General features: G+C 32.9%; 6 protein-coding genes across 7 annotated transcripts; 4 read left to right on the forward strand and 2 right to left on the reverse strand.

The window, feature by feature from the left end:
* Positions 1-8,077: 8,077 nt before the first annotated feature.
* On the forward strand, positions 8,078-8,434 carry LOC133321675 (transmembrane protein 134-like; the record flags this gene model as incomplete). Its single annotated transcript, XM_061530758.1, has 1 exon — positions 8,078-8,434. A coding segment is annotated over one exon (357 nt), but the record flags the coding sequence as incomplete, so codon positions are not given.
* A 9,401-nt stretch (positions 8,435-17,835) lies between these two features.
* On the forward strand, positions 17,836-19,471 carry LOC133321671 (uncharacterized). Its single transcript, XM_061530753.1, has 2 exons — positions 17,836-17,945; positions 18,006-19,471. The coding sequence occupies exons 1-2, from the start codon at positions 17,891-17,893 to the stop codon at positions 19,469-19,471; spliced, it is 1,521 nt and encodes a 506-aa protein (XP_061386737.1). The 5' UTR covers positions 17,836-17,890.
* Positions 19,472-20,497: 1,026 nt separating this feature from the next.
* Positions 20,498-25,937, reverse strand: LOC133321674 (FACT complex subunit spt16). 2 transcript variants are annotated; one of them, XM_061530756.1, is made up of 9 exons: positions 25,860-25,937; positions 24,678-24,941; positions 24,308-24,607; positions 23,063-24,240; positions 22,134-23,000; positions 21,804-22,072; positions 21,322-21,472; positions 21,005-21,109; positions 20,498-20,748 (listed from the first exon to the last, which is right to left on the reverse strand). In XM_061530756.1, the coding sequence occupies exons 1-9, from the start codon at positions 25,926-25,928 to the stop codon at positions 20,553-20,555; spliced, it is 3,399 nt and encodes a 1,132-aa protein (XP_061386740.1). In that variant the 5' UTR covers positions 25,929-25,937; the 3' UTR covers positions 20,498-20,552. The 2 variants fall into 2 exon arrangements, with proteins under 2 accessions (XP_061386740.1, XP_061386741.1); XM_061530757.1 differs by lacking the exon at positions 21,005-21,109.
* A 2,312-nt stretch (positions 25,938-28,249) lies between these two features.
* LOC133321672 (ribosome quality control complex subunit TCF25) lies at positions 28,250-31,577 on the forward strand. Its single transcript, XM_061530754.1, has 9 exons — positions 28,250-28,399; positions 28,767-28,940; positions 29,211-29,401; positions 29,481-29,803; positions 29,870-30,277; positions 30,485-30,626; positions 30,691-31,014; positions 31,075-31,358; positions 31,429-31,577. Exons 1-9 carry the CDS (start codon positions 28,250-28,252, stop codon positions 31,575-31,577), a joined length of 2,145 nt encoding a protein of 714 aa, XP_061386738.1.
* Positions 31,578-35,976: 4,399 nt separating this feature from the next.
* Positions 35,977-39,017, reverse strand: LOC133321670 (actin-related protein 3). The gene is made up of 7 exons (XM_061530752.1): positions 38,814-39,017; positions 38,471-38,651; positions 38,033-38,239; positions 37,856-37,963; positions 36,416-36,952; positions 36,177-36,260; positions 35,977-36,094 (listed from the first exon to the last, which is right to left on the reverse strand). The coding sequence occupies exons 1-7, from the start codon at positions 38,855-38,857 to the stop codon at positions 35,999-36,001; spliced, it is 1,257 nt and encodes a 418-aa protein (XP_061386736.1). The 5' UTR covers positions 38,858-39,017; the 3' UTR covers positions 35,977-35,998.
* Positions 39,018-42,023: 3,006 nt separating this feature from the next.
* LOC133321673 (syntaxin-7-like) lies at positions 42,024-50,034 on the forward strand. The gene is made up of 6 exons (XM_061530755.1): positions 42,024-42,260; positions 42,328-42,397; positions 48,589-48,733; positions 49,311-49,562; positions 49,640-49,795; positions 49,877-50,034. The coding sequence occupies exons 1-6, from the start codon at positions 42,104-42,106 to the stop codon at positions 49,970-49,972; spliced, it is 876 nt and encodes a 291-aa protein (XP_061386739.1). The 5' UTR covers positions 42,024-42,103; the 3' UTR covers positions 49,973-50,034.
* Positions 50,035-72,089: the final 22,055 nt, after the last annotated feature.

The raw sequence follows: 72,089 nt of genomic DNA on the forward strand, positions 1-72,089 counted from the left end.
AGAATATGAACAAATTCTAAAAATTCACGTTTGTAGCCTTCATGACCGATGAAAAACATATTATCTAAAAATCCGGAACTGTCAAAATATGTCTATTGTCTACTGCTTTTAATCCTTTCTTCATATTTTCCCACGCGTATGCATTTGCTTTTAATTTCGCAATAATAAAATCTGTCATCAAATAATGAATGACCTCCAAAAAGCAGGCAAACAATCTTTTTCCTCATAATGCATCCAAGCACAGAAAAATCGATTAAATGTGGCAAGTGTGTGCCGCGTTGTACAGAATCAAGAAAAATTGTTTATATGTCGTAAAATCCAAATTATGATTTATTTGTATCGATTTGTAGTAGATTATTTGTCATATAAACAAAATCATTGAGCCATAAAATATCAGCGCGATAAACAAAATGTGAGAATGTGTGTTGTTGCTGGCATGTGTAGGAACAAATTTTTAATGACATATTATTTTTGGATAATTCGAAATGTTATTAAAAACTTAAATGAATACATGCAATGAATTTCATGCATGCATTTTATTTAATTTATTTCGAATTTTCTGAATTTGATGTATAAAAGAAATCGTTTTATTGGCTGGCATATGGGGCTCGTCGTTCGTGTTTAACTTTTATCCTACAAAACTATTTCGTAAATATTGTTAACGATATCAAATAATAATTATCAAATTGTCACCATTGAATAAAACCAAAATTAACAAACAATTTTGAAATATGAAAAACAAGCACTTTAATGTCCAAAAACCTACATAAATTTGTAAGTGTTGTTGAGTCAGTCATTACCACCAGTTGGGACACGCAACAAATAATGCGACGATAAAAATTGTTCCTTACATTCGAATTGTATGTTATTGCATGCACACAGAAAAAAATCAAACTTAATTGATTTGAGTTGTCGTTCCCCACCATCAATAAAATGGCATTAAATATTTGCCAATTATTTGATCAAATAAAAAAATATTGAAATTTTTTCTTTTTTTTTTTGTAAGCACAAGTACAACACACTCTCACACACAGAAATTATTCAATTCAATCTATATACGATATACACTGGTGGCCAAAATTAAAACGGGACCGACCATACGATACCCTACACAACAACCACGGAACTCTAACATTCTGCGGATGTTTATTCCGAACCTGGGCAATATTTCGATATTTGCACCCTCTTGTCCGATTAGAAGTCAACTGGAATCTCATGGAAAATGTCAAAGCGATCCGCCATCTAGTGTGGTAATGGGTTACTAAATAATATCTCAGTGGGTAAGCACATGTAAATATTTAAGTGTATCTCCCACATCATTTTTTTAGTTGTTATAGTTTTGGCCACCAGTGTATGCACATATATTGTATATTCGTCTTAATGATTGACGCAATTAGGATTCGCTTAAATGAACATTGCCGAAGATGGCAAATTCCAAAGGCGATCAGCTGTACCAAAAAAGTTTGCAATCAAATAATTTGTACACTGTACATGTATGATATGATTTGTTAAAAATATTTAAGTGTTCATTAAAAAAATAATAATAAAGGAGTACTCCTGCTATATGTGCAGATTCTTAATAATGTATTTAAAGAATATTTTTTAAGGACTGTCCCAACTATAAGTGTGGATTTTGCAACGAATATTTTTAAACTACAACAGAATAAAACGAGCTGAAAGTGTGGATTTTTTACGAATATTTTTTCAAGGAATAACATAACTATAGACATGGTTTTCAAAGACCAAGAATATCGTCCAAAGATCAAGGGCCATCATAGAAATAAACCGTGTTATATTTAACGAATATATTTTAAAGACAATCACATTAAATATTTAATGAATATTTTCAAGGACCTTACTTACTTACTTAGCTGGCTTGTTACAGAACGGTTGTTCCGAAAGCCGAGCTTAAAAAAAGATTTCCAAGCGCGTCGGTCTTGTGCGCAAATCCACCAATTTGGAAGACCACGTTCCAAGATGTTCTTTTCTACTTGGTCTTTCCATCCACTAGGCACAACCTTGCCACCGTAGTCGCTGCAGCTCAATACGACTGACTATGTCGATGTCCGCGTATAAATTGTAAAGCTCGTGGTTCATTTCGGAGAATTTTTCTTTCAAACACCCCAAGAACTGCCTCATCTGCCTGCGCAAGTACCCATGCTTCAGATCCATATAACAGCACGGGTGGTATCAGCGTCTTGTAAAGTGTGAGTTTGGTCTGTCGGGATGTGGCCTTGTTTCTAAACTGCTTACTTAGATCATAGTAGCATCCGTTGGTCATCACAATTCTTCTCCGTATTTCAAAACTGATGTCATTCCTTTTATTTATGGCGGTACCAAGGTATATAAAATCTTTAACTACCTCGTCGAAGCTGTAGTTCTCAAGTTTCACAGTTGGTCCGAGTCTACTGGACGTCTTGCGCGTTGATACCATCAACTTGGTCTTCTCGCCGTTTACTGACAGACCCACTTTGGCAGACTCCTTTTCAATTTGTTCAAAGATGGCTGTTACCGCTCGCAATGTTCGACCCGATGTCATCGGCGTAGGCGAGTAACATGTGTTGTTTGGTGTACAGAGTGCCATTTCTGTTCATCTTTGCGTCTCGTATGACCTTTTCCAGCAGGATGTTAAAAAGATCGCACGACAAACTGTCACCTTGTCTGAATCCTCGTTCGGTATTGAAGATCTCCAATAGGTCGTTTCCTACATTAACTGCTGACCTTGTGCCACTTAAAGTTATCTTGCATAGCCGTATTAATTTTGCAGGAATGCCGAACGTAGACATGGCTTTATACACCTCTGAACGGATAGGACTGTCGAATGCAGCTTTATAGTCGACGAATAGGTGGTATGTGTCGATGTGTTTTTCGTGGATCTTTTCCAGTATTTGGCGCAGAGTGAAAATCTGGTTAATGGTGGATTTGCCAGGTCTGAAGCCGCATTGTTATGGGTCAATAATCTCATTGACCATTGACTTCAGTCGTTCACACAGCACACTGGATAGCACTTTATATGCGATGGGAAGGAGACTTATTCCGCTATAGTTGGCACATATCGTCTTGTCTTCTTTTTTGTGCACGGTACACAGAATGCTGAGGTTCCATTCATTGGGCATGCATTCCTCTAGCCAAATTGTACTAATCAGCTGGTGCATGCTCCTGACCAGCATCTGGCCACCAGTTTTGAATAGTTCGGCTGGTAACCCATCGACTCCTGCTGCTTTATTGTTCTTGAGCCGATTAATTGTTTTTTTTTTTTTTTTTTGAATACCTTCCACCATAGATATACCCACAGGTACTTGAAATGAAAATATAAGGAACATACCAAAAAGTGAACCTATACCTGCATTTCTACAAACCGATTATGTAATCCATAATGTACACCAAATACCCTCAGCCTTATGTCTAATGAGGGTGTATACACTGTGATACGGCGAAAATAAGCCTCATCGAAATATTGGTTCTAGACCCAATATTTCTTTGGACCAAATCCGCTACAGAAAATTTGGATTTCATCCAAACTTTCACCTCCGCAACAGAGTCTTAGAACCAAATCCAAAACGCGGAACAAATCATATAACAATTTGAATATAAAAAGCCGGTAATATGGGGACTACTCCAAAAAGGAGGCGAATGTTAATAATTTTTGGTAGGGAGATTTGTTTTCATATACGACTACAAAATACCAAATAGCAGGGAATTCGGTTGAAAAACGAATTTGAAATACCGAAAATTGGGGGTACCCTTATATTGGGGCTATCCGCAAAAATTAACCTATAGTAATAATTTTTTGTGGAAAGATTTGGTACCTATTAAGAACTCAAAATACCAAATTACAGCCAATTCGGTTGAAAAACGAGCTCAAAACCCTCCAAAATACTGAAAATTAGAGGGTACCGTTATATGGGGGCTACCAGAAAAAGCGGATCTATATTAAAATTTTTGATGGAGAAATTTGGTAACCAATAAAAATCCAATGTACCAGTACCAAATTTCAGCGAATTCGTAGAAAAATACACTCAAAACCCTCAAAGTACTGAAAATTAGAGGGTACCTTTATGTGGGAGCTATGCCTAAACGTGGACCGATAAAGCCCATCTTCGAACTTGACCTGCCTGGAGCTACAAAATGTCAGCACCATATCTCAATTCCTTCAGAAGATAGTGTGATTACAACAGAAGGACGGACGGACATTGCAAGATCGTCTTAGAATTTTGCCCTGATCAAGGATATATATAATTTATAGGGTGGGAAATGAATATTTGGATGAGTTATAAACGGAATCACAAAATTAATATACCCTCCATAGTATTGTGGGCTCTATAATAATATTTTTCAAGGACAACCCTTACTACGTGCGAGGATTTTAAACAATCTATTTCATAAGCTTGATTTTTTAAACAATATTTATAAAAGGCCACAAGAGCTCTATAAGAGTAGATTTTTAGAGAATATCGTTCAAAGACTAACAGAGCTATGACCGCGTATTTTTTTAAATAATATTTTTAAGGGCCAACGTAGGTCTATAAGCGTGGGTTTTTTTACGATTAGTTTTTGTAGTTTCAGCAGAAAAAAGCATTAAAAAATGTTTTCTTTTGTGGTCGGACCAAAAGAAGTATATGCAAGAATTTAACAAAATATTTCTTTTAAGGGCAGCAGAAAAATAGGTGTTGATTTTTAAAGCATATTTTTTAAGACCTAAATAGCTGCAGGCGTTTATGTTAAGGACCATCATTAAAAATCGTTGGAGAAATAATGTATAGGTCCTACAAGTCCCCCATTTGCACCACGTTTATAACGACAAAATTAGGCGACTTACAATACATTTTATGGATATTGTCTGATATTGTCAAACATATGAATATAAATATTTATTCTCGCAATTGATATGCATTGAAGAAGATAGACAAATGTCCGATCATTAATGCATTTACTATATTCGATAGCTACGATTACCGAATACAAATTCGATAAAAACAAAACATGAAATTGACTAGTATGTGCCTGTGTGTGTGTATGTCTTGAATGCGCCGTATGCCTATATTAGTTACAATGGAATTTATTGAATTTATAAACAAACAAACAAAAATGCGTTTTATTTAAATAATGCACGAATAGACAGACTACTGTTGCAATTTGTGCTGTATTGCCTTGCCGTTTACATTATTAGTTTCATTTGCCGTCATTTTTATTTGTATTTTATATAAAAATAAAAACGTCTTAATGACTTACACAGCAGACAGACACAACGTTTTCTAAATTAATTAAAATTACAGCACATAGAGGGAGAGAAAAAAAGATTTATATTTTTAGTAACAACCTTGAATAAGTGGTGTATTTGTTTGTAGTGTAGCGATGTCTGCAATGCACTTTTGCCTGGTTTGTTTACACAGAGCGATTGTGTGGATGTGTATGCCTGCCTTCAGATACTGCAGTGAAAAGTAAATCATATTTGAATAGTTCTTTAAATTCATTTACTTTCAATTGTTGGTGTTAATAACCCAAAAGACCAACAAGGAAACCTACACCCTACAAATTTATCTAAAGAAAAGTTTATTATTAAAACTCGTCAGAAGAGCCAAAAAGTTCACATTTTTTTTAAATAATCCAAAATTACTTTAATTTAATTGGTCTGGAAATGAATAAAACAACACAATTTTTCAAGTGTCAACAAGGTGATATGTGTGTGTTTTTACAAATTATTTGTTCGAGAATCTGACCTAGAAACGATTTCTTTTAAATATGGATTTTTCAAAATATTTCATAAATGACCTATAGACCTTGTAAAGAGTATTGATTAAGGGAAAATAATTTACAAAAAAAATTGTTTTTGTTTTTTGTGATCAAAGAAATGTCCTTATTTTTGATGGCGGGTATCCTCGGTGTTAGAAAGAGTACATGTCTGGCTCAAATGGGTTATTAATTTTTGAGTTATCGTGCCCGCCATTCGCAAAAACGATGTTGGGAGAAAAACGCGTTTAAAGTTTTAAAAGTCCTCTTGCTGTCACTTGATGCTAATGCAATAAATCGGCTATATCTCCAAAAATTGTTGAGATTTTGACTTGAAAATTTATAGGGACATTCTTGAATTAGTGTAGGTTCGAATTAAATCAAAATACAAAATTAAACTTTTTGAAACCGAGAATGGGTGGGGGACCCCAAGGGATTTTCATTTAATCCTATAAGAGAGGATTAAAAAATCTTTAAATAAAAACATACTTTTTTAGGTCTCTTAATATTCAAAGAGGTTTTTTAATGGCCAATAGGGTATTTTTAACCAGTTAGCGGAGCAGTATAGTCGGACGGGGCCAATTGTGTGATACCCTACACAACTACCACGGAACTCCATCTTTCTGTGGATGTTTATTTCGAACCTGGACAATATTTCGTGATATTTGCACTCTTTTGACCGATTAGAGGTAAACAGCAGCTCTTCCTTACACTGCAGCTCTTCCTTACACAGCCCTGCTAATTACTTATCCAGATTACCTTTACCTTGGGTTGTGTTGTGATGTTCGGCATGTGGCCTATAAATCGACTCGAAAAAAAATATGTTTTCGGTCCACTTCATCCCAAATTATAGGCGTTGTCCTTGACCATAACTGCAACCTCTGGGAAATTTTTAAAGCGACAAGCGCTACATTTCCGCCTTCCAGTGTGGTAATGTAGTAACCCAAAAATGAATACGTAAGCCCCTGTCAATATTTAAATGTAACTTCCACATCCGAGTACATACGACAATTTGAAGGTCAATCATTCCTCTTGGATATACCACCAACCTATCGGGTCTACGCCCTTCAGGAGTAAACATATACGCTATAGGATACAAATTTTGTCATTTTTCACACAAAAATCAGGGTTCATTTGACCCGCTAAATACTGACCGATCTTTATCAAAACGGGCATGCCCCTTCTCCATGTAAAAATTCGTGAAGTTCAGGCGATAATTGCGGTCTCTGGAGCGACCAGAAAAACCGACAAAAATTAAGTATTTGGTCTATTTCATCCCTTAAATATTAACTGATCTTTACCAACAATAGGGGTCTTCATTGGGCCGAACCTATCCTCCATGCAAAATTTGGTGAAGATTGGTTCATAACTGTGGCCTGTATCGTGTTTACAAATTATAATGGACAGACGGACGGACGAACACATGTCTAGATCGACTCAGCTAGTCGAGATATGATGATCGGTATACTTAAAGGTGGGTCTAGCATCAATATTTCGCGGCGTTACAAACTCTTGGAGCTGCACAAAGCTATAATACCCTGACAACATAGTTGTGTAGAGTATAAAATTGTTTTAAGGACCAACCGAATTATAACCATGGACTTTCAGATAACATTTTTCAATTACTAACAGAGTTTTAAACATCGATTTTTATACCCTTTACCATTAAATGGTGTACCTCATCGATATAATCATTTCCGACCCCATAGCGTATAAACTCCTTCGTCTGCTACCTTCCGGAATGGAATTGAGATAGCGAATGTTGAATACAGTTGTCTTTTATCTGCAGGCACATGAAATTCGGTTCACATTTCAGTATTGCTCCCATAGAATTGAGATAGGGAATGTTGAATACAGTTGTCTTTTATCTGCAGACAGATCAAATTCGGTTCACATTTCAGTATTGCTCCCATATAATGGTATCCCCGAATTTCTGATATATTTGGGATTTTGGACATCTTTTCAATTAAATTAATTGATATTTTAGTTTGTAATTCTGTGAAACATCGTCAATATATTTATTATGATCAACATCCGTACACTTTTTAGGTATAGGTCCCTATATACCCCCGATTTTCGGTATTTTTAAAGTTGTTTAAATTTAGTATTTCTGGTGCCAGGTGGAGGGTCCATTTATTTGTAATGTACTCTTTATTAAGATCGCGGTCGTTTACCAACACTTCTCAAAATCATTCAATTTCAAATAACTGTCAGTATGCCTATAGTGGAGTATATAAAAAATTCCTCCCGGCCGATCTTTATAACTTTTTCACACTTTATAATAATGTTGATGTTTTTTTTATGTTTTCCAATTTACTCATTTTTTTTATTTATTGTATTGTTTCCTTTCAGGGGCTACAACAAATATACCGAAGATACCACATCACGTGACAGTGATTCCCTAATACAAGAATATGGCAACATCTCCACAGACGAAGTTAGCACATATTGTTGGCGGCATCCAAAGGTACGAGAAAATTGGCGCACTGTCTTGGCCGCTGTTACCCTACTCATTGTTGGCACTGGACTTTTTGTGATGGGCACATTTGCCGTGGCCGATCCAGCGAATACATCACAGGGTGTTGTATTCTTTGTGGCGGGTCTAATATGTTTTATACCCGGTGCCTATCATGTGGTCTATATATGGCTGGCGGCAAAGGGTTATCGAGGGTTTGATTTCTATCATTTGCCATTGTTTACATAAAAACAGTTTTCAAATGAAACGGAAACAAATTAGAAAACAAACCACACACACGCCCACACACCAACACATGCAAGAAATCTCTACCATTTTTTTACATTACTTTGTACAATTATAAAAAAAAAACTTAGTTCTTAGAGAAAACAAAAAACGAGAGGGAGGGAGTGAAACGAAGTAACGAATTTTTTGTCCAATGGTGGGTATTTAGAATATTGTAATGTATTATTTTATTTTATAAATTTGTTTTTTTTGGTAAGCAACAAAGAGACAGTAGTCGGGGGGTTAATAGAAAGTTCGTTTTTTGTGTTTTTCATCAAACGTTTTTTTAAGTATACCCACCTTATTTAAATACAAAAAAAGAGAAAAAAAAACGAAAAATAAACAGTGCAAGGCATGTTGAAAACGAAAACAAAATGAAAATTGTTTAAATGTTTCAATCTTTTTTTTGAGGTTTCCACACAAAATAATGAACTCCAATCATTGGGGGCGGGTTTTCATCGTGAAAATCAAAGTTAACCAAATTATGGTGTGGCACCTTACGCTGTGGGATCATTATAGAATCTATAAGCATGCCAATGATCCTAGTTACACCTTCCTTAACTTATTGTGTCGAAATGTGTATATCAAAAAAAAAATCAAATAATTTGTAAAATGTTTTATACTCTTGTTTTTTAATCATTTTATAATTTAAGATTTTGAATACGAAAGACTATATATTTTTAATTACTCTAAGACATAGTTTAAAAACTAAATTAAAATATAAAAAATGAAGAAATCTAAACAAACTTATATAATTATTATTATTACTATATCTTATTGAATTAAGTATAAAAAAAACACTGCTTACAATAAAAAAGAGAGATAAAAATACGAATAAAACATAAAGGTTTTTTAATGCGAAATAATTTTGTTTCTTTTGAAATGTAAATTTTCTTCAAAATTTAAAAAATACCATCTGGCTATATTTCCTTAACCTATCAATAAATATGTATGTCCTCTACACACACACTCCCATTCATTATACATCATTCTCATAATTTTTTTTAACCAAAAATGTTTTTAAAAGTTTCCTAGTCCATTTGGTTGGATATGTATAAGATTAGGGTAATTACAGAAAAACTGGGATCATCTATTCCAAAGCTTATACAACCTGTGATGCATCATGGAAGTTAAAAAAACGAACAAAATGATAAGAATTTGAAATTTGTTTGAGATTAATTTTCATATAGAACAGGGGCAATTTTCTCAAGGAAATTACAGAAAACAAAGGCCAAAATCTACACAAAGACATAATATAAAATTGAAATTAAAAAATAATAGACACTATCTCATAAAAATATATATTTTGTAAAAAAACACAAAAAAGACATACGGATGGGCATAGAATTTTAATCTGATCAAGAATATATACATATATGTATATGTATACATATATATACATATATATATACATATATATATACATATATATATATATATATATATATATTTAATGGGTATTTGGCAAATACTTCGTGGCGTAATAAATACGTATATTTCTAGTGAACTCCATTAATGGAAGGTATTTCCAGTTTTGAAATGTTTAAAATCATGCTATTGTCCTTCTTTGTCTGTAGTAGAAAAACAATTTTTATAAAAACCTAACCTAACACATCCAACCAAATTCCATACCAACCCTTACCACAATTTTCCCCACATTTCCTTTTTTATCTTCTACTATTTTCTTCTTTTTTTTAATTATTTTCATAACAATATCTTAAGCATTATATATGGGTTGTATAGACAAACAAAATATTAATTTATATATTAATGAACAAAATCATAAATAATTGTATACACATTTTAAATTACACATATACATACATTCGTTATTTAAATTATCTATTCTTTCATTTTAGGAATAACAAAAATTTTTACAAATTAAGAATCAAAAAAAAAATCATGTTTTATATTTAGATGCTCATTTTTAAAAATATGTATACATATTATGTACGTAGCTTGTAATTAATACATAAAATTAAATATTTTTATAATGAACAAATCGGAAGAATATTATTTGCGAAAATTTTGTAAAAAAAAGATTTATTAAAAAAAAACATTTTCAACAAAAAACACCAATTTATATTTAAAAAAAAATTAAATCGAAAAAAAAAATAATAATTTTTATAATTTAAAATTTCTTTTGTTTTATTTCAATTACATTTCTTTTTGGTTATGATTTCTAAGTTTTTATATTTGTTTCATTGTCTTCATATTTTGTGTGTTTCAAAAATTATAAATATACATCAATATTTGGCTATAGCACCTACTCAAAGGTATATTCTCCATGATATTCACAGTCCATGTTTCGCCATACACAAGGCAAGCCTCGGTTCTAGACCAATTTTCCTACCAGAGTGTATGTAGTTTGGAATTTCATTTTCTTGGTATCAATACAAGATGGCATTGCTACCATATAAAAATCACGATCGCTATTAAGTATTAATAATGTCAACCTCAAGGTGAAGGGTATAACAAGTTGGGTCCGGCCGAACTTTACTATTCTTTACCGGTTTCTTTTTTTGGAAGTACCAAATAGAATATCATCTAATTTGGATAAAATATTGCGATGTGCAAAAATTATATAAAATCAGTCAAACTGACAGGCGGAAAAATATTTCAAAGTCATCTACAAATCGTATAATTCATGCACACAGTGGAGCATAAAAATCCGGGATTATCCCGGATTAAGCCCTAATCCGGATTATCCCGGATTAGGCCTTAATCCGGATTATCCCAGATTAAGCCTTAATCCATATTATCCCGGATTAGGCTTTAATCCGGATTATCCCGGATTAAGCCTAACTCCCGATTATCCCGAATTAATCCGGATTATCCCGGATAGCCTTAATACGGATTATCCCGGATTGGGCCTTAATCCGGATTATCCCGGATTAAGGCTTAATCAGGATGATCCCGGATTAAGCCTTAATCCGGATTAAGCCTTAATCCGGATTATCCCGGATTAAACCTTAATCCGGATAATCCGTCTTAATCTGGATTAATCCGGATTGACGTTTGATCCGGGATAATCCGGATTAAGGATTAATCCGAGGTAATCCGGATTAAGGCTTAATCCGAGATAATCAGGATTAAGCCTGGATGGTCCTTTAAAAATCCACGCCTTGTATGAATGGTCCTTGGAAAAAATATTCTTTTACGAAATCCACGCCTTGTATGGATGGTCCTTGAAAAAATATTCCTTTAAAAAATCCAAGCTTTGTATGGATGGTGCTTAGAAAAAATATTCCGGATTAAGCCTTAATCAGGTTTATCCCGGATTAAGCCTTAATCCGGATTATCCCGGATTAAGCCTTATTCCCGATTATCCCGAATTAATCCGGATCATCCCGAATTAAGCCTTAATTCGGATTATCCCGGATTAAGCCTTAATCCGGATTATCTCGGATTAAGCCTTAATCCGGATTATCCCGGATTAGGCCTTAATCCGGATTATCTCGGATTAAGCCTTAATCCGGATTATCCCGGATTAAACCTTAATCCGGATAATCGGGATTAAGGCTTAACGATTAATCCGGGATAATCCGGATTAAGGCTTAATCCGAGATAATCCGGATTAAGCCTGGATGGTCCTTTAAAAATCCACGCCTTGTATGAATGGTCCTTGGAAAAAATATTCTTTTACGAAATCCACGCCTTGCATGGATGGTCGTTGGAAAAAATATTCTTTTACGAAATCCACGCCTTGCATGGATGGTCGTTGGAAAAATATTCCTTTAAAAAATCCACGCCTTGTATGGATGGTCCTTGGAAAAAATATTCCGGATTAAGCCTTAATCAGGTTTATCCCGGATTAAGCCTTAATCCGGATTAAGCCTTACTCCCGGATTAAGCCTTAATCCGGATTATCTCGGATTAAGCCTTAATCCGGAGTATCTCGGATTATGCCTTAATCCGGATTATCCCGGATTAAGCCTTACTCCCGATTATCCCGAATTAATCCGGATTATCCCGGATTAAGCCTTAATCTGGATTATCTCGGATTAATCTCGGATTATCCCGGATTAAGCCTTACTCCAGATTATCCCGAATTAATCCGGATTATCCCGGATTAAGCCTTAATCCGGATTATCTCGGATTAAGCCTTAATCCGTATTATCCCGGATTAAGGCTTAATCCGTATGATGGCGGATTATTCCGTATTATCAAGGATTTGAAAATGTGTAAGAGGACGCCATGATTTTCAATTGGCCAGCTGTTTTCTTCTCTGTACCCACATGTATCCGGATTAGATGGATTTGTTATCTGTCAGAAGTCTGCAAATATAAATTTGGGTTAATACCAACATTAAACAATAATTTTTTGATATGAACTCACCCATGTCGTGCAAAAGTGTGTAACAGCCATTAATATATCATGTATGTCATGTTGTAAGATAAAGGATTTCACTCCTTTGATTAACTCCACACTAGCCGCTGTGAAGTATGCCGTGCTAATTTGGGAACGTAGGCGTTTATATTATCCATAGACATAGGTAACTTCTAGACTCAATATTTTCTTGTACTACCACCTTCTTAGTCCATATTCAATGTACTGGCAACTATACGAATATTTTTCCATGTGAACATCGTTAAAAAATATAAAATTTCCAATTTTTTTTATTGATTTTCACTCATTTACAAATCCACGATTTCCAAAGAAAAATTTTGCCTAGTGCTCTATGATGTATGTAAGTAAATTACAGAAATATTTTTTTACATTTTTTTTTTTTTAATTATTTAAATTACTAATCTTAATATTATGTAATTTTTTGTTATTATTTCCGTTTAGCAAGTGTTTCGAAGAAACCTAAAAACATGTTGTTACCTACCGACACATTAAAAAATTATATCAATCAATTAACCGTCCCCTAAAATATTAAATATTTTCAAAAATAATATATTTTCTAAATTTAATCTGTGACGATTTGCTTATTGGCATATTAACTCATACAATTTTACAAATACATAATACCCTTAACTTTAAGTTTTTATTATTTTTGAAGTAGGTGTAAAATCTCCCACAGAGTTTCACATAAAAACATGCATTATTAATAATTTTTAATTACCAATTTTGAAAATTCTATACATGCAAATAAAAAACAAATGCAGAAAAATAAATTAGTATTAAATAAAAATACACATTTTGCACTTCATAGTAATATTAGGAAATTAACAAAAGAAAAATCTTTTCTTATGATTAAAATTGTTTATTTTAAGTAAATCTGAAATATTTATAAACAAATTCTTTGGTTTCGTCAATTCTGCAAGGAATTCTGGGTACTTATTTTATAAAATTTAATTTATTTAAAGAAAATAGAAACAACAACACCAGGACGCTCATTCAAGAAAAAATAAATGTGCCAAAAAAGGGAAAAAATCCAAGCAAAAAAAAATAATGTTAAAAATCAATGGTAACAAAACTGCAAATATTTTCTGAACACAAAACATATTATTGTACAATGACTTTTTCTTAAATTGTTAAGGAACACACACACAACTGCTAAAGTTCAACACTAAAATTATAATTACATGACAAAATAAAAATTACATATTTACACAATAAGTCATTACTACTTAATCACTGACACAAAATCATTAAACAAAACTTACGAGCTTCATTTCAAGGAAATGGAAATGATTTGCATTTTTTCGTTTTCTTCCTTTCCTTTGCCTATTCTCTAGAGCTTAAGGATAACAAAAATAAGAAACAAACAAAAAAAGAAATAACCTGTGCAATAAATTCTTCTTAACACATCCAAACAAACAAACAATAAACCCCCAAACATACACGCATACACACGTATTCATTAAGTAGGTTTAATTATAATGCAAAAAAAAAACGAATAAAGGAAATACAATTAACATAAAACTATTAATGACATGTCAAAGTTTTATTTTTGGTTTCCTTAATTGCCAAGAATTGGGTAAGTACATGAGATGAGGAGGAAAGAATCATGAATCATTTCAAAAGGAAACATTTCTATTGTTTGCAAAAAAAAAAATATTGTTGAAATATTTAAATAAAAAGATAGCCCAATTTTCCTACCATGATGCTTGCAGTTTGGTATTTTGTTTTCTAGGTATCAATACACCATGGCATAGCTAGATGTTGAAAAATATGGCTATAACCTACAGCATATCTTAAAATGACGAGAGTCTATGTCCAAACGTATTGAACATTATATGCAAAGAAGTTTGATAACCATCAAACATCTGAAATGCGATGTGTTATGGTCGATCTCCTAATATTAATATTTAGCAAAATTTAAAGATCCTGAACATATAAAAAAACAGTAAGGAAAGTAGTAAAGTCGGACGGCGCCGACTATATGACGCCCTTCACCACTATGGGTATATTAAACAGGACTATTAACATGAAATTGGATGAACTAAAATATGTGATATTTATTTAAATGTGAATCGACTTAGATCAAGCCATAAACATGTCATTCGTTTGTTACAATGGGACAAAATTCCAAATTGAAATATATATAGGGACTTTGTGCACCTTTTACATTAAATCGGACGAAAATACATATGGGAGCTATACCTAAATCTGAACCGATTTTCACGAAACTTGGCAGACATTAATCTAGGCTCAATTCAGTACGTTATGTCAAGTTTGGTGCAAATCGAAAGATATAGACCATTTACATAAAATCGGACGAAACTATATATGGGAGCTATATCTAAACATGAACCGATTTTCACGAAACTTAGCACACATCATTCTAGGCTCAATTCAGTACGTTATGCCAAGTTTCGTGCAAATCGAAAGATATATAGCGACTTTGGTGCACCATTTACATAAAATCGGACGAAACTATATATGGGAGCTATATCTAAACCTGAACCGATTTTCACGTAACTTGGCAGACATCATTTAAGGCTCAATTCAGTACGTTATGCCAAATTTCGTGCAAAACGAAAGATATATAGGGACTTTGGTGCACCATTCGGACGAAAATACATATGGGAGCGATATCTCAATCTGAACGGATTTTCACGAAACTTGGCAGACATCACTATAGGCTCAATTCAGTGTGTCATACCAAATTATTTACATTAAATCGGACGCATAATTAATCGGTGCATTATTTACATTAAATCGGACGAAAATATATATGGGAGGAGCTACATCTAAACCTGAACCGATTTTTTACGAAACTTAGCACACATCATTCTAGGCTCAATTCAGTACGTTATGCCAAATTTCGTGCAAAACGAACGATATATAGGGACTTTGGTGCACCATTCGGACGAAAATATATATGAAAACGATATCTAAATCTGAACCGATTTTTCTCAATTTCAATAGGGTTCGTCCTTGGGCCAAATATATGAGCTGTGGCAAATTTCATCCAATTCGGATTATAAATGCGACCTGTACTTTGTTTACAATTTAACACCAACAGGCATATTCTCAAAACCAGTGAGCGGAGCAGTATTGTCAGACGGGGTCGATCATATGATACCCTACACAACTACCACGAAAAGCAAAATTTCTGCGGTTCTATATTCTGAGACTGGGCAATATTTCGTGATATTTTCACCCATTTACCAATTATAGATCAACAAGTCCACTTTCTAACCCTGGCATATTTTCCAAAAATTGTTTTCTTGATGTGAATTTTTACGCCATAAAATAAAAAATTGGTCACTTTAGGTTTTAGTTGATTTGACCCTTGGAATATTGACCGATCATCATTTAAACAGCCGCTCTAAGTTGTTGGTCAGATCCTCTTCACCTTGTAAAATATGTGATGTTCTGCATATAATAATTGCCTCTAGAACGACTAGAAAATCTGACAAAATTGAAGTTTTCTGTTCATTGCACCCCCTGTATGAAATCTCAATTTCACCGAAAAATATAGGCTTCGTCCTTGATCATAATCGGAACTTCATGTACATTTCCGTCCTCTAATGGAGTAATAGTAATACTATGCACATAGTCACCTTTACCTAATTACGTATAACTCCCACATCAGAGTACATATATCCATATAATTGGTATCAATTTAAAGGTCAGACACTCCTCTTGGATATACTATCAACTTCTCGGGTATATGTCTACTAGGAGCAAATATATACGCCATAGAATTCAAATTTTGTAATTTTTCACACAAAAGTCAGGGTCCAGTTGACCCGCTAAATGTTGAACGATCTTTATCAAAATAGGCATGATTATTTTTTGGCCCGATCCCCTTTTCCATGAAAAATTTTACGATGTTCGGGCCATAATTGCGGTCTCTGAAGCGACCAGAAAAACCGACAAAAATTTAGTATTTGGTTCATTTCATCCCCTAAATATTAACCGATCTTTACCAAAAACAATAGGGGTCTTTATTGACCAGAACCCATCAAACATGCAAAGATTGGTCCATAACTGTGGCTTGTATCGTGTTTACAAATTATAATGGACAGACGGACGGACGGACACACATGTCTAGATCGACTCAGCTGCACAAAGCTATAATACCCTGACAACATAGTTGTGTAGGATATAATGAACTATGGGTCTATCTCGTTTCCTTTTGCCTGTTACAAACATATGCACAAAGACATAATACCCTGTACTTTGTAAATAGTTAAATATTAGCAAAAATATAACAACAATCACACGGTATTTTATTACTAACTGATATTTTAAATCTCCCACTTATATGTATATCGATATAAAACCTTTATGTATAATGAAAATATACTTATGATCCAAAAACTAAATAACTTCCTTAATATGTAATAAACATATGTTAGACCTAAAGATTTTTTTTTGTAACACAAGCAGTCAAATTTCTCCAAAAATATTCACTCCCCTTTAAGGTTAATACAGGGTTAATGAGAAATTTTGCAGTACATCGATCAAACATTATGGAATATTGCTTGTTTTATTTGTTTATTTATTGACTGACTACGCCTTGGTTACCCAGGTGAACGGAATTGTTGGTAAAACAATATTGCCGATGATGGTATGCTAGATGGTGTACAGGTATGCATCAAAAATATTCCCAGTCAGAACTTTATTTCATTACCACAAACTACAGTTGTAACTACAATAAAAAAATTCTGAAAAACAAAGTTGGAATTAAATTACGAATTGTTTGATAGCTTCTTCCTATGCGAAGTTCAACTTGAAGAAATTGTGGCAAGAAGAAAATAAATTTATGACCCAAATTATTTCATGTAAACAATAGAAAAGAACAAATGGCAAAAGTAATAAAAATCGTAGATATATAACGAAAATATTAAGTGCTGCATGACTTGTAATTGATTGAGAAACCAATATTCGCCAAAAACTAATAAAGTGGGTGGTGGTGAGTAGGATACGACTATTACTTTTCCAATATTCATGTCAAAAATATCTGTAAAACAAAGAATAGAACACGCAGTTTGAACAAATAGTCCAGGAACTAAAGACATGACAGAGATATATGAACATGAAACCGAATCAGATGAGGATTGTGAGGTCTATTGTGAGTATCGTATTTTATCTTGAAAAATGAAATTATTAGTTGAAATGTTATTTTTTATAGTTTTAAAACCGGTCAATGAATACAACATTGTGGATAAAATAAAGGAAGCCAATAAGGAACTGTTTGCCCAACAAAACGACGAAGGTGATGGTGAAAATAATTTGGAATTGATGGCCTTAAATGGCAGTCGCAAAGTTAGTTTTGCAGCCAATTTGGAAGTGTATGAGCCGCTGAGCGGTATTAGTCTACAAGAATTGGAAAATAAGTTAGGCAAAGGCCAGGATAATAAAGAAGATGAAGAACAAGTAGCTACAAATCAAGAACCAGAAGATGCAACCGCAAATGAAAATATTAGTCCCCGAAAATTAGAAATTATAACAGAAGAGGAAATAAGTCCCCAACAAGAAATTGAAAATGAAGAAAACAATGATGCCATGGAGGAACCTCAAACCAACCAAAACGAAGAAGTGATGGCCACTCCACATGTTGAAGAAGTTATAGAAGAAATTTGTGAAGATATTCTCATTATGGATATGGAAAATAATACAACCACTAGCTGTGAGAGTCCTGGCACGGTGCAACGTAAAATGTTAAAACAAATCACATTTGATTATTGCGAAGACGACGAACAGGATAATAAAAGTCTAACAAACCTGTTAATATCCGATAACGAAAACGAAGACGAGGAATATATTGAAAATAATAATTTCAACCTTGACAATCTCGATGACGCTGTAGATTTTAATTGTAACGAATCATTGTTGGAGGATAGTGATCATGAAGAGTATCCCGTAGAAAATCCCTCAAATACTCCACAAAATGAAGACCCCACGGATCAAAATGAATATGATGAAAATGGAGAAGATGATGAGGATGATGATAAACTTTCAATTATTGTGGCATCGTACTTACCTGATGACACATTCGACTGTGACAAAGCCTCCTTAACGTGCTCCGACATGAAATCCAGCAATCACCGTTCTCGTCGCATTCCCTTTCACAAACGTTTCTCGTTTAAACGTAAAACTAAAAATTCCAATGTTGTTGGTTCCACCACATCACCGTATAGGAACAACAACAACAATCGGCGTTTTCTACCTCCACCAGAGGTAACCGATCTAAAGTTGCACTATAAAACCTGTTGTGAATTTAAAAATGCCCAACAAAAATTACCCAAATACACTGGATATTTATCTGAATACGGTTTGTCGCGGGATCAGCTATTGGAGCGTGAACAAAAATTACGCCGAAAACAACATTCGCTGTTGCAAGAAACGCTTAAGACCAGCGAAGAAGAAATGCGTAAAATGCACGATAATGAAAGGGCATTTACCAGCTGGCTAAAGAATAAAATGCGTTTTCCCATCAACAAGACCCGTAATATGTTCGATGTAAAACGTCCATTTGGTTTGAGAAAATGCACCAGTGTCAGTGGTACAACGACACTAACAAAGAACATGGTGGGTGGTGATAATGACACTTCAACCCATTATCGTAGTATTAGTGCAAAATTTAAGAAAAAGTAAAATACTGGGTGTTTATTGTTTAGTGTTGTTGTTGTATATTGTTTTATGGAATAGTGGGAGAATTTTCTAAATCAATAAAAAAAAATTGAGAAATTGAGAACATCCTTAAGTTCAATAATCGGTATTTATTTAAAAATCATAAATACCGTTACACAACAGTCGCCGGTAATCCTTTACTGTTTACATCTTCTTGATTGAAGTAAAATTCCATGTCGATTTTACCTATTCACCTTGCTGTTTATCGAAATCACCATAGAGATCGAAATATTAAAGATAGAACTTTGAAATTTTGCACATACATTGCTACTACTCCTGGGATGGTTGGTGTTGGAAATGTAATATATATGTCCACGTTTTCCTATAGGCCCTTATAAATCTTCAGACCATGTGGGTAAATAGTGGAGGTAATACTCACATATGGAGCAGTCATGCGAGATATCGTTACAAATGTTTTCCAAATGGACTGCGGAATGTGAATCATTACATGATTATGGCTCCGGGTCCTGTTGTTGATGACACATGTGAAAAGTTGAACAACTATCACATCAATTAAATAATAATCTTCCATGCGAAGAATATGAATAAAAAAAATACATTTTATTTCACTCCCCCTAAAATAAATGACAAAACGCATTAAGTCTTTCTGAACATTTGTTTTTATTGTTACTATTACTTTTTTAAAAAACTTAAAATCTTGCTTAGAAAAAATTTGAATTTTTTATGGAATAATAATAAAAAAAGTATTAAACTTTGGAAAAAAAATTGTATTTGTCCCGGGACAAGTGCAAATATAATAACGAGAAAAAATAATATTTTAAAGTAAAACTTTTTTTAGCAACAAGACAAAATTTTTATTTCAATTAGTTTTGAACTCTAAATGGAAAGTAACAACTGAAAAAATAAACGACAAACTTAAAAAAGTTTATAATAGAAACAGTATATTTAACGGTTGAAAATTATGATGAAAAAAACATGACGGAATAGACGAGAATGGATAGGAAGTAGAAAATAGGGGTTTACAAAATAGAGAAAACTTAAAGGGAGTTCTATTAAATTAGAAATATGAACGACAATGTGATATTTAATGACGCGATTTCTTAGATTTATGGTGGCCACCGTCTCGACTATCATCTCGAGAACGTTTATGACTACTACTACTGCTGCTGTGATGATGACGATTCTTGTCGCGATCTTTATCTTTGTGCGACGAGGACGAGGAATGATGTTTATCACGACTGCGATCGTGATGTTTATCCTTATGGGATGATTTCACGGGGCTAGTTACGAAAGAATGAAAAAAAAAAAACAAAAAATATTGTTAGCATTTCAACAAATCTTTTTTCCTAATATATTTAAAGCTAAGACGACGTGTATGTGTGTGAAATTTAGAAAAATATGTAATATCGCTTTTGTTAACATTTTTCAAACCAATAACAACATTTTATTTGTTCTTAAATCAAATTGAGTATGTGTAGGAGAGTTATATGGAGCAAAGGGATTTTGGGTTTGGAGTTTAAGACAATAATCACAAACCTATTTGTGTGTTTTGCAGATTTCGATGTGGCATTCGCCGAAGTTGAGGAATGAGATTTACGATGTTTTTTATGGTTTTGCTCTTGTACAGCTCGATCTCGGCGACTGTTCATAATCAAGTTAATAAACAACAAATTGTTATAAAATGTCAATAATAGTTAATGTAAATATCGAAGCAGAAATATCTCAGTAAAAAATTTGCAATCAAATCAAACAAATGAATATATCGAAACGAAAAATATTTTTTTATAATTATTTCCTACTCAATTACAATAAAAAAGAAACTGAATAATATATAAAACGTAAACTTGTCTTACCTGTGTTTTGAACTCTTCGAGTGTTTAGAATGATGTTTGCCATTTTGTTTTCTATCGACATCGACATCGTAGTCACGATTACGATCCTCCTCGGCAGCTTCACGTTCTAAATCGGACCAATCTTTACCAGATTCTTCATCCGAACCAAGTTCTGTAGAAAATACATATTTTTTAAATCGATTTATTATTATTATTTTGAAGATAAATAAAATTGATGGAAGTTCAGTTCGATACAAAATGTGGATGTTAAATTTTCTACAGTTAACCCAGATATGCCGAGGACAAAATATCCAGGTCACCTGTTATTTATTGATTTATCAATCATTAATACAACGTTTTTAACATATACTCGGCACATCTAGGTTAAATCAACAATACCATAGTATTTCTTGGATTCAACATTACCATAGTATTTTTAACACACATTTTTCTTAAACAAAATGTGTACAATTTTATAGACAATTTTAAAAGTGTGTATTTACCTTCACTATCCTCATCACTGTCATCTTCTGATGCTTCGGAGTATTCCGAATCATCTTCGGATTCTGCATCAGACTCTAAATCTGTGGGTTCATATGCCTCATCCTCCTCAGATTCGGCTTCCTCATTTTCATCTTCACTACCCGATTCGGGATCTAAGAAAGACCAACCACCTTGTTCAAAGAATCCATCTGGATCATCGGTAATGGTTTTCATAATCTTTGCCCAATTAAGAGATTGAATACCCTCGGTGTAACGGATATCACAAGAGCTAAAACAAAGCATAATTACATTAAAACTGACGTTAAAACAAACAAAATAATTCCACTTACTTTAACCATTCCTTGACATGGTCCAATAGATTCATTGGCACTGCATTAACCATGGCCACCTTCTTGTGATAATCTTTAAAAATGAAAACCATATCGAAATTCCTCAAATGAAATTGTACACGTTCAAAATGTACACATTCAACATCATCCAAGGTAATAACAAATGGTGGCCACTCTGTTAAATTGACCAAACTGCCTGAGGTGGGTTGTAGGGTAACAGTACTGCGATATGGACAACCAGGGAAACCCAATTCACGGAATGGTGTATCGAATTCCACTTGATGTTTGGTCATTGATTCCACTTTTTCGCAGAAACTTTTAAATGCCGTCTTCAATTTATGTCTCAATTCACGTTCAGCCTGCTCAGCAGCCAAATCATCGCGATCATGCATGTGTTGATGTTTACCCAAATCCGTTGTGATTTCACCAACTTCGGTATAGAACTGTACATCAACATGTTTCTTTTTGCCAAACATTATGGCATGTTTGAGATGGAAATGTAACAATATAATCATTTCACCATCACATGGTTGAAAGAACGCGCTCTTGATATTGTTGTAAAGAATATCCACTTTATCTCCTCTAACAGAGATATAACGAAAACCATTTGTATGAGCTTCCAAGCTGCCAGTCATACGTTTGGTCACGATATTGGGACGTATGTACAAATCCTTTAGTTTTGGATTACCCTTATTTTGGGATAATATAAGGGTATCCTGTTTAACAAGATCCTCCTTTTCACGTTCCTCGGCTTCGCGAGTTTTGAAGCGTTTTTGTACCTCCTTGATGAGACGGAAGGCATTATTTAAATTGGATGAGGGTGCCACAACTTCACCATGTTCCTTTATATTAGTACTTCGATAGGTGCTGAAAATTGTGAAATTAAAATTATTTCAAAATATATTTCAAATATATGTGTCTCTACTTACAGTTCTTTGACAAAGGTGGCCTCTGGATTGGGAAATTGTCCACCTTCATTACGACCCATTGTTGCACCGGGATGGAAAAAGTTAATACGTAAATATGTGTATTCGCCCTCAACAGATTGTGAAATATTTTTAATTGTTGATATATGAAATGGTACGGGTATACCAAAGACCGGCATGATAACTGTTTCATATTTCTTATCCACATAGAGTTTCAATTCCCGCACCTCTGGTTCACGTGGCATTTGACTCATCGATTTATATGAGGCAGTATTTTTACGTACCTTTTCCACCTCTTTGGAATCGTTTTGCTTGGACAAACGTTCCTTGGCTTTTTCGTTGAGTATTTGCGCCAATTCCTTTTGATGTTGTTTACGTTTCTCTTCCGTATTGGTTTCGGTACGTAGTTTTGAGTCGAGCACAGTATTACGTTTACTTCTACCCAACATGGCCTGGCTCTTGTCTTCTTTTATTTCTTCCTTTTCATCGGCATCCTCTTCCTCACTGTCATCCTTGATGAAAATACCAATGTTTTTAATTTTTTTCTTTGAAGGTGTCATTATACTGGCCGGTGATTGATCGCCCACCAAAACTGTGTCGCCTATAAACAGTGCATACGTTTTGCCCTCTTTTTCCTGGGCATCGGGATTAGTGAGGCCAGATATGCCCACATTAACATTAAATACCATATTCTTTTTTACTTCTGCCGTGCATTTAGGACCAATGATAATGGAGTTTTCACGAAATTCAATGCCCATTGCAAAACCAAAAGTTTTTGTGAAATTATCTAATAGTTTTGGTTTTTCTTTTTTCACATATTCCAAAACATGGTCGTATATTTCATTGAGTTTTGCTCCTGGTTTCAATAGCTTGAGTATCTCTTCTTGGACATTAACAAGGAAATTATAATTCTCTTGCATTTCATCTGTTGGATTTACCAAAAATGTACGTGATATATTCGAACAATAGGATTTATAACGAGCTCCCAATGAACAGACAATTGAACCAAAATGCAAATGATTTTTATCACTCAATGCTGAGAATTTTAAACTGTAGTGACCACCAGATTGAATAATGGGTGGATAACACATTTCTAGCAATGAACTGTCGACACCGGTAACATATTTTTTATCGGTCAGTGCTGATTCAACACCTTCGGATAATTTGGAGTGTTTTACTTTCTGAAATATAAATACGAAAAAAACAATTTTAAATTTGCTTTGGAAATACAAAAATATTTCCACATACCTTATCCGAATCAATAATATCCATAATTTGATCTTTAAGATATTTACTGAACAGATCCACTGACACCAAAGAAGCTTTACGTATATTATTAATTTCCGGTTCATCTTTGGGACACATAATATAAGCTATGGCCCCACTAATATCTACATTTTCAAAACCAGCTGATTTGAGTGTGGCCTTCCATGATTCACAGAATTCCCCAGGAAAACCATCTTTAATAAATACACCCAATTTCTTACCCTCTTTCGAGGATTTAATGATCTCTTTGAGTTTTTCAAAATTGGCTTTGTCTTTATCATTCTGCAAAGAAAACCATGACAATTTGTATTTGAAATCATTACAGATATATATCATAGGTTATGTTACTTACCCTATCTCTAACTAAGAGTTTTATTTCCGGTACTCCATCAACTTTGCAATTTTCAATTTGTTTCAAGAATTCAATTTTCTTTTTACTTGTTAGAAAATATACACCATCGGCGGCAAAAATTGAAATAGTATCGGTTAATTCATAACCCAAAAGCCACGTTTGCAATGCAGTAGATTTGGAATAAACAATGTCTTCATCCACACCCACTACAGACATAATACAATCGACCTTCTTAAGGGCATCATCGTGTGTTATGGTGGGTTGCTGTAAAAATAGAAACATATATATAAATAATTGTAATAAAATTGAAGATGAAATGACTGCAGATAAAATACAACGCTATGTACAATTTCGGATATAAGCGTAATAACAACCTACGTATTCTCTAGAATGTCTTATAAATTTGCTCTTATCAAGACTGAATACATATTATTTATAGGGTCGGAAATGAATATTTCGATCAGCTACAAACGGAATGAAAATATTAATCTCCTACCCAGTGGTGGGGGTATGAAATTAGTTGGGCTACTTGAAAAGAAAATGGTTCACTGGTGCCATTACCTCAGTTCTGAGAAATATATTATATTTATATATTTTGTAGGAAGCATTTAATTCTTTTTTATGGAGATCATAATTAAAAGTGTAGCAATAACATTTATCTACATTGGACCCAAAATGCTGCCGAATCTTATATATAAAAGTGACTCAATATGAAACTGTACAAATGTATTGCGACTATACAAATATTTGAGACAAAGTCAACATTACGTTCATTACAGCAAATTCTACTACGATTTTATAGACGATCCCTCGAAAGTTTGGTCTAACATTGGTGGTAAATATCGGTGTTTTATTAGGCAAAGGAGGGATCATTCTGCAACCAGATAAGGATTGCTATAACAACAACAATAATAATGTAATTTATATATTATTTGAATATAATTTTCTTCAATCATTTAATTGGCGGAATTCTCGAATATGAAAGCAACAGCCTTGTGAGCATTGGTTACTCTTTAGCGAGTACTCATCTACAACAGATAATCGAGAAAATTATAACGAACAAATAACACTATCATATTTTTTGGGGAATCGTTCCCATAAATGTGAAGGGACAACAATAACACAAACAATTAAATAATTTCCATCATAAATTAATTTCACAATAATTATTTCCGCACTCACCTTCCATTCATCATAGAGACGCTTTATTCGTCTCAAGAATGTATCCTTATCCAGTACAATATTCGACATGTTGATGCTTCAATTGTGGATGCTATCAGCTGCCACCACACCAGAAATCCACAATAGACCACCAAGATGCTTTTGTTTTCACGTCTATTAACTTGATTTCCTTTTTTTATTATTACTTTTGCAACAAATAGTTAGCTATGCTTAACTGGCTAAGACGCACCAGCCAAACGAGGGGAAAAAGATGCAAGAAAATACCAGCTTTCTTGCTTTCCCAAAAACAAAAATTCGAACTGAAAGAAAGGCTTAAAAGCCAGCACAATTTAGTTTTGTAATTTTTATGCACTAAATTCCTTTATTTTATCGTTTCCTTTTTATATTCAACCAGACAAATATAAAGAACGCCACCGATCGAACAAACCGATGCACACACAAAGAGTAGAACAAAATGAATGACAAGTCACAGACGGCTGCAAGCAAATTGACAAGCGTGCTTACTTTTGCACGCAATGTTGCAAAAAATAGTACTATTGCGCAAAAAAATTCAAATTTATTTAAAAAATACTTTATTCTCTTGCAATATAACACAAGAGTATGATTTTTTTAATTTTTAATAGAATTATATTCTATTTATTTTATTTTAGTTACTGTTCTCTACCCTTGCTATATAGCGACTGTCGGTCTCTTCGTAATTTACCAATTTAAGCAACACCGGCACAACAATATGGCGACACATGCGGCATATTTTTTGCATACAAGAAAAATCGCGCCAAAACAAAAACAACGAAACAAAACAAGAATGGCAGAGAATGGTAAAGTGTCAAATAATAATGTCAATCATCGAGAATTAATATCCATGTAAAATAAGTGTGTTATGAAACACCCTGTGACGTGTGTAAATATTAGCATTTGGACGTTAGCAATGAGTACACGCACTTATTATTTAATTGAGGATTATTATTCATAAAAAGTGAGATACATATTAGAGATTTTTGAATTTTTTATTAAAAATGTATGTATTTTTAATAATGTAAAACATAATAACGCATCACTACAAAGTTACTTTTCATATTTCCACTTTTTGGTATTTCCCACCCAATATTCTATATTTTGAGAATTTTGGAAACGCTTTTTAAAGAATAGTACTGGAAAAACTTTCTACCACAACTGGTCCACGTTTTTAGATGGTCACGCGTCATTTTCGTTATATTCAATTTGGTCATCTATAGTTTTGTATTTTGTTTCCCCTGGCAGTAATCTATTTATTTGCTCCAACAATGACATCATGGCATGATTATGCAAGGTATTCTCATGCAGATATTTCATGCAAGGTATTTCAGCTTTCTAAATTGACATTAGATTATCCCCCTTCGAAATCTAAGCACAATATTGGTCTGTTCCAGAAGAAGCAATAATGTAAAATTGTTTACTACGATAACAATTTTTTCCTTTATGATGTCGAGGAATATAGTAAAAATTAGTAGATTATTGCAATACGGGAGTGAACCATATGTGCTCAGTGACAAAAATAACCAAATAATTAATGGTCTGTTCCCATGGTACAATAATAGAATATAAGGTAACAGCAATTGTTGTTGTACAACAAACAATACAACAACAACATGGAAATTTATTGTTGTAAGTTATACTAGTGTAAACGTAATTTGACAGAAAAATGTAAACAAACAAACAAATTATCAACAAATTAGATTTATTTTGAAAATGAAATATTTTCGAATCCTCGAAATAAAATTTGAAAAACATGAATGAAAATCTATCAAATTTATGTTTCTATCGCTTCTACAGCTTTTCTATAATTGAGCCATTGCCACTTATATGTGTAACACATATGAAAATGCAGGGAATTGCGAGTTATTCCATGAATAAAGATTTGCTTCCTCAAACTTTCCCAGCATGCATATTGAGTTAATGGAATACGGGAACACATTTAATAAAAAAAAAAAAAAAACAATTTCAAATTGTATGCGTTCGCAATTTTCCTATTGTTTGATTTTTAAAAACATAATTTGTCAATTTCATATTGACACTAGTATTACGTTGGAATCAAGTCAGCTGGGATTTGCTGTTACCATTTATAATTGTACCATACCATAAAAACGCCCATAATTAGTTAAGTCACCATCAGACAGTAATCGATATTATCAAGAGCATTATATGTCAATCGATTCTGACGTACAAAATAAACTATCGATAGTGTCATCTTTTTGTTTGCCAACTTTAGAAACGACACAACTCGAGAAAAATTCTAAAAAAAATTGCGAAGAAAAATAAGAAATATATAAAAATATTAAACTAATCCATCGAAAAATCTTTCGTCCGATTTTCTGTTTACTTAGAAATCAAAAGGAGGACGTGCATCCAGTATGTCATCCCGAGTCTTAAAGAAGTTGCAAGGTGGCGATGAACTGCAACCCAATCTTGATGATGAAGATGTGGATAATCTGTTGAGCAGTGGTGGCGAAGATGATCCCGATTTGCAAAGTGGCAAGGGAAAATCGAACTTTTTTGATTTGGTAAGAATTACTAGAGATTCTTGGTAACTAGTTACAATTTTACAAGGATGTGTAAGTTTTGTAATTGGTTATTTGCGTATTGCCCGTTTTCATGTCAATGGGTGGGTGGGTGTTCTGAGGGCCCATGGAAAACCTATTGAGTTTTTCCCCTCCTATGTATGTAGCATATTATACACAAAATGCTGTTACGAATGTAGGTTAGTTGTTAACCAACATTTTAACATATGTTGGTTGTTATATGTATACAATTGATTGAAAACTATACCAAGAGATACGTTATTTTTTAGTAATAGCTTAAGATATATTGATAAGTATCAATGTGTGATTTATAGTTTCGATTTTTCCTTTCTGTCTCTATTTCTACCAGCTGAATCAACAAAGTCTTTCGGAAAGTGAAGTCAAAGAGGATGACAATGAAACTGAACATGCCTCGGCTGCAACAAATCTTGAAGCCGGTCCAGCTGCTTCGAAGAAGAAAAAGAAGAAGCGTAAGAAGAAGTCGAAATATACGGGAAATCATATAAGCAGTGAAGATAATGAGGTAATTTGATATAATTTGAATAATATATAATTTGATATGTTAGGTGACTAAAACTTGGAACGCAGATATCTATTCTGTGATGGATGTCTTGTATTAAAATTGGAATATTTGTGCATAGTTACAAGTATAGATTCAATATAAAAGTAAACTGCAGATATTGGCTTATTCGATTTCTTAATCCTATAATGGGTTTAAACATCAACCATTTTTTTAATTGTTACTTACATATCCACAATATATATATTTTCTTGCCTTCTCCCCTCAATACAGCTCACTGACAAATTTATCAATGATATTGATGATCCTCTACTTAACAAAGTATCAGCGGCGACTGCACAAAATCCAAAATTAACAACACCAAGGATTGAAATTGACAAATCCTTATTGGCTGTGGAATTGAAAAATCTTAATCCACAAAATGAGATGAGGCGTACATTCGGTAAACGTGTAGTCAAAATCGAGTATGTATAGCTTATTTCTAAAAACATATTAATTGTATACAATGCATGTATTTATTTTCCACTTTCTTTTGTTTTTTAGAAACAAACGTGGACGTCAAAAGTTGACATTAAAATCAACATATTTGGTAACACCTAAGGACTCGTGGCCACCAATAACTAAAAATATAATCAATATGAGACCATGCCAGGCACCCGATAATGCAACCTCCACCTCGACAATGTCGTCTCGTGTGGGACCAATGGATAAGGTGCAATGGTTCGCCTTTGAGCACAGTCAATATTATCAAGGTGTACAAAATCTATTTTTATCGGCATTGGAAAGAACCGATTCTGATTTTTTGATAAACTTAATTGGTCGCTGTCCGTATCACGTGGATTCGTTAATACAATTAAGTGAAATGTGTAAGATATTTGTTTTAATTATTTTATTTCTGTTTATAGCTAAAATATTATTTAATCTTTTTGTAGGCAAAATGACAGAAGATTTTTCTCTTGCTGCCGAATTAATCGAAAGAGCTGTGCTGGTTTTGGAAACCTCACTACATCCAAGTTTTAGCCTAACAAATGGCAATTGTCGCCTCGACTATAGACGTCAAGAAAATCGTGCACTATTTGTGGTACTTTTCAAGCATGCTCAATATTTGGAAGCGCGTGCTTGTTGCCGTACCGCATTTGAAATATCAAAATTAATACTAAGTCTTAATCCTGAAGTAGACCCATTGGCAATGGTTTTGATCATTGATTATTTTGCCATACGCAGTAAACAGCATGCATGGTTGGTGAAATTCTACGAAGAGTATAATGTTGTACGCAATTTATCACAATTACCCAATATGGCGTATTCGTATGCTTTGGCATTGTTCTTGTTGAATGGTGGTAAGTTTTCAAGTTATTATGATACGATTGAACAGGAAACTATAAATCAATAAATGTTATTAATAGGTGAAAACAATTTAAATTCATTATACAAATGCAAATGGTTTTTATAGACCAAAAACCATGTTCAGTTTGCCACAATCCAATTATCTTTCCAAATTGTAACATATTCCTTTTCTCTTATATTTTCCCATTTCAAAACTTTAGATAATGAAAATGCCGATAAAGCATTGCAATATGCTTTACTCATGTTTCCGGGCGTACTGAAACCATTATTGGATGAGCTATCCGTTCAGACCGATAAACGGGTATTGAGCAATTCATATTTCAACTCTGAAGTTTCGGGAAGGTAATTCAGGAAATGTTTAAATATATTTATTTGTTTAACTCCATAAGTGTATAATATCTTACAGCCAATCACCTGCACTACATCAACTGGTTTCATTGTACGTTTGTCGGGCTAAAGTTATTTGGCGTCAAAATAACATTTTACCATGGTTGGAGCGTAATGTTAATGCTGCATTGGATCGTATTGAAAGTAAAGATGAAGTCATACAAGACTATAAACAAAAGAGATCGGCACGTTATGTTCAACCACCCCGACCAATATTACGACATGTTATACTCTCAGATTACAAGGAGAAAGTGCCATTGGCACCATTTGTGGCCAAGGAGAAAGATCCCATAATGATGTATGATCCATTGCCACCACTTGATTCAGTTAATTTTTACGAAAGGTTGGTAAACATAGCAAACAAATAAAATAGCATATTTTTAAAAAATTATATTCTATATAGGAAATCTTCATCAAGTAGCCCCACCACAGCCAGCAATCGTTCTGTTTCAATGTTTTTCCAATCCCTATTACCCACATTTAATTTACAAAATGCTGCCGCCGCAGCCAATGCTGCAGATGCCCAACAACAACAGCAGCAACAGGTTGTTGCCAATGTGGAACAAGCTGCAGCAAGAGTTGCGGCTCAGGTACCAGCCGATGCTGCCAATGAAGTGGCTGAAGTTGATCGTCATCTACAGGCATTAAATATGAATTTGGATAATGCAGCTGCTGGCACTGGAGAAGGTTAATAAATTTATTTGCAATTTGTTTAAAATCTTTTTTGTAAATTTCATTTCACAATCCACATATATAGGAGCAGTGTTGCGCCAATCATTTACCGATATTGTCCTTGCCATGCGTGAATTCATACAAAGTGTGCGAAGTGCCACCGAAAACTTGCAACCAGGTGATAATGAAGGAAATGATTCAACCGAAGAAGATACAACCGATTATTTTGATTAAAAAAACTATTTGGCCTCCTTTATTTTATGCAAGCAAAAAACAACAAATAAACAAACGTTTTAGAATTAATACCCATATGGCTTTACATGTATGTCTATTAAACATACAAAAAGTCTTAAAGACTTTTTGATATATTAAATTAAAAAATATATATCTACTATTCATAAAACAATTTAACACAATTTTTGAAACAATTTTTTAAAAACAAAAATAAAAGCGATGTAGTTAAAATGCAAACACCACCACCAATGATTATTCTCTCCTTCCTCTATATCACTCTCAAAATGTAGAACAAACAAATACAACTTTTTATTACTAGCATCAGAAATATATTAAAAATGTTCTATTTTAAATAGATTAAATTTAACAAATTCTATTATATACACAATGTATTTAAAAGAAAAATTGAAAACACTTTAATATTTATAATAAAAATAATAATAATTTGTTAATTTTTGTAAGAGCGCAACTAAAAATTTGCTTATTTGTTATTATATATCCCACAAATTGCAGAGTCATAATTAAATTAACTGAATTTGGTAAAATTATGAAATTGTAGTTTTTTTGGTACTTATTTCAATTTATTAAGCATATTATATATATATTTAATACATACATATACCATTTGTATTTTGGTGTGTCAATGGAACATAATAAATGAACAAAAAAAGTCTTATATGCTTACAAATAATTTGGTTTTTTTGTCGATTGCATCTTTCAATAAAAACTTCAACTTCATCAACTATATGCTCTTTGGGAAGAATTTTTGAAGAATGAGGAGATTATGGTCGTAACTAAGCAGCCCAATCCCCAAAATGTGGGAGAAATTCTATTCCCACGAAAACCATTTCTCTCGAGAGAAAAATCCTCCAATCGTGGAAAATATAGGGGTAAAATTTTTGGAATATGGCATCTCTTTTTAATCAACTGTGTGTCTTTTTCATACTTTGTGTACCCTTATTTGTTTGCGCAAATTTAAAGTGCTTGTTTTGTACGAAATAATTAAAAAGAAATAAAGAATTGAAACCAAAAAAATTAATAGTATTATAATAAAAGTGTTGCTACTTTCAGAGAGCAACAAAGAACTTCTACAAGATTGTCAAGAAGACAATTGCGAGATAGTTCCAATCCTCTTGAATTGTCACAATCATTAAAAATAATTGAAACATCTGATATGTACTTCCCAGCAGATTCAAAAAATACTACCGGGTAAGAAAACCAGCATTCCAATACTTGTTGGAAGTGTTGGCGTAACATACTCCTACAAGGGAAACATGTCTGGAATTCTAACGATTACCAATTGCAGGTTTGTTTTTGCCAATTTGAAATCTACCGCCCGTATTCGTAACTTTTCCATCAGAATGTTATTGTGCTTCATTTCATCCAGTTCATTTTCTTCGAATTTTTCCATTACTTGATAAGTTTTTTTTTCTGAAGATCGCCCAATTTTTCAATTGCTCTGTATATTCGCTTTTGATACCCATTTTGGGTTTTTTGATCCTACTTAATTTTTTTTATGTATTCCAAAAGTTGTTTTTGCGTATCCAATTCAATTTTAATTATTTCCAATGATGTTGCGCTCGTCACATTGTTGATTTCTTCGTCTTTCTTTTCATCGCCGATTGGCTGACTTTATTAAAATGCTTATTTGATCCTTTTTCTTCACCGACAGTACTTAAATATTCGCTGCATCTCTTCATCATCGTCAAGACCAACAGAGTTTACTGCAACACCGTCTACAGACGAATTCATTTCAATAAGATTGTAGATAGCTTCTTCGGTGCTTAATTTGTTCTCCTTGTTTGGGCCGCCTCTAGTTCCTGTTTTGTATTTTAAATTCTGCGCAGCTTTTTGCCTTATTTGCCATATTTTTTTTTTTTTTTTTTTTTTTGGTCAGCCTAAACATATTTTAAGTGATTTTGAAGAATGAATGGATTATTCTATGCAAATAGATGTGTACTAAACATTTGTCCATTCGGCGATGCCCTTATTTGCTGGTCCCATCGAATTGAACTCATTTATGATGTAATTCCATCACTGACACTAAATGCTGCAATTGGGTTTTATTTGACTTCGGCTTACAAAGAATTTATTAATTTATTTCTTTTTAGATATATGTTTGAAAATCCATACTTACATTTTTTGTCTCTCTTCGATTTTGTTTGTGAGATATTTTGAGAGGAAAAACACAAATCGAACTTTCTTATGATGCCTACTTTTTCTCCTTTCTCCCTTTAACTCCTATTTTACACTGTTGCATAAAAATAGTATTAAAACATGAGATGTAAAAAAGGGAATTCCGCGCGGAATTTTCTTTACAATTGGGGAAAAGGGAGAAGAGAGAAATTCCCCACGGAATTATTTTTGACGATTGGGCTGAAGATCTTTTATGTTATTTTAATGTTGGCGGGAAATACGTTGAATTAAATATTTGTTGTTATTAAAATGACTATCAGTTGAGAGGTACCCGATGAAATTTTATTTAGATTTGCTAAGATCAAATCGGTTATTCAATTCACTTCATATTAAATGAATATTTTTTATTACACAAGGTAGTCTCATGCGGGTATATAATTCCAATTTTTTCATAATTGTACGTTGGACAGCATTCAGCCTTCAAATTTTAAATTAAATTTTAAATATCCTCCTTCGAAATGTATGCACAATGTTCAGTGGCAATAAGTACAAAATTTTTAATATCTTGAAGATCCCAGCCTCTATAATCTATAAATATAATGCGTAACATCTACTGTTATAACTTAAGAGCAATATTAATAAAAAATATATATATTATTTACAGAAAGTATACATTCCTAATTTTTTAAAAAATATGCAATTCGACATGCATAAACTTTTATGGAATTTATTTTTCAAAAAATTTTAAATTAATAGATGAGTTCCAAATTAAAAAGTGTTGCCATTATTAATTTCTCAAATGAGACTACCTTCTGTAATTATGCCATTAAGGAGTAGTAGTCAAAAAAAAAAAAAGAAAAAAAAAAACAATTGTGAACACATTTTGAAGAAAATGTATAGAATAAAAAATTCTTACTAGATTTGTACCAAAAGACATTTTAGAAAAATATATATCGAATTGCTCTCATTTAATTTTTGGTTTCAATTCATTATTCATCTTCGGAGAATTTAATTTTCGAGAAAAATATTTTTATATATAACTTGCATATATTTATTTTCGGAATGCTTGATCGATATAATAAAATATATGTAGTCTACGAAGAAGGAAATAAAAAAATATCTTACCAATATTCAGCATATGCTATGTCTCGTCCTTGATTCTTCAGTTTTATTGAGTTCGAAAATTAATTACTTTTCATGACACAGATGAACTATTGCAAATTTGTTTGTTTGTTGGAAAACACACCATTTAAATTGTTTAATATTATCAATTTATATTGACTTGAGTTTTTGTTATTATTTATCATTTTTATTGTTGCAATATAAGTAACAAACGGATATTTTTATTATGTAGAATTCTCATATTCTGATTCACTTTTTGTTGTTGTTTTCTTATTTTTCACACAAAAATGTTTTGTTTTAAAAAAGTTTGGTTTATTTTTATACTATGGTGTTATTGGCAAAATTAAAACCAAAGGCGATTATGTTGTGTATAAAGAAATTGTTGTATATTATATTTATTTTGTTATGTTAATGATGTTTGTTTATGATGAATTATTTTAGATTGTGGTTATGTGTGTGTTTTTTTTAAATTAAACTTGTTTTGAAACGATTTTAGTTGATGTTTTATTGAGTTAGATTCAATCTACCCAAAAATAATTGTTTATTTATTTTCTTTTTGAAATTGTTATCTTAAGATTTAAGGAAAAGCTTTATTCTTCATCGTTATGAAATAATATAGAGTGAGGGAAATAATGATTTTTGTTTAGGAGATTTTGAATGTCATGGAAAATGTATATATGTAGAGAGAGAGAGAGAGAGAGAGAGAGAGAAGGAAATTTTGTGAAGTATATATTTCTAGTAAAATTTTATTTTTTCATTTGGCCAAATTTTATATTGTTAAATGTATTGTTTGTTTAAAATATATATACGTTATTTATAAAAAAACATTAAAATTATATATGTATAATATTTAATACTCAGGCGAAAAAGAAATAAAAATGCAAAAACAAAGTCTAGACCGCTTAGACTTGACAGGTTCATCAGTTTTTTTGTTTTGTTTCGTTAAGCTTAGAGGAATACACAATTGGATCCATCACAGTTGTGACGCCGTGTTGGGAAAATAGAAAACAATTATTAAGAAGTACAACGAAATGCATTTTTTGTCTTATTTAACCGAAGACACAGAAGAAGAACCAATGATAATTATAGAACGAACCGAATCCACAATAGAATATTTAATAATAATAAAAAGAACGACCCTTTTTTGAAGTAGAAATGCGTAATTATGTCATAGTACCGAATACTGGATTGTGACGACAAATTCCGGGTCCATATTCTTCGTAGGCAGCTTTTGTGTGACAAACCTGATAGAATTCCGGCTGAAAGATATAAAAAAATATAGAAATTGATTAGTAATGTGTTTTAGTGGTATAGCAATTGATTTTTTCCGTCGGTACTTACAGTTGAAGCCAACATACTGCCACCAAACCAAACGGCATAGCGCTGCATATGATGGGTAATGACTTGAACATCAATGGGTTTAGGCTACAAATAACGAAGAAATAAAAGTTATATACGAATAAAAAGCTAAATAAAACAAGCCGACTGGTGAAGGTCGTACACACAAAGCAGATCAATCATATCGTAATCTTTAAATCATTTACAATTTATAACTCCCCAAAGAAATTCTTTTAGCTTACCTTTATTCTTCCCTCAGATAGATTTTCACTTATACGCAAACGTGTATCCACCGAACGTTTAATGTCTCGTTGTAAACGACGACCAAAGTCTTTAAACATTGTTGAGCCACCACTTAAAACGATATTATTATACAATGGCCTTCGAACATCAATGGGACAATTTTGTATAACATTATCGACAATTTCCGATATCGGTATGGTAAAGTCAGGATTTGAAAATTCCGGATGGAAGAAAATCTCTGGACCTAAAAATCGTTCATAGCCGACATCGACGGTAAATGGTTGCTTCGTAACACCATTGATGCCGGTATAATTGCGTATCCATTTACCCGGTTCAGCATCATATTTAGCAAATTCTTTGGCTATATCGGGACATATATAACAATGCTTCTCTTTAATAGCTTTGGCAGTTTCTAAACTTTGTTCGGGTGGTATACCGACTTCACGTTCGCGTAATAGGCTCTGAATGAAAGAGGTGATGTTGCGTCCAGCAATTGGTATATGTTTAATACATGAGCCAATGACATAACCTTCGGCCTGGAATTATATAAGAGAGAAAAATTAAATTAAATAATTATAAGATTAACATATTTTCATTATGTATTTTGAATGCCCACTTATGTTGGAGGGAATAAAAAGTTCGTTCCGACGCTATCAATGGACTTGACTTTAGTTTTGGAAATATATATTAAGGCGCAGACCAATATTCAATTCGCTTTATATCAGATGTAAAAATTAGCCAATAATCTACGAGTGTAGCGAATCAAAATCTCAAAACCGCGCATCCTTTAAAACAATCTACCTCATGTGAAAGTTTTCAAAATTTTCACCCTTTGAGGCAGAAGACCGAGAGGATGTATTTTTGGATTTGACCAGGATTTATTGAAAAATATTAGGCTGTACAGATTTCGATAAATTCGAATATTTTATTCACTTGTTCACTTTCATTCACAGACAGGCAGGTGAATGTAATTTCTAAAGACATTCCAAATTGTCTGCAACTACATTTAAACGGAAATTTAATTAGACAGATTTTTGTTAATAGTTTGTACGGTCGAGATACTAGGATTTGACCGATCATCTCCCTCTTGAGTGATATTAGGATGGGATCGATCTTCTTCCTCTTGAGATTGGGTCATTCTAAAGTTATAACGTGGGCTAGCTGGCCAAGAAACAAAATTTATGTCTAAATCTGGGTTGTCGGTGTGGAATATTTTTAGTCGTAATATTACTCTTTTATAGTCATACGACTGATGGTATAATTATAAATATACCATACCATAATTTAGTAACTTTTGCGCGCTATTTGTTTTAATTCTTTATGTTCTATAGTTTTTAATGCAATTTAAAACATCCTCTTCTCTAATTGATTTTTTTGTTTCCGAAATCCATTTCCTATATTTTAAGGAATTCTTGTTATCCTTGTTCGAAGCAACTTACCACTGGAATGACATGAGTAACACCATCGCCACTATCAACTACAATGCCAGTGAGGGTACGTTCCTCAACTGGTCTGGAAGCCCAACTGGCGGCCAAAGCCAAAACGGCCTGAAAACAGTACAAACAAAATCAATTAAAACATTGATCACTCTCTTTTCATTTCAAATATATAAATACCTGTACAGCAATATATAGACCAGGAACATTAAAAGTTTCAAACATAATTTCGGCAGTATACTCGCGGTTTTCTGGAGTATTCAATGGCGGTTCTGTTAACAAGAAATGATGATCTTCAGGTTCGGCTCTTAAATATTTAAAGACACACTGTTCCAGGAAACGTTCCATCAAGTCCCAATCTTCGACCAAACCATGGCGGACGGGATACTAGAAATTAATTTAAAAACAAAACCACGATAAAGATTATTCATAACAAAAAAAAGCGTAAAGAAAACCAACAAATAAAGATAACAATTGATTAGTCATTTTGGTTTGGTAAGGCGGCACACACACAAACGCACTAAACATAGTTGAAAACTTGCATATGTATCACCGTACCCACCAATCACTATAATTAATAAATTTCTAATCTAATTGACTGCCAGCAGCACCACTTACCTTGACGGAATAGCCAGTTGCATCAAAGGCCTCATCGCCTATATAAAAATCCAAATCTTCAACACCTTTGGTAATGCGACGGCTATTGGTGTCACCCACACGGGCTGATTCTTTAATGGCAATGGCAGAGGGAATAATAAATTGTGGTTCCTTGTTGCCAGCAAATCCCAATTTCGTGTATCTGCAAAAGGACAGAAATAACAAAATCCTTATTTAGATTTCTGACACTCGCCCCAAAGAGTCGTTGCACTGTGTCCCAGTTTTGTCAAGTGAAGCAGAAAAAAAAACTTTTTCATGTTTTTTTTCTCCACTTCTGCCACAATGACCGACAACTACTTCTTACCCGGTGCCCACATCAATCACACATGCCGGTAATCTGTTCGCCATGGTTCACACTGTCTATATTCCTAATTCACTAAGTGTACTGTATGAATTGCTTGTAGTATTTTGGTGTTTTGTTAAATATTTTAAATGAATTTAACAAAAAATTACAACCACACCTCACACGATAGATGTGTCACGAAAAAAACGAAGAATTTCTGAGTCCAATTCGCTGCAGTTTCTCGTCAAAGCAAAATTGTTTTTGCGGCGAATTAAATGTCAATAACTTGACAGGGTTGTATTCTGTGCGTAAAAGAGGAATGGAATAATATTGGGGCGTATAAGCGACAAAGGTTATACGCTAAAGTAAATATCAAATTCTTGGTCCATTTCCCGTTTTGAAAAGGGGGTATATTTTTAATTAATAAAAAACAAATTTCGAAAACAATTACAAATGAAAGAAGATTAACCTGAACTACTACTTTACAATTGACCAGATTTTCACTCTGCGCCAAATCCTGGAAAAGACCCACGAAAAACATATCGACACATTTCACCTATTCGTCGACTATAAAGCCGCATTCGACAGCCCTATTCATTCAGAGGTGTTTAAGGCGTTCGGCATTCCTGCAAAATTAATACGACCATGCAGGATAACTTTGAGTGGCACAAGATAAGCAGTTAAAGTAGGAAGGTGACAGTTTGTCGTGTGATATTTTTAACGTCCTGCTGGAAAAGGTCATACGAGACACAAAGGTGAACAGAAATGCCACTCTGTACATCAAATTGCGAGTGGTAACAGCCACATCTGAAAGAATTGAGAAGGAGTCTGGCAAAGTGGGACTGACAGTAAATGGCGAAAAGACCAAGCTGATGGCATCAACGCGCAAAACGTCCAGTAGAATCGGACCGACTGTGGAACTTGAAAACGACAGCTTCGAGGTAGTGAACTATTTTATATACCTTGGTACCGCCATAAACAAAACTAAAAACATCAGCTGTGAAATATAACAGATGCTACTATGGTCTGAGTAAGCAACTCCAGAGCAAGGCCACCTCTCGCCAGACGAAACTCACACTCTAGAAGACGCTGCTGTTGTATGGATCTGAAGCATGGGTACTTGCGCAAGCAGATGAGGCAGCTCTTGGAGTGTTTGAGAGAAAAATTTTCCGGAAGATTTATAGGCGGTGAATACCGCCGTCGAATGAACCATGAGCTATACCATCTATTCTCGGACATCGATAGTCAGACGTATCGAGATGCAGCGACTACTTGTGCGAATGGAAGAAGATGCCCCAGCTCAAAAGCATATAAAAGCGAACCAAGTGATGGGTATGGCCACAAATCCGATGAAAAGATCAAGTTGAAGACAACATCTCGGATAATGGTCTTTCCAATTGGATGAGATTCGCACAAGACCGAAGCGCCTGGAAAAAATTTTTAAACTCGACTTATGGAACAACCGTTCTGTCATAAGCCAGCTAAGTAATTAAGTATTTCGGAGTAATTTTCGACCACTTTTGACGAAAATTGTGCGGTATCTAAGCCATAATTTAATAAAGGTTGGTGTTTCCTTGTGTGTAGACGGTTTATCGTATAATCTTGGTAGCCATTTAATATTGACAGGACGAGTAATGACGCGGCCAGGATATGCCTGGCCACGTCTTGTTTAAACGACATATTCTAAAAGTAGCATTCTCCAGTATAGGCAGAAAAGTCGTTTACCATATCACCATAATGCTCCGACGGTGACAATCGTTCCATCGTCGAAGAGGTGAGCTCCAATCAGACCTTTCGGCCAATAACAACAAACAAGGCGAACTTAACATGTCATGCCTGAAGTCTTCTTATATGTTTCTCGCTTAATGACCTTTCTTCAATAACTTGAGATGTCTTAGAACCCCAAAAACGTCAATTTTGCATCTTCCAACTACTGCGATTATGTAAACCATAATCGCCTTTTAAAGCTCTTAAAACGATTTATGTGGCTGCGTCAGAATCACCATTTGTAAAATAGGGTTTGATAATTATTATGCGTTGTGAGAGAGTTAAGCGATTCATTTTCGTCAATGTCAGGCTTTCAACTGAAAATTTGCTTTATAGTACGTTTCCATTGTACCGGATTATCTTAACCCGGTGGGTTTAAATTATCAATTCCATTGTATATATTTCAAATAAATCGTAATAAAGTCCCATAATAATAAAGCCAAATTCCAGTCCCATATTTTTGTAATCACGAAACGAATAACCATTTTTTAAATCTAAATTCAACTAATTGATGCTTTCTTTTCCGTTACGGTTAAAGAAATGCTACTTTTCCCCAAGACCAGTGTTACCACTGGTCTTGGAAAGTATGGCAACTTCACATTCGACTCAACACTGAGGGCATTCACGGACAGTGTGTGTTAACTTTCTCATGTAGTCTCCATCCCACCTCATTCGTAAATATTTCCTTGTACTCCTTTTGTTCTTCTTTGTCGGACAGTTTGTCAGTGGAACGTTTTTCAATTTGTTTAGTTTATTCTCACAAAATTCGATTAATCGAGTAGAAAGAAAACAAAGCGAAAAAAATATTTTATAGTCGTCGTCGATGATTATTTAAATGATTAAATAAATAAAAGTTGCAAGCAGAGATAATTAATGTAGCGGAAACAAAAACAAAGATAAAAAGTGAGAAAACACTCAATTGAAAGGGAATAATAATTAAAACGCATTTTGGAAATCGTTTGTTTCTTGTGAAAGTCAACGAACGTCAACGACGGTAGAGAAGCAGAACTACGTCACTTTTATGCAAAAAATAAAAAAGAAGTGAAATCACATAAAAAGAATTGGGGAGGCATTCTTAACATTACAAATAATATAACAAAAAAACTTGTAAAAAGAGGGCTGAAAAAGGTAAAAAATAATTAACAAATAATTTGGACAATAGCTCAGAAATACCAACAAATATTTGAGGGATTTACAAAATGAATGAGTCAAACCCAATTGTGATATTGCAATTCATAACATGTTAAACAATTACTTTGTGTCTTTACAACAACAACAATGCTATATTACATAGATCGTAACAACAAAATATAGGTTGAAACCAATGAACAGAAAATTAAAAAATAAAAACTCTCACATACACATTAGGCCTTATAATCGAATTACAAGGTCTCACTGTGTGTTATATATGTTTATACACTTATATACGTATAAGAATTTATTATTAATTTACTTTGGTTTTATGCTTCAGTAAACCGCCCTCTAATTGATTGTTGTTACAAAGGAATTTTATACGAATCGCCTTCAAACTGAACTACGAAAGCATGGATTTGCAGCATATGGAAAATGGCATAGGTGGTGGCGGCGGTGGTGGGAGTGGAATTGGTGGCAATAACAGCAACTCACAGACCTTGAGTGAAATTGATTTTCAAAGATTGGCCCAAACCATTGCCACCAGTATACAGAAAATCCAACAAAATGGTAAGTAATACGAATAAGGATTTATTTGCGAATATATTCAGCTTACATATTTATTTAACTATTTCAGTGGTGACAATGCAACGTATGGTCAATCAATGTAACACACCTCAGGATTCTCCCGACTTAAAGAAACAATTGTAAGTAATGGACACTTGTTGATTTCAATTATCCGGAATTGTTGTCATATGGGGTCATAATATGTACCTCGGGCATTATGAAAACATTAATATTATGCTTTGTTTTGAGTATAATATTGAACATCAAACCTGATTACAGAGAATATCGTCATCATAAATGCAAACGGACATAACTGCAGAAAAATTCGAAATTGACTTTTTGTTTGATTATTGTTCGTCTAGTCAAACTATATGTTCACACAAAAATGTAGACATCTAACGTTAAAAACAGCGATATAACATATACACAAAGACATAATACCCTGTACCACAGTGTGGTGAAGGGTATACCAATTGTCAATAGAAGCAGGTCTGAAACAGCTACAGGTCTGAGCGGTGAATAAATCCGTCGACGGCCTCCAAGATCTATTAGAGCGATTCCATCTCAGAGTAGATCTGGTTAGAGCACCACAATTACTAATCAATAGACCTCGGATTTTTGCATATTTTTTATGCTTTATCCGATTGGACTCAAATTTTGTATTTAGGCGTTTCATGCTTTAATTGATCGATATTTGGGGTCATGTCAAAAATATGCAAAAAATATGCAAAATATATGCAAAAAATATGCAAAATATATGCAAAAAATATGCAAAAAATATGCAAAATATGCAAAAAATATGCAAAATATGCAAAAAATATGCAAAATATGCAAAAAATATGCAAAATATGCAAAAAATATGCAAAAAATATGCAAAATATGCAAAAATATGCAAAATATGCAAAAAATATGCACGGTATGCTAGGTCGATATGCGATAAATATATGCAAAAAATATACAAAATATGCATTGTCGATATGCAAAATATGGAAAAATATGCAAAATATGCAAAAATATGCAAACATATACAAAATATGCAAAAATATGCAAAATATGCAAATATGCAAAATATGCAAACATATGCAAAATATGCAAAAATATGCAAAATATATGCAAATATGCAAAATATGCAAACATATGCAAAATATGCAAAAATATGCAAACATATGCAAAATATGCAAAATATATGCAAATATGCAAACATATGCAAAAATATGCAAAATATGCAAAAATATGCAAAATATGCAAATATGCAAAAATATGCAAAATATGCAAATATGCAAAATATGCAAAATATGCAAAATATGCAAAAATATGCAAAAATATGCAAAATATGCAAACATATGCAAAATATGCAAAAATATGCAAAATATGCAAAAATATGCAAAAATATGCAAAATATGCAAAATATGCAAAATATATGCAAAATATGCAAACATATGCAAAATATGCAAAAATATGCAAAATATGCAAGATATATGCAAATATGCAAAATATGCAAAAATATGCAAAAATATGCAAAAATATGCAAAATATGCAAACATATGCAAAATATGCAAAAATATGCAAAATATGCAAAAATATGCAAAAATATGCAAAATATGCAAAATATATGCAAAATATGCAAACATATGCAAAATATGCAAAAATATGCAAAATATGCAAACATATGCAAAATATATATGCAAATATGCAAAATATGTAAACATATGCAAAATATGCAAAAATATGCAAACATATGCAAAATATGCAAAAATATGCAAAATATATGCAAAATATGCAAAATATATGCAAATATGCAAAAATATGCAAAATATGCAAATATGCAAAATATGCAAACATATGCAAAATATGCAAAAATATGCAAAATATATGCAAATATGCAAAATATGCAAACATATGCAAAATATGCAAAAATATGCAAACATATGCAAAATATGCAAAATATATGCAAATATGCAAACATATGCAAAAATATGCAAAATATGCAAAATATGCAAACATATGCAAAATATGCAAAAATATGCAAAATATGCAAATATGCAAAATATGCAAACATATGCAAAATATGCAAAAATATGCAAAATATATGCAAATATGCAAAATATGCAAACATATGCAAAATATGCAAAAATATGCAAACATATGCAAAATATGCAAAATATATGCAAATATGCAAACATATGCAAAAATATGCAAAATATGCAAAATATGCAAACATATGCAAAATATGCAAAAATATGCAAAATATGCAAAATATGCAAAATATATGCAAATATGCAAAATATGCAAAATATGCAAAATATGCAAAAATATGCAAAAATATGCAAAATATGCAAACATATGCAAAATATGCAAACATATGCAAAATATGCAAAAATATGCAAAAATATGCAAAATATGCAAAATATGCAAAATATATGCAAAATATGCAAACATATGCAAAATATGCAAAAATATGCAAATATGCAAAATATGCAAAAATATGCAAAAATATGCAAAAATATGCAAAATATGCAAACATATGCAAAATATGCAAAAATATGCAAAATATGCAAAAATATGCAAAAATATGCAAAATATGCAAAATATGCAAAATATGCAAAATATGCAAACATATGCAAAATATGCAAAATATATGCAAAATATGCAAACATATGCATATGCAAAAATATGCAAAATATATGCAAATATGCAAAATATGCAAAATATGCAAAATATGCAAAAGTATGCAAAAATATGCAAAATATGCAAAATATGCAAAAATATGCAAAATATGCAAAAATATGCAAAAATATGCAAAATATGCAATATATGCAAAATATATGCAAAATATGCAAACATATGCAAAATATGCAAAAATATGCAAAATATGCAAAATATATGCAAATATGCAAAATATGCAAAAATATGCAAAAATATGCAAAAATATGCAAAATATGCAAACATATGCAAAATATGCAAAAATATGCAAAATATGCAAAAATATGCAAAAATATGCAAAATATGCAAAATATGCAAAATATATGCAAAATATGCAAACATATGCAAAATATGCAAAAATATGCAAACATATGCAAAATATATATGCAAATATGCAAAATATGTAAACATATGCAAAATATGCAAAAATATGCAAACATATGCAAAATATGCAAAAATATGCAAAATATATGCAAAATATGCAAAATATATGCAAATATGCAAAATATGCAAACATATGCAAAATATGCAAAAATATGCAAAATATATGCAAAATATGCAAACATATGCAAAATATGCAAAAATATGCAAAATATGCAAAAATATGCAAAATATATGCAAAATATGCAAACATATGCAAAATATGCAAAAATATGCAAACATATGCAAAAATATGCAAACATATGCAAAATATGCAAAATATATGCAAATATGCAAACATATGCAAAAATATGCAAAATATGCAAAATATGCAAACATATGCAAAATATGCAAAAATATGCAAAATATGCAAATATGCAAAATATGCAAACATATGCAAAATATGCAAAAATATGCAAAATATATGCAAATATGCAAAATATGCAAACATATGCAAAATATGCAAAAATATGCAAACATATGCAAAATATGCAAAAATATGCAAAATATGCAAAACATATGCAAAATATGCAAAAATATGCAAACATATGCAAAATATGCAAAAATATGCAAAATATATGCAAAATATGCAAACATATGCAAAAATATGCAAAATATGCAAAATATGCAAACATATGCAAAATATGCAAAATATATGCAAAATATGCAAACATATGCAAAATATGCAAAAATATGCAAAATATGCAAAAAAATATGCAAAATATGCAAAAATATGCAAAAATATGCAAAATATGCAAACATATGCAAAATATGCAAAAATATGCAAAATATGCAAAAATATGCAAAAATATGCAAAATATTCAAAATATATGCAAAATATGCAAACATATGCAAAATATATGCACGGTATGCTAGGTCGCAATATTAAAGATAGAACTTTGAAATTTTGCACATATATTATTATTACTCCTAGGATGTTTGGTATTGGAAATGGGATATATCGGTCCACGTTTTAGTATATCGTCATATAACGGTTATATATGTTTGCATGTTTTATACATATATTTAGCAAATTTTTCATAATGCCCCAAAAATCTAACAGTTGAACCATGAAACGCATACATACACAATTAGATTTTTATAGGTTAAAAATAAAGAAAGCACACAAATTCGAAAACTACCCTGATTTTTTTTTTTTTTTTTTTTGATTAAAATGATTGCATATGTGAAATATGTTGCTCATATTTGCACATATTTTGCATATTTTTGCCTATATTTTTCATATTTTTTGCATATTTCTCGCATATCGACCTAGCATACCGTGCATATTTTTTTGTATATTTTGCATATGTTTGCATATGTTTGCATATATTTTGCATATTTTTGCATATTTTGCATATTTTTTGCATATTTTGCATATATTTTGCATATTTTGCATATTTTGCATATGTTTGCATATTTTGCATATATTTTGCATATTTTGCATATTTTGCATATGTTTGCATATTTTGCATATATTTTGCATATTTTTGCATATTTTGCATATGTTTGCATATTTTGCATATATTTTGCATATTTTGCATATTTTTGCATATTTTGCATATGTTTGCATATTTTGCATATATTTTGCATATTTTGCATATTTTTGCATATGTTTGCATATTTGCATATATTTTGCATATTTTTGCATATTTTGCATATGTTTGCATAATTTTGCATATTTTTGCCCATATTTTTCATATTGTTTGCATATTTTGCATATATTTTGCATATTTTTGCATATTTTGCATATGTTTGCATATTTTGCATATATTTTGCATATTTTGCATATTTTTGCATATGTTTGCATATTTGCATATATTTTGCATATTTTTGCATATTTTGCACATTTTTGCATATTTTGCATATTTTTGCATATTTTGCATATATTTTGCATATTTTGCATATTTTTGCATATGTTTGCATATTTGCATATATTTTGCATATTTTTGCATATTTTGCATATGTTTGCATATTTTTGCATATTTTGCATATTTGCAAATATTTTGCATATTTTTGCATATTTTGCATATGTTTGCATATTTTGCATATTTTTGCATATTTTGCATATGTTTGCATATTTTGCATATTTTGCATATTTTTGCATATGTTTGCATATTTGCATATATTTTGCATATTTTGCATATTTTTGCATATTTTGCATATGTTTGCATATTTTGCATATATTTTGCATATTTTGCATATTTTTCCATATTTTGCATATATTTGCATATTTTTCCATATTTTGAATAGTTTTGCATATTTTTGCATATTTATAGCATATCGACCTAGCATATCGTGCATATTTATCGCATATCGACCTAGCATACCGTGCATATTTTGCATATTTTTGCATATTTTAGCATATATTTTGCATATTTTATGCATATATTTTGCATATTTATTGCATATCGACCTAGCATATTTTGCATATTTTTTGCATATTTTGCATATATTTTGCATATTTTGCATATTTTTTGCATATTTTGCATATATTTTGCATATTTTGCATATTTTTTGCATATTTTGCATATTTTTTGCATATTTTGCATATTTTTTGCATATCTCGTGCATATGCAAAATATGCAAATATGCAAAAAATTAAAAAATATGAACCCTTCAAATAATTCTAAATCCTTTGAAACGAATTTGTGTCCAATCAGAATTTCGATATCTTCATTATTAAAAAATATGCAAATATGCAAAATCCGAGGTCTACTAATCAACAATTATTTCTGTCCTATTGTCATTATAGTCCACACCATCACTTATTAGGCCCTTTCGATCACTATGTCATTTCCTTCATACTTTGTACCAATTTGGGAACAAATACATTTCCCCCATCATTATTTTGAGAAGAGAAATAATAGTGACCAGATCTGGAGTTACATGATTTCTTAGGCAACTGTGCATTGTTTTGATGAAGCAATTAATTAATTTTGTTTTTTGGCGTTTGCGTGTTTCAAATGTCTTAGAAACTCGATTCGACGTAAATAGAACGTTAACTCTGTCGTAAAAAAATATTTTTTTTATAATTGTATTTTAATATCTTCAGTCTCTTCTATCTATATATTCCTTTGTTATTGAGCAAATTAGCATTCTTAAGAAATATTTGCTTGAAGTTATTCTTCATGTTATTTTAATTGATTTAGATTTTATGAAAATCATCTTCTCTTTGCTAATTTTGTATTTTCTTACACCGTTACAGGCATCAAATTATGACTTATACAAATCAATTGGTAATGGATACGAGCATTCAATTAAGTGAAGTTGAAAAATGCAAAGAACGTCATTTAAAAATTCAAAGAGACCGATTAGTGGATGAATTTACAGCTGCTTTAACTAAATTCCAGGTGAGTTTATTTTCTTTTGGTTTAGTATCTCAATACTTATTAACTTTTTTGGGTGATATGTGCTTTCTACGCGCACATTCATATATACATATATTGTTTTGTTTCCATTGCTATTTGTTATCATTATTAGTCATACAATATACACATTGTCCCAAAATGTATAATTAATGCAAAAAAGCTAGAATATGATAACAATATAACAGGTTTTATTATGCTGATAGATGGCATTCTTGATTTAATGTATAAATTAAAAAAAAAAAAAACAAATAAATGTGAGTCCCTTTTTAAATAGGTTACAATATAGCACATTCAATTCCTTTAAAAAATAGACAAAATCGGTCGGTACTGTTATTTTCTATGATTTTCTATGCATTACAATTACCACCATACAGCTTTTATATATGATTCACTATTTATTAGAATTATGATCATGTCTTGCATGCACCAAATAGGGTCGACCCGTCCGACTGGTTAATAGTTTTCATACTGGCTTCTACGGGGACTCCAGTTCATTACTAGATTTAAGTACAATTTATTATTTATTTTAAATATGTGTCTTTATTTTCCTTTCCTTTAGACTCTACAACGTAAAACTGTCGATATTGAAAAAAATCAAGTGCGTCAGGCACGATCAAATCAATATAATATTGCAAAACCACCTGGGAGTACAAATAATGCATCAAATGGTGGCGGTAATAATTCATTTTTCGATGACAATCTATTCGGTCGTAAATCTCAGCAACAACAACAACAGCAGCAAACTCAAATGCAGGAGGAAATTGATTTGCAAGCATTGGAGGAGCAAGAACGAGCCATACGGGAATTGGAGGTATGTTCACGTCGTATATTTTTATTGAAACAAAATACAATCAATAAAGCTTTTCTATTTTCATATCGTCTTCTAAGGAAAACATTGTTGGTGTTAATGAAATCTACAAGAAATTAGGTTCAATGGTTTATGAACAGGGACTGATTGTGGACTCTATAGAATCATCTGTTGAACAAACCAGTGTCTATGTATCTCAGGGTACGGAAAATCTGCGTATGGCTAGTTCCTACAAGGTAAGACAAGAAAACTAGAATATATGTGAATATTTATTTAAAATTTCTTAAATTATTTCGTTCATTTTCTTTTCATTGCAGAATAAATTACGCAGAAAGAAACTAATACTTTTGGGTATATTAGCAGTGATTATGTTAATTATAATTTTAATACTTGTTATGAAATTTAGTAATTGAAATTCTATTAGATAGATTTTTATCTATTTAGAATTCCATGTGTAGTTTCCATTGTGTATAGAATGAATGAATAGTAATGATGATGATCATGATGATATATAAGCAGAGATCATTAAATAATAATTAACCCAAAAAGAACCAACAAAAACAAAAAAAACTGTTTCTGGCATTCGTCGTCGTGTATTAACTTTAAAAGCAAATGTTAAGGGCCTTGTTTTGGAAATCTCAATAGAACTATCATAGAAAACAGAAATAAATGGCAGAGATAGAGATCGACAGGAGAACCACATAACTAGACTGAGCATACGGTTCTTAAAATGCATTCTGAAACCATTTTTATTGTTGTCATTGTTAGGAAAGCAAGGCTGTACGTAATTTCTAGAAAAAGAAATACAAAAAACAAACGTCCTTGAAAAATTCTTCTTAACATTTTGTATATTTTTTTTTTAATTTGCCAAAATCAAAAATATAACAAAAACAAAAGATAAGAAAATAATTTACATTAATATCCTTTATTCCAAAAAATAACAACACAAAACTACTGCAATTCCATAATTTTTATAAGAGCTTTAATTCTTATATTTATAATTATTATTATATTTTGTTATTTGTGTGAAATCTGTGAGTTAATTTGCCGTTTAAATTACTTTTGAAATTATTCATTTAAGATATTCCATCATTGGTGCTTATATTCCAAAAGATAATATTGAAGATTCCCTTTGTAATTTGAGATTGTTTGGAAAGTTTCGAAATTTTAAACGACAATTAAATCTATATGTTATTTAATATTATTTCGTTTTGTTTCTCCTGCTTTTTGGGTGTGTTTATAGTCTTTTAAATATGTTTTTTTTTTCGGTGTATTATTTTTTTGTTAGTATTTATTTTAATTGATATGTTTTTTGTTTGTTTAATTAATATCACACTTATATTATTATATTTATTAGCGATTGTATATGTATCTTCAGATATTATATTCTATTATTTAAGTATATCAAAACTAATACGTTGTGTTGTATAGAATGGAAAAGAAAATGAAAAACAACTAAACTTTACAAGCTTAATCCAAATTGAAAGAACAAACATAAATCGAAAAAAACGAAAATCATTTCAACTGTATTAGTAGCAGCAGCAATGTATGATAAAATCATAAGAAACTAAATTTTATCACTTCTACTAATAAATAATAAAAATAAAAAAAATTTGAAAATCATAAAGTAAAGATATTAATTAAAAAATGGTAAGTTGTTACAATGATGTACACCAAACTGACGCCAATAACGACGATTCATATACATATATGGCTGATAATGTTTAGAATTGCCAGTATTGACCGGACTAGGATTTTTGTTCCGCAGAAAGTTAAAGTCCAAATTCCAAACATAACAAATGAAAGGGGCATACGTTTTTAACCAATTTTTTACCTGGTGGTCTATTTTTTAATAATAAAAAAATTCAAAAATAAATACATGTTGCAGACGTCACTTTGCCTGACAATATCGATACAATTCAAAGTAATTAGCATTTTAAATGATACCCAGTATTTAATGTCATAATAAATAAACACATGAACAAAATTGAAAGAAAACACAAATCAATTTCATCTTGCCTCTAGATTTTCTTTGCTGCATCATTTTTTGTTGTTGGAAAATCAACACCAATTCAAAAGTCATACCATGAAATTCAATTTCACATTGATATCCAATATTTCTCTGCTGCTATACTTTTGGATATTGCATCCAATGAATTTATAAGCTAAATTTTTATATTGTCTTCTATGTAGAGATCTTTGAAAGGGGAGGAAGATTAACAAAATAAAGGAATGAAAATGAAATCCACTTCAATTGTGACAAGTGCATTTTTTTGTTGAAACTGCACCAACACATTCAAGTGGCCGGATCGCGCTTAAAATACAAAAAACAAAAAAAATGCAGTTTTTTTGAACGTGTTTCGAATCCAATGATATGCCATAATGCAACGACAACCAATAATGGAGGGTCGTATAAATGGATAGGTAGAGGATTTTTATAGCGTTTATATAGAAGACTAGTCTTCTGCCCTATTCCAGACCGGTCTTCTGTTCTATAGAAGCTATAACTTTTATCGTCTAGAAGAAATGTATTTCATCTCACAGTAAAATTACATTTTATCTAATAAAAGATTGAGTCATCTACCCCACAGCAGACATGCCTTTTATCATACAGAATTCAGGACTTATATGCTATATAAGTCCGGTCATATATCCCGTAGAAGTGAGGTTTTTCAATATATAGTATAGAATACCCTGTCATTTAAAGTACAGATGATTATACCCTTCACCACACTGTGGTATAGGGTATTATGTCTTTGTGCATATGTTTATAACAGGCAAAAGGAAACGAGATAGACAGATGGTTCCTTTTGAGAATATGCATAGAATCACTTTCTGAGTCGATTAATGCATGTCCGTCCTTCCGTCCGTCCGTCTGTAGATGTTAAATTGTAAACAAAGTACGGTCGCATTTATGATCCGATTTGGATGAAATTTGGCACAAGTCATTTTTTTGGCCCAAGGACGAACCCTATTGAAATTGGGAAAAATCGTTTCAGATTTAGATATAGCTCCTATATATATTTTCGTCCGATGTAAGGTAAATGACACCAAAGTCCCTCTATATCTTTCGATTTGCATGAAGTTTGGCATAGAGTACTGAATTAGGTGCAGAATGATGTGCGCCAAGTTTGGAGAAAATCGGTTCAGATTTAGATATAGCTCCCATATATAGGTTCGTCCGATTTATGGTAAATGGGGCACCAAAGTCCCTCTATATCCTTCGATTTGCATGAAATTTGGCATAGAGTACTGAATTAGGTGCAGAACGATGCGTACCAAGTTTCGAGAAAATCGGTTCAGATTTAGATATAGCTCCCATATATAGGTTCGTCCGATTTAAGGTAAATGGTGCACCAAAGTCCCTATCTATCATTCGATTTGCACGAATTTTTGCTAAGTTTCGAGAAAATCGGTCCAGATTTAGATATAGCTCCCATATATAGTTTCGTTCGATTTAAGGTAAATGGTGCACCAAAGTCCCTATATATTATTCGACTTTAGACTGCCCGAATAAAATTAAATTTATCATAGGTTGCGGAAAGACTTGCGTATGTTCCTTGGAGGGGATACATATGTAATATACCCAAAGTGTTGAAGGGTATCATTTAGTCGACCCAGTCCGACTTTACTGCTTTCCTTACTGTTTTTTCTATAGCAAAGAAGTCCCTTTCTTCTATAGCATAGAATACATTTTCTGTCTAATAATGTCTATGTTAAAAATAAAATACTTGCCTGCCCTCGTATTTCAATAACAATATGCCATTATGTACTTAAGTGATTCATCATCATCATTATTGCGATCACCCTCGCCTTCATCGCAAGCTCCAAGCGAAGTAATATCAGCATAATTATCTCTGATATTTAGTTGTCGAAGACTTATAATATTTTGACGCCTTGTCATCAACAAGTTGGCTCATTTACCCAAATGATTACCAAACGTGTCGTCGACACTTCAATGCAGTTAAATCCTCAAAAAAAAAAAGGGTGATCGTCATTGAACGGGATAGAAATCCCTCGACGAAGACTTTTGCCATGTAAACGGTGATCGTGATGATGATGACATTGCAGTAAAGGTCTTTTGTGGCCTGGAAAGGTAGTTGGTTGTAAAACCCTTTCTGTAATGTCATCCCGAATCACCATCACAGCATTTAGACACAATTTTACGCTTCATCATGATCAATGATACGAGTAGGTATGTGGTTGTCTGTTTGTAAATATAACGTGCCTTTGCTTAAATACTGATGGCTTGGTTGACTTCTTGAAGGACAAATCCTTAAAAGGCTATTTATTTGGTAATACGAAAATTCCCAAATTAAGATGGGTAGCAGATTCAATTGATGTTGGAAATTAGCTTAAAATAGGATGACAATCTTAGAACATTAGAGCCAAAGCCATTTTTGCGGTCAAAATCTAAGAATTTTATCAAAATATATATCCTTCGAGAAAATAAATACTGATCAGGAGAGCTATTTTAGACTCTCAACCACAAGAGTGGATATTAAATGTTGATTCCAAATATTTATCGATATTTTAAGGGTTTGAGTCACGTTTTTAAACGAATTGTCTCTTATTTGCATTCTACCAAAATTATCAGTATATATTTATCATTTTTTTATTCTGATGCAGAGATATGTTTTGAACAGATCAAAGACAGACAGAAAAAAAGACCAATCATGTTACATCGACAATATGATGATAATGAATATTTGACATGACTGATGGACGGACGGATGGATGAACTTATTTCATTCAACACCACACACGCGCTGGAATTTTAAGTACTTCGTATAATGTGGTCTCAACCAAGTGACCAGTGAAGATCGATCATAATACCCTCGGTTAGGGTGGGTGTGCTTGTGTGTTGGAACATTAAGCCGTTTAAAAGTGTTACGTTTTTTCCCCATTCAGACTCTGTTGCTGAACATAAGTCTATGATATCATCTTGTCTCGCTATCGAGTACATCACCTCCTTCTTATGTACGTGTGGCAAATGCACTTGAAATCAGTAACATTGATATGGGGGGGGGGGGACTATCTGCTATGCGTTGATGATTTGACAGTATTTAACTATTCATTCATTCATTAACCAAAGAATTGTTGACAAGTAACAATGGAAATCATAAAGGGTCCTGATATAGATGACACACATTGAATGTGGTATTTTGTCTTATGGGTGGCATGAAAAATTAAAAAAAGAAAAACATTTGATAGAGATCATTATACACCACCCATAAGACATCCGTTTTAAAGTCCTCGGCCTGACATGTTTGTTCATAAATAGTGTAGCAAAACTTTGGGTGTTGATAAAGATTTCTTGAAGGGGAAAATACAGTTCAATTCTGAGCATTTAGAGATGCGAAAAAAATTCAAAATTTTCGTGTCCACAGTTCTCCACTTCACGCAGAAGTTCAGTAGACAGTCATGCGAGTGAAGTGCACACCAGAACCCAAGACGCAAAAGAATGAAATCTTTGAAAAAAGTCAATTCAGTGGTTAGACCAAACTATGTGAATCTTATATGTAAGATATTTCAAAACATGGACCTACAGTTTAAATTGTCTGCCAAGGCGATTTTACTCATCTACAAAAAGGGCAAATATTTTTTTTTTCACCATCCAGAAATCAAAATGCTGAATTACAGCCCTTTCGATTGAAAAATGCGACTAGGACCCTGGAGTTTTGCATGTCGGCTATATCAAAATATGGAACTGTGTTTGAACCGTTCGAAAAACCTATATTTTTCCACACCCAACACAGAATTCGAAATGCCACATTACTATCAATTCGCTTGGAAAAATTCTGCTGTGACCATGAAAATACCGTGAATGGGTGGAAGCTTTATAAGGGACCCATGTTGAAAATATTCTGCAAATACATTTTTCACTATTCAATATTAGATTTTAATTCGGTTGGATAATGCGCCTTAGGCTTTGAAAACCCCGGATGTGTCATTATATGAGAAGTATTGTGAAACGTGGACCTAGATTTTTGAGATGACATTTAAAATTACGAGCACATCGGTTGGAAAATGTAACTGGCATTATAACAATTCCGAAAAGTGATTGGTACCGCAAAATGGAGCCTATAACATAATATGAACTCATATAGAAAATACCCCTGAAATACTGAAAGTGGGATGGAATCTTAAGGATATTTTAAAATATAGACTTATAATGAAAAGTTTCTGGGTATATGTTGTCGGCGGCGGGGCCTCAATATGGGAGCTATATCAAAACATGGACCTGTATTGACATTTTGAAAATGTGGAAAATGCGCATTGAACCTTACGGATATGCTAAATATGGACCTATGCCAAAATGTGGATTTCTAATGAAATTTTGAAAATGGAAAATGAACATTGAAACTTAGAGGTATGTCAAAATATGGACATATACTGCGTATATTGGGGCTATGCTAAAAAAAATTGTAAAACGGAAAATCTGCATAAGATCATCAAAATACCGAGAATTTGGTGGGACTGTAGGGACATATAGCGATCTATACAGATTTCTTCAGATAAAATACGTTCTTCTAGTCTTCTATAGATTAACAACGTTCTTCAGGTCTTCAATGAGCAGAAGATCTTTTTCAGGCCTTGTAAAGACAGATGGCGCTCTTCAGATCTTCTAAAGACATAAAATTTTCTTTTGGTCTTCAATCGAAAAAGAACTTCTTGAAGATATGGATATTTTTCTATAGAAATCATCTGTATGTATGTAGAGATGACTTCTAGAGAAAAATATTTTCCTCAGTCCTTCTAAAGACAAACCACCTTCCATAGGATGAACATATTATTCAGATTTTCTATTGCCAGAATATGTTTTTCAGTTTTAATTTATAGACAGAAGACCGTTATCAGGCCTGGAATAAAAGACCCTCTTTAGGACTTCTACGAGCTGCAGACATTTTTTAGATGGTCTATAGAGAGATTTTCTTCAGTTCTTCTACAGACAGAATACCTTTTTGAGGTATTCTATAGGACAGAAGTGCTTCCTCACGTCATCTATAGAAAAAAGATCATCTTCAGGATTTCAATGAACAGAAGATATTTTTCAGACCTTCTACAGACAGATGGCGTTCTTTAGATCTTCTAAAAACATAAGATTTTCTTTTGGTCTTCAATAGAAAAAGAACTTCTTCAAGATATGGATATTTTTCTATAGAAATCATCTGTGTATGGAGATGACCTCGACAGGAAAATATTTTCCTCTGCCCTTCTGAAGACAAAATACCTTATGTATTCCCTCCATAGAATGAACATATTCTTCAGATTTTATATTGTCAGAATATGTTTTCGGGTTTAATTTATAGACAGAAGATCGTTATCAGGCCTGAGATAAAAGACCCTCTTTAGGACTTCTACGGGTTGCAGAAAATTTTCAGATGGTCTATAGAGAGATTTTCTTCAGTTCTTCTACAGACAGAATACCTTTTTGAGTATTCTATAGGACAGAAGTGCATCCTCACGTCATCTATAGAAAAAAGATCATCTTCAGGATTTCAATGAACAGAAGATATTTTTCAGGCCTTCTACAGACAGATGGCGTTCTTTAGATCTTCTAAAAACATAAGATTTTCTTTTGGTCTTCAATAGAAAAAGAACTTCTTCAAGATATGGATATTTTTCTATAGAAATCATCTGTGTATAGAGATGACTTCGACAGGAAAATATTTTCCTCTGCCCTTCTGAAGACAAAATACCTTATGTATTCCCTCCATAGAATGAACATATTCTTCAAATTTTCTATTGTCAAAATATGTTTTTCAGGTTTAATTTAGAGACAGAAGACCGTTATCAGGCCTGGGATAAAAGACCCTCTTTAGGACTTCTACGGGTTGCAGAAAATTTTCAGATGGTCTATAGAGAGATCTTCTTCAGTTCTCCTACAGATCATTTTGATGTATTCTATAGGGCGGAAGTCCTTCCTCATGTCATGTCATCTATAGTAAGAAGAACATCTTCAGGATTTCTATAGTCAGTCAGAAGACCTTTTCCTAGCCTTTTCTGGATATAAAACTCAGACCATCATAACTTCTACAGGCCTTTAGTTCTTCATTTATTCTGGTCTTCTCCTGCTATTTGGTAGACAAAGTGCCTTCTTCATTCCTTCTATAAACAAAAGACGTTGCCTAGATTGCAGGTGGACAGAAGAAGTTCATTACGTCTTCTAAAGAAAATAATATTTTAAGTTTTTTTTCAGAAGGTCTTTTTCTGGCCTTTTATGGATATATATAAAATCTGACTTTTTTCAGGCCTTCTGTAGATATGAGACCGTATTCAGAGCATTTATTAACGCATGACATTCTTCTGATTTTTCTATAAATAGCTATAGCTATATTATCTGTCTACTACAGTTATTATAAATAGCTATAGCTATATTATCTGTCTACTACAGTTATTAGATCAACGCACACACATACATATCGATCGAATCCTCTCCCAGAGAAATTGCATTTCAATTATCCATTTGTTGATGTGTCATTTGTTATTTTAGCTGCCATAGCTAATTTGAAAAATCGAATGCCTCCCCAATAAAAAAAATAATAAATACAAAGAGAGCAGCAGACAATATTGAATTGAAACATTTATTAACAATTACAAGGCTAAAGCCTCTTTCTTCCAAACACCTTTTTGTCTAAAGCGAAGAGATCCGTTTTTTTTTTCGAAATCCCAAAACACAAAGAATTGCTACTGTAGCAGGCAAGCGATAAAAAACTGGATAATAAAAAAATAGTCCTGCCATTGTTTGGCGAATGACGCTAATCCTGGCCTGTGGCTTTAACCAAACAATAGCTCGAGACAATTTCATGGTGGTGGATGAAGGAAGATGCTACACAACAAAGGGAAGCTACACACAACTGATTGCTCAATTTCTGGGTGATCTTCATTTAATCTGATGCGTCGTATCTGGCTGTTGTTTGATTGACAAGATACAATGTTGTGTTTAGAGATTTGCGAATTTTGTTGCCAATTGATGATCTTTCCCTGTCTCCCGGTTGTAACGATTTGTTTTGGGATGTATCGTGTTTTTGCCCCGACCTCGATGGTGGCCTGTGTGCATTTTGCTTTACTGGATTTTGGAGATTTATTTATAAAACCATAGATGAACAATTTGTTACTTTTGGTTTCTTATTGAATGTTGATTTAGTTTCTTGGAATCGTCTCAATGGGGATGCTTTTTTTGCTCTTCTTCTCTTTCTTTGGCTGTAAAAAATCCCGAACTAAATAAATGTATCATCTTTTGATATTTTCGCAAATTATCGCAAATGCCATAGAAAGTGTTAAAAATACTAAACACTGTCAGCAGTGAGCATGGGATAGGGAGCAGAGAAACTATTCGCCGGGACAGCGGCATATGGTGTGTTCGGTGTCTAGTATTCAGCGGTGTTGATTTATTAATTGTTTCTTTTTTCAGCGTTTACCCCCTACACTTTGATATTTTTTATTGTTGGGTATTACCCTATAGATTGAAGGGGAGATCATTTGGACTTCTTAAGCTGTTAGTTGCAATTTTATTTCTGGAAAAGTAGAAAATACTCAAATGAAGACTTTTTAATGTAAAATATTACCTGCAAAAAGTAGAAAAGAACAGAATGAGTTATTTTAAAAAATATAGAATACTTCCTTCAGATCATGCTACTATAGAGGATCCACAGGAGATCATAGAATTATAGAAGGCCTACAGAAGATCTTCTTTTCTGAAGGTTTCTAATAGTAATATACAGCTTGCCACATGTAAGCCAGATTCAGATATGTCATAGCCCGATGTCTTCTATAGACTATCATAAGGCTTAACAGAGACATATTATCTTCTTCAGGTCTACTATATATAAAAAAACCTTCTTCGACTCTTCTTTTTGTATAAAATCTTTTTCTTAGCGTTTTAATAAGTAGAATAAATTCTTCGTATTTTTATATATAAAACATTCTTCAGACCTTGTATGGACTTCATACAATTTTATTTAGGTTTTCCAATCATAAAAGACCTTCTTCAGTTTTTTTATTGACGTTAAACCTGATTTTGTTATATTCCAAAAACCTTCCTTGAATCGTATATAGACATTTCTTCGATGATCGGAAGACCTATTTTTGGTTGTCTATAGACTTGTGCTTTTGAAAGCAAAATTTCTTCAGATTTTCCATAGGCAGACAACTATCTTTGTATAATCTACAGACATATGGGCTTCCTGAACACTTCTACACCACCTTAAAGTTTTCTATTTATAGAAGACTTTCTTCAAGAAAGCTGAGCTATTCATCACCATACATATAATATATATGTAAAAAATACATCCTTCAGAATTTTTATAGGCAGGTAAATATTCAACTGCAGGTCTTCTGTAGACAGCCAAAAATTTAACTGCAAGTATTCTATATGAGGAAGAACATGTTCAAGTCGTCTACATGTATAATTTCACGACTTCTATTAAAAGAGGAGCTTCTTTAGTACTTCTATAGACACTATCTTAAGAGATTTTCATCAAGACTTCTTCACAACTTACTCAGGTATTCTATAGATAGAAAACTGATCTTAGCGGTTCTACAGTCTGACAGATCTTCTTTAGAAAACCATATTCAGGTCTTCGTAGACAGAATTTCTTAAAGTCTACAATAGTCGAAATACCATTATCATGCCTTTTTTGGACGTCTACAGACAGAAGACCCTCTTGGGAACTCCTTTAGAAAACTGTTTTTCTTCATGTTTTATTCTTCTTCTTCGGGACTTCTGTAAACAGAAGACCATATTCAGAAGTTTTACAGACCGTCTATACACAGAATAACTTATTCAGTTCACCTGTAGATAGTTCTGAAGGAAGAACTTCTTCAGCTCTTCTACAGAGTTATTTTGTAAACAAAAGAGCTTCTGGAGCTCTGCTACAAATTTTCGTAGACAAAAGAAAGAAGGCCATCTTCTTCGTAGACAGAATTTCTTCAAGTCTACAATAGTCGAAATACCATTCTCTTTTCTTGTTTAGGCCTTCTACAGACAAAAGACCTTCTTCGGAACTTCTTCTTCTTCTTCAGAATTTTTTCATGTCTTATCAGCTCTTCTAGTGAAGCTATTCTATAGATTGAATATTCTATAGATATATATTTTAAAGAAAGAAAATTTTCTGGAGCTCTTCTATAGATTTTCGATAGAAAGAAGAGCTTCCTCAGATCTACTGAAGTTTTTCTACAGACAGTAGAACCACTTCAAAGGGTTTTATAGGAAGAAGAACTTCTTCAGATTTTCCAGAGACAGAATAACTTCTGAAGCTCTTCTATAGACTGAAGGCTCTACAGAAGCTATTCTATAGATTGAGCATCATCTGGGCTCTTTTATAGATCACAGATCTATTGAAAATCGTTTGCAGAAACAATTTTTTCCTTGTATAGAAATAATCATATTATTTTATAAAGAATACCTGCAGAAGTTCTTCCATAAACACTAGGCTTTCTGGAGTTCTTTTATAGAAACACTACTTTTGGGAAGCTTGTCTAGACATAGAAGAGCTATTCTACAGAAATAGCTCCATCCGAAGTTTTTCGATATATAGAGGACATTAGTTCTTCAGTCCTTTTGGAGTTTTTCTATAGACAGTAAAACATCTGTATATAGATTTTTAATAAATAGATCATATTCTGAAGCTCTTCAGATAAACCTCCGTTTCAAATCTTGGTCTTCTACCTTGTTTGAATATCTTTAAAATTTGGGACTTATAAAAACAGAAGGTCCTCTTCAGGACATGTTTCATAAAGAGGTTTATATTCATGGATCATGCGGTCTCATATCTGGGGAAGAGCGGTAGGGGGTCTTCTAGCTATGAAAGGTAATTTATCTATAGAAAAGCTTCAGGAGGTCCTCTACCTTGTTTTATATTGAATATCTTTAAAATTCGGGTCTTCTGAAAACAGAAGGTCCTATTCAGGGCATGTTTCCTAAAGACGTTTCTATCCATGGATCATGAATGTGTTCGATTCCAAGGAGATATTTTTTCTATATTCTGCTAACGAAGGACGGTTGTTTTGTAAGATTTGATTAATTGACAGAACATCTTATATAAAATCTGTCTTTATATATGCCAAACGCTTTTTTATGTCTTCTACCAATTTAAGGACCTTTAAATACCATAGGAATTTGATAAAATTTTTCTCAACTAAATAGTTAGGCGTTCTATAAAAAGATCTGCTATAGGTATTCTATATACAGTAGAACTTCTCAATCTCATCGAGTAGCATATATCATAAATTCGTTGCCAACCCTTCTATCACTCTTCATCTTCAGCATACAAAGCCATTCAAATAAATATTCCCCTCATTAACTATTTTTCTCATTTAGTTAATATTTTAATTTTTTCTTAAGCGGGCGGCGCTATAATATAAATCTTTTTTATTTCAAAAAATAAAAAAATAAACATAAACGCCGCTATATGTCAACATCCATAACCTCGAAGCATTCATTCATTCGGTAGATAATAAACCGCGTAATATTATCATTCAGATTTTTATATCTTTGGGGAGAAGAAACCACAGAAGCAGTATTGTAGTTTTTGTTTTGTGAGGGAAACATATTTTCGCACAATTTCAATCAAAAGCAATCAAAAAGAGTCAGGCAAGCAGGTCGCGTGTTAGCCACCATGGAACACGCGCCCTCACCATTGTCGGCAGCCGGGTAAATTCATCAAAGAATCGAGGTGGCAAATTGAGTTATACCCACCAACACCCCCGCTCAACCATCTGTATGGAATATCCATTCACACTTTTATTTATGAATGAAAATTTTGTTTAAATGAAAGGCAACAAAAATATTGCTCTTCTTCTTATACATCGGAAGCAAAAAGAGACACCCCCTTCGACTTTACAAAATTTTTGCAATTACCTTTAACGCCTTTATAATTATTTGTTGATATTTTGTGTGTAGCAAAATTTTGTTTTATGCTAAAATGTATTGCAGGGTGGGATCGAATGGGCCTTATTCTGAAGAGGGCTTCCATTCTTATTAAAAATCAACTTATTCTTATAAAAAATCAACAAAATATTATCTTGGTTTATATAGCAGTACTGCTATACATATAGAAGAGTGACAGGGGGATGTTTTTTATGGAATCGTGCCTGGAAGCGCAAACTTAAAGGTAAAAGTCTTCTATTTATAGAAATGAAACCGATAGTCTTCCAGCTATAGAAGAGGGACATGAAGTCTTACATATATATATATATAGAGAGAGAGAATCGACAAGGGGGTCTTATATCTATGGAAGAGTGACGGGTAGTTATAGAATTGCGGCAGTGGGTCTCCTATATGTAGAAAATATACAGAAGGCCTTGTAGCTACAGAAGAGCGACAGGAGGTCTTCTAGCCATAAAAGAGTCAGAGGGTCTCTTATATATATAGGAGAGCGGCAGGGATTCTCTTATCTGTAGAAAATACAAAGAGGGTCTTGTAGATATAGAAGAGCAACTGGAGGTCTTCTAGCCATAAAAGAGAGGCAGGGGTCTTCTAGCTATAGAAGTGCGTCAGAGGGTGTCTTATATATGTTGGAGAGCGACATCTATATGTATCGACATTATATGTATAGAAGATCGACAAGGGAATCTTCTAGCTAAAAAAGAGCGAGATCTGAATGATACAGAAGGGCGACATGATATATTCTAGGTATAGAAGAACGACAGGGTGTCTTATATCTATAAACGATTGAAAAGGGGGTCTTATATCTGTGGAAGAGCGGCAAGGGGTCTTCTAGCTATGAAAGATAATTTATCTATAGAAAAGCTTCAGGAGGTCTTCTAACTTGTTTTATATTGAATATCTTAAAAAATTCGGAACTTCTAAAAACAGAAGGTCCTCTTTAGGGCATGTTTCCTAAAGAGGTTTATATCCATGGATCATGGATGTGTTCGATTCCAAGGAGGTTTTTTTTCTATAGTCTGCCAACGAAGGTCGTTTGTCTATGGACGAGCTGAAGAAAGCATATTCTCTCCATGGAACGAATTGGTTTCTCATTCTATGCAGGATAACTTTGTCTATAGAAAAGCTTCAGGAGGTCTTCTACCTTCTTTGAATATATTTAAAATTCTGGTCTTCTGAAAACAGAAGATCCTCTTCAGGGCATGTTTCCTAGAGGTTTATATCCATGGATCATGGATATGTTCGATTGCAAGGTGTTATTTTTTGTCTATAGTCTACTAACGAAGGACGTTTGACTATAGACGAGCTGAACTCCATGGAAGGAATTGGTTTCTCATTCTATGCAGGATATAGAGTAGGAAGATCTTTGATAGATCCAATGTCTATAGAATACTTTTTGAAGAAAATTTATCTGTCGGATACTCTTCTCCGACTCTAGAAACCTTGGCAGGTCTGATGGATATCTTATTTAAATAGAGAATTCAATCTATAAAATCGTCTGACTGCAGTATATCTGTTATAGAAGGCCTTACTAGGATTTTTGGTCTATAGAAAATCTGACAAAGGTCAATTCTTTTGACTTTAGAAAACCTAAAGTAGGCATATAACGTTTTTACGAACTATTCATTCTATGGGATACCAGCTAAGGTTCTTTAACTCACGGAATACCTATTGATGGGCATCTGCCAATGAAAAGCCTGCACTAAGTCCTCTCTACGGCTACAGATTTAAATTTACATATTTTAAATTTACATTTAAGGAACCGCAAATTGAATTCAGTAGCAAAATGTTATGATGTATAGGGGAACTGATTGCTAATATAGTACCTCGAAGAATTCCCGGCCATAGAAAATTATTTTTTTTCAACTTTTTAAAAGGCCCCATTGACGCCTCGTTGAATCGCCCTTTATTCGCCTCCAAATCTATGTCTCTGGGTTAAATATCACAACAAAAGTGTTTAGTGTATATTAAAGAAAGAACGATTTCCCCTTTGATCGGTAAAAGATCAAAGGTATTTTTTTTTGTTTCAGAATTTTGCTACTCTTCGGATGATTTAAACACTAATGTGTTGATTACAGTTCCAATGTAGTGTCGGATATATACAAAAACAAAGCACTTGAATATTCGGTGGAAGTGGAGGGGGATCAGCAGCAGGTTGGCAATGATCGTTTATGTTTTGTTAGGGGGAATGTAGTGTTTTTTTTTGTACCCCAAAGACAGGCGGCAAATTTGTAAACGCCACTACAAATGATCCTCGACAATAATGAGAAAATTACTTGTTATAAAGGATAATGATGTATTCCTTTTATAAAAAAACAAATGAAAAATATGGTGTTGTGATTATATTTCTTAACATAGGAAGAAACTATAACATTAGTATTAGATATCATATTAGTTCTAAAATTTTTAGCTTCTGATTTCCATAGGTTTTTGAAAATACCACTGCAATGCTTCCAGAACCCTCACACCCCTTTTAAGAACACACCTGTCAATATATTTACAAACATCTATGACAGAATTTAATGAATAATGAACTAAAATGTCCACAATTACTAAAAACTACATTGAAACAAGTGCAAGAAGTGTATGCCTGTGCGTGTGTGTGTATGTAATTTTTTCTTTCAAATGTCTAGAATTTTTATGATTTTTAATGTTGACAGCATGACAGACATATGCATTAAAAAGCTATTCATTTCCACGATCACATTACTCAGAGGCCAATAAATGTCAGACACATTTTAGAGGTGTCAGTTTGACACCTACACGTGTTTTTAGTGGCTTCCACAGTTTCACGAGACACACTAGGAATGCGACTGTACGCAAAAGATTTTCTTTAGTTTTTCTTAAGAGATTATTATATTTAGGAATAGGATTTTTATAACAAAAAAAAAAAAAAAAACAGTAAGGAAAGTAGTAAAGTCGGACTGGGCAGACTATATGATACCCCTTGAGTATATTCTACATATGTATCCTAACAGACGACGAGTTTTTGTTATATATCTTTATTTTTAGATACTACAGTCCTTAATTTAAATTCACTGAAATTTTTAATCATCGGCAAATCAAAACCAAAGTTATAAGCAAAAATGTACTTAGCATGGCACGTACGATAAAAGAAACGTCCATACTTTGAAAGCTTCTACTGAAAAACTCACTTTTCAGACTTAGCATACTATGGTTCGGAGGCGTCGATATGTAACCTAACAGACGACGAGTTTTTGTTATATATCTATTTCTGAACCGATTTCAGGAAAACTTGCCAGAGACTAATTTATATTACATAAGTACGTTGTGTTAATCGGCCTAGCTATGGACCATTTCACGAAGCTTAGCAACATAATTTTAGCATTAATTCAGTACGCTATGACAAATTTCGTGCAGATCGAATGATTTTCAGAGACTTTGGTGCACCAATTACCTAAAACCGGACGACGATATATATGGGAGCTATATCTAAATCTGAACCGATTTTTCCCAATTTCAATAGGGTTCGTCCTTGGGCCAAATAAATGAGCTGTACCAAATTTCATCCAATTCGGATCATAAATGCGACCTGTACTTTGTTTACAATTTAACACGGACAGACGGACGGACGGAAATGCATAAATCGACCGAAAATCGGTCGAAAATATATATAAATCTGAACCGATTTTCATGAAACTTAGCACACATTATTGTAGACGCAATTCAGTACGATATGCCAAATTTTGTGCAAATCGAAGGTATATAGGGTCTTCGGTGCACCAATTAACTTAAATGGGATGAAAATATATATGGGAGCTATATCTAAATCTGAACCGATTGCCACGAAACTTGACAGACATCATTCTAGACCTTATTCATTACACTGTGCCAAGTTTCGTGCAAATCGAAAGATATATAGGGTCTTTGGCGCACCAATTACCTTAAATCGGACGACGATATATATGGGAGCTATATCTAAATCTGAACCGATTTTTCCCAATTTCAATAGGGTTCGTCCTTGGGCCAAATAAATGAGCTGTACCAAATTTCATCCAAAAGGGATCATAAATGCGACCTGTACTTTGTTCAGAAAAATACATTGACGGACGGACGGACATGCATAAATCGACTCGGAAAGTGATTCTATCTCGATTATTTTTGCCTGTTACAAGCATATGCACAAAGACATAATACCCTGTACCACAGTGTGGTGAAGGATATAAAAAAAAACAATATTAGTCAAATTGCCACCAGCAGTAGGTTTACAGGCCTATGTCCTTTATGGTGAAGGTTTGCATAACCAACCACAAAGTAACTGCTTGATCTATGCCCTCGATATATTTTATCAACTCCGACCATAAATATGCTTTGATAAATTTTCGATAGCGCAATCCCTTCATTGTATTGTAATCTGATTTTCGAAAGAGTAAGGTTACATGACATCACCGGTCCAAGTGGAGAAGCTCCAAATGCAACAACTTTGTTTCTTAATATAGGTGGACATGGACCTCAAGATAATTGTGGAAAACTCAATTCCAAAGAACAACGAAGCCTTGGTTTTCTTCAAAATTGCAGCTGTACAAAAACAAAAACTTTTCTTTCGCATTTCTGGAGTATTTCATACTTTCTTCAGAAGACTATCTTATATTCTTCTGCACATATAGAATACGTTCTTCAAATAATTTCGTCAGTTCTTATTGAATAGAAGACCGTCATCAGCTTCAAAATGGCTTCAGAATTGCCTCTATAGATGTACGACGTTCTTCAGAACTTCTAAAGACAAAAAACTATTCTTTCGCACTTCGAGAGTTAAAAGCTGATGGGCTGAAGAAAGTTCCTATTATGAATAGAAGATTTTCAGCAGTTTTTCTGTGGATGTACATATAGAATATTTTTTTCTGTTATTCTTGTGAATAGAACCATTTATTCTACTCTTCAAAATAGCTTCTGGGCTCTCCTATAGCTATAATACTTTTTTTAAGTTCTTTTGCATAAATACGACGATATAAAATATTTTTTCCAGATTTTCTAGAGATAAAATACCTTCATTAGCTCTTCCAGAGATTCACATATTTCTTTAGCTCTTCTGGAGATAGAATACCATATACACCTTTTCTATTGATAGACGATTGTCTTCCGCTCTTTTTTAGATATAGAACTGGGGAAGATCTTCTACCCATTGCAGTACTGAAGAAGGTCATATATAAAAGGAGCTGAAAAGGGCAATTAATTAAGGTATTCTATCTGAGAAAAGGTCTTCTATCGCAAAGAAAAGGTGAAATAGATCTGCGATCATAGAGTAGAGCGCAAAAGCTTCGTTTGTACATAGCACAACCGAAGAAGTTCTTCTACCTTATAAAGTAAGTGAAGAAGGTATTTTTTTCTCTTAAATACCTCATTTTCAGGTCTTCTATACCAGTTTAAGTTTTTCTATAGAATTATATACTGCCTCTATCCTGTAGAAGAGCTGAAGAAAAAAGTTCTGAAGAAGGCCTTCTATCCAAAAGAAGAGCTGAAAAGGGTGTATGCAAGAAGAGCTAAGAAATGTATTATATCTATAAAGAGGTCCCTTTCCCCAAGAGAAGCAATGATAATGTAATTTAGAGCTGAAGAGGGTATTCCTCAGCATATATATATATTACACATTATAATGGTCTTTGCAATTGGAAAAACCTTGATGAGGACTTCCTCTGCTATTCTATATATATATATTCCACATGATAAGTAAGTAAGTAATAAATATAAGGCTATTTTATAGACAGAATACATTCTCTCATTCTCGGCTTCAAAAAATTGATTTATACGCTATGTTGTCAGGGTATTATCGTTTTGTGCTGCCTCAAGAGTTTGTAACGCCGCGAAATATGGGTCCTACACCCACCCTCCTTTAAATATACCGATCGCCATATCTCGACTAGCTGAGTCGAGCTGGACATGTGTATCCGTCCGCCAGTCTGCCCATTATAATTTATAAACACGATACAGGCCACAGTTATGGACCCATCGTCAGGAAAAGGCGGGTTCTGGTCAAAGAAGACCACTATTGTTTTTGGTAACGATCGGTTAATATTTAGTGGATGAAATGAACCTACAACTTTATTTTTGTTTTTTTTTCTGGTCGCTCTAAAGGCCACAATTATAAATCGAATATGACGATTACATGGAGAAAGGTATCAGGCCAATGAATCAACGTGCCCGTTTTGATAAAGATCGGTAAATATTTAGCGGTTCAAATGGATCCTGACTTTTTTGTCAAATGTGGCAAAGTTTGAATTCTAAGGGGTATATATTTACTCCTGTAGGACATAAATCGGAGAACTTGACAATATATCTATGAGTAGTGTATGACCTTTAAATTGATATCAATCATATAGTTGTATGTACTGGGATAAGGGAGTTATACGTAAATATTATAAGAATTGCCATTTCCACTCTAGAGGGCGAAAACGATATAGCGCTGACGGCTAGAAAATTGTGCGTAAAGTTACGATTATGGTCAAGAACGACGCCTACGACTATGATCAGATGATATTTCGAGGATGAAATGTGAAACTTTATTTTTGTATGGTATATGCAGAAACATAGAGTTTGGTGGAAATTGCTTACTGGTTTTTATTTAAATTGAATTTCTTAACCCTTTCAGTGTCAAAAAAAAAACTTCGTCGGAATAAAAATCTAAAATGTTTTTTATCATTAAATTGAAAAATTTCATTTTAAGAATGTCTTTTCAGCAAAAACAAAAAGTGAATATCTCAAAAACGAAAAATCAAAGAAAGAAGTTAAAACCTGAAAGGGTTAAGAATTGTGTCGAAAATTTCATGAATACTGGTAAAAATTGAAGTTATAGCCGATCGGGCAAGATCTTCCATGACCATCCACATAATTTAAGCCCTTCTTTTGATAGAAAACTGTCTTCAACTCTCCCATAGAATAGAAAACTTTTCTTCGAATGGACTCTCTTTTATTGGGCTTCTTCTTCAACACTTCTTCCTCTCTTATATATAGAATAAATTTGACGGTTCTTCCTACCTCCTTCCCTAAGCTTCTCCACCAACATTCTACGTTCTCATTCTAAAAAAAATATTTCAATTAACACCATACCATACTGCACAATCTTGAACAGGTTGAATATTCCAATCCTGCTGAATTTAATTTCCTTTACTTTCCCCCCCCCACTACATTCCTGCTCGTTCATTTATTTATTCATTCAATTTCAATCATATCGATATCATGAACCTCCAGAGACAACGAATATGATTAGCTTAAGGCTATTTGTATTGGACACATGTTTTGTATGGTGTCTCGATGCGTCTGCCAGTGTGGGATGGTTGGTTGCAGAAGGATACACATACATATCTGATTGTTGGCTGCCGGCTGGCATGCGTTAACACTTTGCGATGACATGTGTTTTTATAATTTGGCGACAGAGCGAAAAATTTGTGACATCACAAAAAAATAAAATAATTCAGAAGAAAATCTAGAAATGTGAAGCCTGCCTGAGAGGGTTGAAGAGGGCAAATGATTGTCATTCTACGTCACATTGACAAAGACCACAAGGGATTGCCAGATTGTGGATTAACATATCAATGTGAATAATATGGAATTAATAAAAATTGCGTTAGAAAGGATTGAAAATATGTTGTTGTTAAGAAAAAAATGGTATAAAATTATAATAATTATTGAAAATTTTTAATTTAATACAATAATATTTTTGGCTATATACTTTTATTTCAAATTATTTTTCGCAAAGAAATCTACACTGCCAAATGAAAATCCCTAACAAGTTGAAAATTGAAAGTCAATCCGACGAAGCTTAGTACCAGCAATTCTTTTTTAAATCTTATAACCCAGATAATTGCTGGAATTTCCCTTTTCCCAAACATAGAAGTTAGTACTTTTTGCAAAATACCTAAAGAATCATAAAGTCAAAACATACGTTATGGATTTATGGCTACTAGTCTTTCGTTTTTTGGAAAAGGAACCGACAACCTCGCATATGTAAATCTCAACAAATAACAAATCCGGATACGGAAGATTTGTCAGTGTCTGTAAGTAAATACCTTGTGGGACACACATCGATCTGTGTAAGTTTGTTTACACAAGATGACTTTACAAATGAGATTCAAATGACCAAGTCGACTACTGTCAACTCCACCAACATAACCAAAAAATGTCAATATTATTATAAGCCAAGTTCTTAAGTAAATATTAGCAAAACGCAAACACATAGTTTTGTTTTACACGCTAGCGGAATTTTGATGTGTGAACATATCAGCATTAAAAGTGTGAGAGAGAGGCGATGACACTGGTGAACGGTAGCAATTGTCAATCAATATTTGAGATGGTGGAAAACAAATAATTGCTTAGGGTTATTATATTTATTAAGCCCGCTACTTGTAGAATACCAATAGAGGGTCTTCGAGTCATCTCAAGGTGGAAGGTTTTTACATTTAAAAGAGTTGAGTTGAAGAATTAATGCAAAACGTGCATTTAAAAAATTCTGTCAACTTATCTTGTATCATCTGAAGTTTCGAAATGATTACTTTTAGCCATACCTATTGGAAATAACTACGAACTCAAGTTGGACCTATATTGAAAATATCAATTCCTATGAAAAATACCTAAAACAGAGCGGAATCTTTTATATCAGGTTATGTCAAAACATGGCTCTACAAAGGAAATTTTTGTTTCAAAGGAGTTTTCCACCCTCCAAAAAAGAGGGAAATAAGAAAGTACAGTTCCTATATTTCAATATTGCGGTTTAATACTAAAATACATACAAATACATGGACCTATAGCGAAAATTATCTACAAATATGTTCTTTTCCCAGTAGGAACATGCAACTGAAACCCTCAACATATATCATGTCAAAGCATGAACTTTTTTGGACAATTTCTACAAAATTCCCATTGAACCGTTAACACACCTAAAATGGAGCGGAACCTATATATGGTGTCCAGTTCAAAACATGGACCAATATTGAAAAAATTCTGCGAGAATTTTTTGTTTAATCGGCAATAACATCCTAAATTACTGTCACTTTGGTTTGAAAATAGGCCGGCAATCATGAACCCTTATATGCAATATAGACTCAAGATATGAATTTATAATGCCAACATATTTTACAGCCTTCAAGAATAAAAAAAACTGGCGCCGACATTAATATGGAATTTTAGGCAATTTTGTTATCCTCTGAGTACCAGCAAATTGAAATTACTTCGCCTATGGGTTGTAAATATACACACTTTCTGAAAATATGTTCTTCAACCAACAATAACCCGAAATACCGATTTACGCCGCATTTGATTGAAAATGCCGCAAAACACTCAAAATACAGAAAACTCGGGACGGTAGATTTTTATAACCTTTACCACAAAGTGGTACAGGGTATTATGTCTTTGTGTATATGTTTGTAACAGGCAAAAGGAAACGAGATAGACACATGGTTCCTTTTGAGAATATGCTTAGAATCACTTATTAAGTCGATTTATGCATGTCCGTCCGTCTGTCCGTCTGTTGGTGTTAAATTGTAAACAAAGTACAGGCCGCATTTATAATCCGATTTGGATGAAATTTGGTACAGCTCATTTTTTTGGCCCAAGGACGAACCCTATTGAAATTGAAGAAAATCGGATCAGATTTAGATATAGCCATATATAGTCTCGTCCGATTT

This window comes from Musca vetustissima, unplaced genomic scaffold, assembly GCF_032173495.1.
Source record: "Musca vetustissima isolate MV318-11 ecotype Yass unplaced genomic scaffold, APGP_CSIRO_Mvet_v1 utg6918, whole genome shotgun sequence".
NCBI classification, from domain to species: domain Eukaryota; kingdom Metazoa; phylum Arthropoda; class Insecta; order Diptera; family Muscidae; genus Musca; species Musca vetustissima.

Bases quoted from the DNA above. Each gene is read 5' to 3' on its own strand.
- LOC133321671 (XM_061530753.1), top strand. From the start codon at position 17,891: ATGACAGAGATATATGAACATGAAACCGAATCAGATGAGGATTGTGAG. The intron at 17,946-18,005 runs GTGAGTATCGTA...TATTTTTTATAG, and splicing joins TGAGGATTGTGAGGTCTATT to TTTTAAAACCGGTCAATGAA.
- LOC133321670 (XM_061530752.1), bottom strand. From the start codon at position 38,857: ATGGCGAACAGATTACCGGCATGTGTGATTGATGTGGGCACCGG. The intron at 38,652-38,813 runs GTAAGAAGTAGT...GTCCTTTTGCAG, and splicing joins GTGATTGATGTGGGCACCGG to ATACACGAAATTGGGATTTG. The intron at 38,240-38,470 runs GTAAGTGGTGCT...ATTAATTTCTAG, and splicing joins CAACTGGCTATTCCGTCAAG to TATCCCGTCCGCCATGGTTT.
- LOC133321672 (XM_061530754.1), top strand. From the start codon at position 28,250: ATGTCATCCCGAGTCTTAAAGAAGTTGCAAGGTGGCGATGAACTGCAA. The intron at 28,941-29,210 runs GTAATTTGATAT...CCCTCAATACAG, and splicing joins TAAGCAGTGAAGATAATGAG to CTCACTGACAAATTTATCAA. The intron at 29,402-29,480 runs GTATGTATAGCT...TTTGTTTTTTAG, and splicing joins AAACGTGTAGTCAAAATCGA to AAACAAACGTGGACGTCAAA.
- LOC133321674 (XM_061530756.1), bottom strand. From the start codon at position 25,928: ATGTCGAATATTGTACTGGATAAGGATACATTCTTGAGACGAATAAAG. The intron at 24,608-24,677 runs GTAAGTAACATA...TTTTCTTTGCAG, and splicing joins AACTCTTAGTTAGAGATAGG to AATGATAAAGACAAAGCCAA. The intron at 24,241-24,307 runs GTATGTGGAAAT...TTTATATTTCAG, and splicing joins ATATTATTGATTCGGATAAG to AAAGTAAAACACTCCAAATT.
- LOC133321673 (XM_061530755.1), top strand. From the start codon at position 42,104: ATGGATTTGCAGCATATGGAAAATGGCATAGGTGGTGGCGGCGGTGGT. The intron at 48,734-49,310 runs GTGAGTTTATTT...CCTTTCCTTTAG, and splicing joins CTGCTTTAACTAAATTCCAG to ACTCTACAACGTAAAACTGT. The intron at 49,796-49,876 runs GTAAGACAAGAA...TTTTCATTGCAG, and splicing joins GTATGGCTAGTTCCTACAAG to AATAAATTACGCAGAAAGAA.